Source organism: Salvelinus namaycush, chromosome 7, assembly GCF_016432855.1.
Source record: "Salvelinus namaycush isolate Seneca chromosome 7, SaNama_1.0, whole genome shotgun sequence".
Lineage (NCBI taxonomy): Eukaryota > Metazoa > Chordata > Actinopteri > Salmoniformes > Salmonidae > Salvelinus > Salvelinus namaycush.
The window spans coordinates 5983747-6055835 of record NC_052313.1 but is presented as its reverse complement, the minus strand read 5'-3'; positions in this window follow the sequence as shown (position 1 = coordinate 6055835).

The following is a 72089-nucleotide window of genomic DNA, read 5'->3' as shown; positions in this document are numbered from 1 at the left end:
TATAGTGTTGTTCCATGCTGCAGTGTCCTACGGGGACAGTATAGTGCTGTTCCATGCTGCAGTGTCCTACGGGGACAGTATAGTGTTGGTCCATGCTGCAGTGTCCTACAGGGACAGTATAGTGCTGTTCCATGCTGCAGTGTCCTACGGGGACAGTATAGTGTTGTTCCATTCTGCAGTGTCCTACAGGGACAGTATAGTGCTGTTCCATGCTGCAGTGTCCTACGGGGACAGTATAGTGCTGTTACATGCTGCAGTGTCCTACAGGGACAGTATAGTGCTGTTCCATGCTGCAGTGTCCTATGGGGTCATTATAGTGTTGTTCAATGCAGCATTGTCCTACAGGGACAGTATAGTGCTGTTACATGTTGCAGTGTCCTACGGGGACAGTATAGTGTTGTTCCATGCAGCAGTGTCCTACGGGGACAGTATAGTGTTGTTCCATGCTGCAGTGTCCTACAGGGACAGTATAGTGCTGTTCCATGCTGCAGTGTCCTACGGGGACAGTATAGTGTTGTTCCATGCTGCAGTGTCCTACAGGGACAGTATAGTGCTGTTACATGTTGCAGTGTCCTACAGGGACAGTATAGTGCTGTTCCATGCTGCAGTGTCCTACGGGGACAGTATAGTGCTGTTCCATGCTGCAGTGTCCTACAGGGACAGTATAGTGCTGTTCCATGCTGCAGTGTCCTACGGGGACAGTATAGTGCTGTTCCATGCTGCAGTGTCCTACGGGGACAGTATAGTGTTGTTCCATGCTGCAGTGTCCTATGGGGACAGTATAGCTGTTCCATGCTGCAGTGTCCTATGGGGACAGTATAGTGCTGTTCCATGCTGCAGTGTCCTACAGGGACAGTATAGTGTTGTTCCATGCTGCAGTGTCCTACGGGGACAGTGTAGTGTTGTTCCATGCTGCAGTGTCCTACGGGGACAGTATAGTGTTGTTCCATGCTGCAGTGTCCTATGTATAGTGTTGTTCCATGCTGCAGTGTCCTATGGGGACAGTATAGCTGTTCCATGCTGCAGTGTCCTACGGGGACAGTGTAGTGCTGTTCCATGCTGCAGTGTCCTACGGGGACAGTATAGTGCTGTTACATGCTGCAGTGTCCTACAGTGACAGTATAGTGCTGTTCCATGCTGCAGTGTCCTATGGGGTCATTATAGTGTTGTTCAATGCAGCATTGTCCTACAGGGACAGTATAGTGCTGTTCCATGCTGCAGTGTCCTGCAGGGACAGTATAGTGTTGTTACATGCTGCAGTGTCCTACGGGGACAGTATAGTGCTGTTCCATGCTGCAGTGTCCTATGGGGACAGTATAGTGCTGTTACATGCTGCAGTGTCCTACGGGGACAGTATAGTGTTGGTCCATGCTGCAGTGTCCTATAAGGTCATTATAGTGCTGTTACATGCTGCAGTGTCCTACGGGGACAGTATAGTGCTGTTCCATGCTGCAGTGTCCTACAGGGACAGTATAGTGTTGTTACATGCTGCAGTGTCCTACGGGGACAGTATAGTGTTGTTCCATGCTGCAGTGTCCTACGGGGACAGTATAGTGCTGTTACATGCTGCAGTGTCCTACAGGGACAGTATAGTGCTGTTCCATGCTGCAGTGTCCTACGGGGACAGTATAGTGCTGTTCCATGCTGCAGTGTCCTACAGGGACAGTATAGTGCTGTTCCATGCTGCAGTGTCCTACGGGGACAGTATAGTGCTGTTCCATGCTGCAGTGTCCTACGGGGACAGTATAGTGTTGTTCCATGCTGCAGTGTCCTATGGGGACAGTATAGCTGTTCCATGCTGCAGTGTCCTACGGGGACAGTATAGTGCTGTTCCATGCTGCAGTGTCCTATGGGGACAGTATAGCTGTTCCATGCTGCAGTGTCCTACGGGGACAGTGTAGTGTTGTTCCATGCTGCAGTGTCCTACGGGGACAGTATAGTGTTGTTCCATGCTGCAGTGTCCTATGGGGACAGTATAGCTGTTCCATGCTGCAGTGTCCTACGGGGACAGTGTAGTGTTGTTCCATGCTGCAGTGTCCTACGGGGACAGTATAGTGCTGTTCCATGCTGCAGTGTCCTACGGGGACAGTATAGTGCTGTTCCATGCTGCAGTGTCCTACGGGGACAGTATAGTGCTGTTCCATGCTGCAGTGTCCTATGGGGACAGTATAGTGTTCCATGCTGCAGTGTCCTATAAGGTCATTATAGTGCTGTTACATGCTGCAGTGTCCTACGGGGACAGTATAGTGCTGTTCCATGCTGCAGTGTCCTACAGGGACAGTATAGTGTTGTTACATGCTGCAGTGTCCTACGGGGACAGTATAGTGTTGTTCCATGCTGCAGTGTCCTACGGGGACAGTATAGTGCTGTTACATGCTGCAGTGTCCTACAGGGACAGTATAGTGCTGTTCCATGCTGCAGTGTCCTACGGGGACAGTATAGTGCTGTTCCATGCTGCAGTGTCCTACAGGGACAGTATAGTGCTGTTCCATGCTGCAGTGTCCTACGGGGACAGTATAGTGCTGTTCCATGCTGCAGTGTCCTACAGGGACAGTATAGTGTTGTTCCATGCTGCAGTGTCCTATGGGGACAGTATAGCTGTTCCATGCTGCAGTGTCCTACGGGGACAGTATAGTGCTGTTCCATGCTGCAGTGTCCTACAGGGACAGTATAGTGTTGTTCCATGCTGCAGTGTCCTACGGGGACAGTGTAGTGTTGTTCCATGCTGCAGTGTCCTACGGGGACAGTATAGTGTTGTTCCATGCTGCAGTGTCCTATGGGGACAGTATAGCTGTTCCATGCTGCCTTGTCCTACGGGGACAGTGTAGTGTTGTTCCATGCTGCAGTGTCCTACGGGGACAGTATAGTGCTGTTCCATGCTGCAGTGTCCTACGGGGACAGTATAGTGCTGTTCCATGCTGCAGTGTCCTACGGGGACAGTATAGTGCTGTTCCATGCTGCAGTGTCCTATGGGGACAGTATAGTGTTCCATGCTGCAGTGTCCTATAAGGTCATTATAGTGCTGTTACATGCTGCAGTGTCCTACGGGGACAGTATAGTGCTGTTACATGCTGCAGTGTCCTACAGGGACAGTATAGTGTTGTTCCATGGGGACAGTATAGTGTTCCATGCTGCAGTGTCCTATAAGGTCATTATAGTGCTGTTACATGCTGCAGTGTCCTACGGGGACAGTATAGTGCTGTTCCATGCTGCAGTGTCCTACAGGGACAGTATAGTGCTGTTACATGCTGCAGTGTCCTACAGGGACAGTATAGTGCTGTTACATGCTGCAGTGTCCTACAGGGACAGTATAGTGTTGGTCCATGCTGCAGTGTCCTACAGGGACAGTATAGTGCTGTTCCATGCTGCAGTGTCCTACAGGGACAGTATAGTGTTGTTACATGCTGCAGTGTCCTACGGGGACAATATAGTGCTGTTCCATGCTGCAGTGTCCTACAGGGACAGTATAGTGTTGTTCCCGGCTGCAGTGTCCTACGGGGACAGTATAGTGTTGTTCCATGCTGCAGTGTCCTACAGGGAAAGTATAGTGCTGTTCCATGCTGCAGTGTCCTACGGGGACAGTATAGTGTTGGTCCATGCTGCAGTGTCCTACAGGGACAGTATAGTGCTGTTCCATGCTGCAGTGTCCTACGGGGACAGTATAGTGTTGTTCCATTCTGCAGTGTCCTACAGGGACAGTATAGTGCTGTTCCATGCTGCAGTGTCCTACGGGGACAGTATAGTGCTGTTCCATGCTGCAGTGTCCTACGGGGACAGTATAGTGCTGTTCCATGCTGCAGTGTCCTACAGGGACAGTATAGTGCTGTTCCATGCTGCAGTGTCCTATAAGGTCATTATAGTGTTGTTCCATGCTGCATTGTCCTACAGGGACAGTATAGTGCTGTTACATGCTGCAGTGTCCTACGGGGACAGTATAGTGTTGTTCCATGCAGCAGTGTCCTACGGGGACAGTATAGTGTTGTTCCATGCTGCAGTGTCCTACAGGGACAGTATAGTGCTGTTCCATGCTGCAGTGTCCTACGGGGACAGTATAGTGTTGTTCCATGCTGCAGTGTCCTACAGGGACAGTATAGTGCTGTTCCATGCTGCAGTGTCCTACGGGGACAGTATAGTGTTGTTCCATGCTGCAGTGTCCTACAGGGACAGTATAGTGTTGGTCCATGCTGCAGTGTCCTACAGGGAAAGTATAGTGCTGTTCCATGCTGCAGTGTCCTACGGGGACAGTATAGTGTTGGTCCATGCTGCAGTGTCCTACGGGGACAGTATAGTGTTGTTCCATGCTGCAGTGTCCTATGGGGACAGTATAGCTGTTCCATGCTGCAGTGTCCTACGGGGACAGTATAGTGCTGTTCCATGCTGCAGTGTCCTACAGGGACAGTATAGTGTTGTTCCATGCTGCAGTGTCATACGGGGACAGTGTAGTGTTGTTCCATGCTGCAGTGTCCTACGGGGACAGTATAGTGTTGTTCCATGCTGCAGTGTCCTATGGGGACAGTATAGCTGTTCCATGCTGCAGTGTCCTACAGGGACAGTATAGTGCTGTTCCATGCTGCAGTGTCCTACGGGGACAGTATAGTGTTGTTCCATGCTGCAGTGTCCTACGGGGACAGTATAGTGTTGTTCCATGCTGCAGTGTCCTACAGGGACAGTATAGTGTTGTTCCATGCTGCAGTGTCCTACAGGGACAGTATAGTGTTGTTACATGCTGCAGTGTCCTACGGGACAGTATAGTGCTGTTCCATGCTGCAGTGTCCTACAGGGACAGTATAGTGCTGTTCCATGCTGCAGTGTCCTACGGGACAGTATAGTGCTGTTCCATGCTGCAGTGTCCTACAGGGACAGTATAGTGTTGTTCCATGCTGCAGTGTCCTATGGGGACAGTATAGTGTTCCATGCTGCAGTGTCCTACAGGGACAGTATAGTTTTGTTCAATGCTGCAGTGTCCTACGGGGACAGTATAGTGTTGTTACATGCTGCAGTGTCCTACGGGGACAGTATAGTGTTGTTCCATGCTGCAGTGTCCTACAGGGACAGTATAGTGCTGTTCCATGCTGCAGTGTCCTACGGGGACAGTATAGTGTTGTTCCATGCTGCAGTGTCCTACAGGGACAGTATAGTGCTGTTCCATGCTGCAGTATCCTACGGGGACAGTATAGTGCTGTTCCATGCTGCATTGTCCTACGGGGACAGTATAGTGCTGTTCCATGCTGCAGTGTCCTATGGGGACAGTATAGTGTTGTTCCATGCTGCAGTGTCCTACAGGGACAGTAGTGTTGTTCCATGCTGCAGTGTCCTACAGGGACAGTATAGTGCTGTTACATGCTGCAGTGTCCTACAGGGACAGTAGGGTGCTGTTCCATGCTGCAGTGTCCTACGGGGACAGTATAGTGCTGTTCCATGCTGCAGTGTCCTACGGGGACAGTATAGTGCTGTTACATGCTGCAGTGTCCTACAGGGACAGTATAGTGCTGTTCCATGCTGCAGTGTCCTACGGGGACAGTATAGTGTTGTTCCATGCTGCAGTGTCCTACGGGGACAGTATAGTGCTGTTCCATGCTGCAGTGTCCTCCGGGACAGTATAGTGCTGTTCCATGCTGCAGTGTCCTACGGGGACAGTATAGTGCTGTTCCATGCTGCAGTGTCCTACGGGGACAGTATAGTGCTGTTCCATGCTGCAGTGTCCTACAGGGACAGTATAGTGTTGTTCCATGCTGCAGTGTCCTACAGGGACAGTATAGTGCTGTTACATGCTGCAGTGTCCTACGGGGACAGTATAGTGCTGTTCCATGCTGCAGTGTCCTACGGGGACAGTATAGTGCTGTTCCATGCTGCAGTGTCCTACAGGGACAGTATAGTGCTGTTCCATGCTGCAGTGTCCTACAGGGACAGTATAGTGCTGTTACATGCTGCAGTGTCCTACGGGGACAGTAGTGTTGTTCCATGCTGCAGTGTCCTACAGGGACAGTATAGTGCTGTTCCATGCTGCAGTGTCCTACAGGGACAGTATAGTGCTGTTCCATGCTGCAGTGTCCTACAGGGACATTATAGTGTTGTTCCATGCTGCAGTGTCCTACGGGGAAATGATAGTGTTGTTCCATGCTGCAGTGTCCTACAGGGACAGTATAGTGCTGTTCCATGCTGCAGTGTCCTACAGGGACAGTATAGTGCTGTTCCATGCTGCAGTGTCCTACAGGGACAGTATAGTGCTGTTCCATGCTGCAGTGTCCTATGGGGACAGTATAGTGTTGTTCCATGCTGCAGTGTCCTACGGGGACAGTATAGTGCTGTTACATGCTGCAGTGTCCTACGGGGACAGTATAGTGCTGTTACATGCTGCAGTGTCCTACAGGGACAGTATAGTGCTGTTACATGCTGCAGTGTCCTACAGGGACAGTATAGTGTTGTTCCATGCTGCAGTGTCTTATGGAGACATTATAGTGTTGTTCCATGCTGCAGTGTCCTACGGGGACAGTATAGTGCTGTTCCATGCTGCAGTGTCTTATGGAGACATTATAGTGTTGTTCCATGCTGCAGTGTCCTACGGGGACATTATAGTGCTGTTCTATGCTGCAGTGTCCTACGGGGACAGTATAGTGCTGTTCCATGCTGCAGTGTCCTACGGGACAGTATAGTGCTGTTCCATGCTGCAGTGTCTTATGGAGACATTATAGTGTTGTTCCATGCTGCAGTGTCCTACGGGGACAGTATAGTGTTGTTCCATGCTGCAGTGTCCTACAGGGACAGTATAGTGTTGTTCCATGCTGCAGTGTCCTACAGGGACAGTATAGTGCTGTTCCATGCTGCAGTGTCCTACAGGGACAGTATAGTGCTGTTCCATGCTGCAGTGTCCTATGGGGACAGTATAGTGCTGTTCCATGCTGCAGTGTCCTACAGGGACAGTATAGTGCTGTTCCATGCTGCAGTGTCCTACGGGGACAGTATAGTGCTGTTCCATGCTGCAGTGTCCTACGGGGACAGTATAGTGCTGTTCCATGCTGCAGTGTCCTACGGGGACAGTATAGTGCTGTTCCATGTTGCAGTGTCCTACAGGGACAGTATAGTGTTGTTCCATGCTGCAGTGTCCTACGGGGACAGTATAGTGCTGTTCCATGCTGCAGTGTCCTACAGGGACAGTATAGTGTTGTTCCATGCTGCAGTGTCCTACGGGGACAGTATAGTGCTGTTCCATGCTGCAGTGTCCTACAGGGACAGTATAGTGCTGTTCCATGCTGCAGTGTCCTACAGGGACAGTATAGTGCTGTTCCATGCTGCAGTGTCCTACAGGGACAGTATAGTGCTGTTCCATGCTGCAGTGTCCTACGGGGACAGTATAGTGTTGTTACATGCTGCAGTGTCCTACGGGGACAGTATAGTGCTGTTCCATGCTGCAGTGTCCTACGGGGACAGTATAGTGTTGTTACATGCTGCAGTGTCCTACGGGGACAGTATAGTGTTGTTACATGCTGCAGTGTCCTACGGGGACAGTATAGTGCTGTTCCATGCTGCAGTGTCCTACGGGGACAGTATAGTGTTGTTACATGCTGCAGTGTCCTACGGGGACATTATAGTGCTGTTCCATGATGCAGTGTCCTACAGGGACAGTATAGTGCTGTTCCATGCTGCAGTGTCCTACGGGGACAGTATAGTGCTGTTACATGCTGCAGTGTCCTACAGGGACAGTATAGTGCTGTTCCATGCTGCAGTGTCCTACGGGGACAGTATAGTGTTGTTCCATGCTGCAGTGTCCTAAGGGGACAGTATAGTGCTGTTCCATGCTGCAGTGTCCTACGGGGACAGTATAGTGCTGTTCCATGCTGCAGTGTCCTATGGGGACAGTATAGTGTTGTTCCATGCTGCAGTGTCCTACGGGGACAGTATAGTGCTGTTCCATGCTGCAGTGTCCTACAGGGACAGTATAGTGTTGTTCCATGCAGCAGTGTCCTACGGGGACAGTATAGTGCTGTTCCATGCTGCAGTGTCCTATGGGGACAGTATAGTGTTGTTCCATGCTGCAGTGTCCTACGGGGACAGTATAGTGCTGTTCCATGCTGCAGTGTCCTATGGGGACAGTATAGTCCTGTTCCATGCTGCAGTGTCCTACGGGGACAGTATAGTGCTGTTCCATGCTGCAGTGTCCTACAGAGACAGTATAGTGCTGTTCCATGCTGCAGTGTCCTACGGGGACAGTATAGTGTTGTTCCATGCTGCAGTGTCTTATGGGGTCATTATAGTGTTGTTCAATGCAGCAGTGTCCTACGGGGACAGTATAGTGCTGTTCCATGCTGCAGTGTCCTATGGGGTCATTATAGTGTTGTTCAATGCAGCAGTGTCCTATAGGGTCATTACAGTGTTGTTCAATGCAGCAGTGTCCTATGGGGTCATTATAGTGTTGTTCAATGCAGCAGTGTCCTATGGGGTCATTATAGTGTTGTTCAATGCAGCAGTGTCCTATGGGGTCATTATAGTGTTGTTCAATGCAGCAGTGTCCTACAGGGTCATTATAGTGTTGTTCAATGCAGCAGTGTCCTACGGGACAGTATAGTGTTGTTCAATGCAGCAGTGTCCTATGGGGTGATTATAGTGTTGTTCAATGCAGCAGTGTCCTATGGGGTCATTATAGTGTTGTTCAATGCAGCAGTGTCCTATGGGGTCATTATAGTGTTGTTCAATGCAGCAGTGTCCTATGGGGTCATTATAGTGTTGTTCAATGCAGCAGTGTCCTATGGGGTCATTATAGTGTTGTTCAATGCAGCAGTGTCCTATAGGGTCATTATAGTGTTGTTCAATGAGGCAGTGTCCTACGGGGACAGTATAGTGCTGTTCAATGCAGCAGTGTCCTACGGGGACAGTACAGTGCTGTTCAATGCAGCAGTGTCCTATGGGGTCATTATAGTGTTGTTCAATGCAGCAGTGTCCTATGGGGTCATTATAGTGTTGTTCAATGCAGCAGTGTCCTATAGGGTCATTATAGTGTTGTTCAATGCAGCAGTGTCCTACGGGGACAGTATAGTGCTGTTCAATGCAGCAGTGTCCTACGGGGACAGTATAGTGCTGTTCAATGCAGCAGTGTCCTACGGGGACAGTATAGTGTTGTTACATGCTGCAGTGTCCTATGGGGACAATATAGTGCTGTTCCTTGCTGCAGTGTCCTATGGGACCTTATAGACATTTTTTTTTTTTTATCTGAGGGTGTGCGGAACTTCCGGTATGTTTGTAAACCACATCTGTTCGGTCACAGCTGTAAACAGCTAGCTGTCTAAGTTAGCTAACTTAGTCTAGGTATTTCTCAAGGTCATGTTGAACATAGTTGTCTCGTGTGTGACGATCCTTACATTTGGGGAAAATAGTGGATAGTAATGTTAGTAACAGGAGGTGGCATTGCCTGCATGGATAGTAATGTTAGTAACAGGAGGTGGCATTGCTTGCATGGATAGTAATGTTAGTAGCAGGAGGTGGCATTGCCTGCATGGATAGTAATGTTAGTAACAGGAGGTGGCATTGCCTGCATGGATAGTAATATTAGTAGCAGGAGGTGGCATTGCTTGCATGGATAGTAATATTAGTAGCAGGAGGTGGCATTGCCTGCATGGATAGTAATGTTAGTAGCAGGAGGTGGCATCGCCTGCATGGATAGTAATGTTAGTAGCAGGAGGTGGCATCGCCTGCATGGATAGCAATGTTAGTAGCAGGAGGTGGCATTGCTTCCAGGGATAGTAATATTAGTAGCAGGAGGTGGCATTGCCTGCATGGATAGTAATGTTAGTAACAGGAGATGGCATCGCCTGCATGGATAGTAATGTTAGTAGCAGGAGGTGGCATCGCCTGCATGGATAGTAATGTTAGTAGCAGGAGGTGGCATTGCTTCCAGGGATAGTAATATTAGTAGCAGGAGGTGGCATTGCCTGCATGGATAGTAATGTTAGTAACAGGAGGTGGCATCGCCTGCATGGATAGTAATGTTAGTAGCAGGAGGTGGCATTGCTTGCAGGGATAGTAATATTAGTAGCAGGAGGTGGCATTGCCTGCATGGGTAGTAATGTTAGTAACAGGAGGTGGCATTGCCTGCATGGATAGTAATATTAGTAGCAGGAGGTGGCATTGCCTGCATGGGTAGTAATGTTAGTAACAGGAGGTGGCATCGCCTGCATGGATAGTAATGTTAATAGCAGGAGGTGGCATTGCCTGCATGGATAGTAATATTAGTAGCAGGAGGTGGCATTGCCTGCATGGATAGTAATGTTAATAGCAGGAGGTGGCATTGCCTGCATGGATAGTAATATTAGTAGCAGGAGGTGGCATTGCCTGCATGGATAGTAATGTTAATAGCAGGAGGTGGCATTGCCTGCATGGATAGTAATGTTAGTTGCCTGCATGGATAGTAATGCTAGCAGAAGGAGGTGGCATCGCCTGCATGGATAGTAATGTTAGTAACAGGAGGTGGCATTGCCTGCATGGATAGTAATGTTAATAGCAGGAGGTGGCATTGCCTGCATGGATAGTAATGCTAGCAGAAGGAGGTGGCATCGCCTGCATGGATAGTAATGTTAGTAGCAGGAGGTGGCATTGCCTGCATGGATAGTAATGTTAGTAACAGGAGGTGGCATTGCCTGCATGGCTAGTAATGTTAGTAGCAGGAGGTGGCATTGCTTGCATGGATAGTAATGTTAGTAGCAGGAGGTGGCATTGCTTGCATGGATAGTAATGTTAGTAGCAGGAGGTGGCATTGCCTGCATGGCTAGTAATGTTAGTAACAGGAGGTGGCATTGCCTGCATGGATAGTAATGTTAATAGCAGGAGGTGGCATTGCCTGCATGGATAGTAATATTAGTAGCAGGAGGTGGCATTGCCTGCATGGATAGTAATGTTAATAGCAGGAGGTGGCATTGCCTGCATGGATAGTAATGTTAATAGCAGGAGGTGGCATTGCCTGCATGGATAGTAATGTTAGTTGCCTGCATGGATAGTAATGCTAGCAGAAGGAGGTGGCATCGCCTGCATGGATAGTAATGTTAGTAACAGGAGGTGGCATTGCCTGCATGGATAGTAATGTTAATAGCAGGAGGTGGCATTGCCTGCATGGATAGTAATGCTAGCAGAAGGAGGTGGCATCGCCTGCATGGATAGTAATGTTAGTAGCAGGAGGTGGCATTGCCTGCATGGATAGTAATGTTAGTAACAGGAGGTGGCATTGCCTGCATGGCTAGTAATGTTAGTAGCAGGAGGTGGCATTGCTTGCATGGATAGTAATGTTAGTAGCAGGAGGTGGCATTGCTTGCATGGATAGTAATGTTAGTAGCAGGAGGTGGCATTGCCTGCATGGCTAGTAATGTTAGTAACAGGAGGTGGCATTGCCTGCATGGATAGTAATGCTAGTAACAGGAGGTGGCATCACCAGGATAATGTGTAGCACATGAGTAAGTTGTTAATCAAGGTAACCATTTATGAGTGTTTGTTTTTTACATATATTTAACCCTTTATTTTTGTTGGCACAAAATTACCTCCATTCTTCTGTTTATTTGAATGGGTTCCCTTCAAAATCAAGTAAAATTAACTTTTATTGGTTGTTTACACATATTTAGCAGATGTTATTGCAGATATAGTCAAATGCTTTTGTTCCTAGCTCCAACAGTGCATTAGAATATAACAATTCACAACAATACACACAAATCTCAAAGTAAAAGAATGGAATTCATAAATAAATAAATATTAGGACGAGCAATGTCGGAGTGGCATTGACTAGACTACAGTAGAATACTGTATATACATATGAAATGAGTTGAACAGTATGTAAAATGTATTAAGTGACCAGTGATTCCATGTCTATGCATATAGGGCAGCAGTCTCTAAGCTGCAGGGTTGAGTGTCCGGGTGGTAGCCGGCTATTGACAGTGACTAAGTTCAGGGCAGGGTTCTGGGTTGAGGACGGCTAACGATGGCTATTTAGCAGTCTAATGGACTTGAGACAGAAGCTGTTTTTCAGTCTCTTGGTCCCCGCTTTGATGCACCTGTACTGACCTCGCCTTCTGGATGATAGCGGGGTGAACAGGCAGTGGCTCGGGTGGTTGTTGTCCTTGATGATCTTTTTGGCCTTCCTGTGACATCGGGTGGTGTAGGTGTCCTGGAGGGCAGGTAGTTTGCCCCCGGTGATGCGTTGTGCAGACCTCACTACCCTCTGGAGAGCGTTCCGGCTGTGGGCGGAGCAGTTGCCGTACCAGGCGGTGATACAGCCCGAGAGAATGCTCTTGATTGTGCATCTGTAGAAGTTTGTGAGTGTTTTTGGTGACAAGCCAAATTTCTTCAGCCTCCTGAGTTTGAAGAGGAACACAGAGGAACTTAAAACTTTCCACCTTCTCCTCTACTGTCCCGTCGATGTGGATAGGGGCCTGCTCCCTCTGCTGTTTCCTGAGTCTCCTTTCCATCTCCTTTCTTTTTGTTGACATTGAGTGTGAAGCTATTTTCCTGAAACCACACTCTGAGGGCCCTCACCTCCCCCCTGTAGGCCTTCTCGTCGTTGTTGGTAATCAAGCCTACCACTGTAGTGTCGTCTGCAAACTTGATGATTGAGTTGGAGGTGTGCATGGCCAAGCAGTCATGGGTGAACAGGGAGTGCAGGAGAGGGCTGAGAACGCACCCTTGTGGTGCCCCAGTGTTGAGGATCAGCGGGATGGAGATGTTGTTTCCTACCCTCACCACCTGGGGGGCGGCCCGTCAGGAAGTCCAGGACCCAGTTGCACAGGGCGGGGTCGAGACCCAGGGACTCGAGCTTAATGACGAGTTTGGAGGGTACTATGGTGTTAAATGCTGAGCTGTAGTCGATGAACAGCATTCTTACATAGGTATTCCTCTTGTCCAGATGGGTTAGGGCAGTGTGCAGTGTGATTGCGATTGCGTCGTCTGTGAACCTATTGGGGCGGAAAGCAAATTGGAGTGGTTCTAGGGTGTCAGGTAGGGTGGAGTTGATATGGTCCTTGACTAGTCTCTCAAAGCACTTCATGAAGACGGAAGTGAGTGCTATGGGGCGATAGTCATTTAGCTCAGTTATCTTAGCTTTCTTGGGTACAGGAACAATGATGGCCCTCTTGAAGCATGTGGGAACAGCAGACTGGGATAAGGATTGATTGAATGTGTCTGTAAACACACCAGCCAGCTGGTCTGCGCATGCTCTGAGGACACAGCTGGGGATGCCGTCTGGGCCGGCAGCCTTGCGAGGGTTAACATGTTTAAATGTTTTACTCACGTTAGCTGCAGTGAAGGAGAGCCCACAGGTTTTGGTAGCGGGCCGTGTCAGTATTGTCCTTAAAGTTAGCAAAGAAGTTGTTTAGTTTGTCTGGGAGCAAGACATCGTGGTCTGCGACAGGGCTGGTTTTCCTTTTGTAGTCCGTGATTGACTGTAGACCCTGCCACATACATCTCGTGTCTGAGCCGTTGAATTGCGACTCTACTTTGTCTCTATACTGACGCTTAGCTTGTTTGATTGCCTTGCGGAGGGAATAGCTACACTGTTTGTATTCATTCATGTTTCCGGTCACCTTGCCCTGATTATAAGCAGTGGTTCGCGCTTTCACTTTTGCGCGAAATGCTGCCATCAATCCACGGTTTCTGGTTGGGGAAGGTTTTAATAGACGCTGTGGGTACAACATCACCGATGCACGTGCTAATAAACTCGCTCACCGAATCAGCGTATTCATCAATGTTATTGTCCGACGCTATGAGGAACATATCCCAGTCCACGTGATCGAAGCAATCTTGAAGCGTGGAATCCGATTGGTCGGACTAGCGTTGAACAGACCTGAGCACGGGCGCATCCTGTTTTAGTTCCTGTCTATAGGCTGGGAGCAACAAAATGGAGTCGTGGTCAGATTTTCTGAAATGAGGGCAGGGGAGGGCTTTATATGCATCGCGGAAGTTAGAATAACAATGATCCAGGGTTTTGCCAGCCCGGGTCGCACATTCGATATGCTGATAAAATTTAGGGAGCCTTGTTTTCAGATTAGCCTTGATAAAATCCCCAGCTACAATAAATGCTGCTTCAGGATATGTGGTTTCCAGTTTACATAGAGTCCAATGAAGTTCGTTCAAGGCCATTGATGGCTGCTTGGGGGGGGGAGGGGGGGAGGGTATACACGACTGTGATTATGATCGAAGAGAATTCTCTTGGTAGATAATGCGGTCGGCATTTGATTGTAAGTAATTCGTGGTCAGGTGAACAAAAGGACTTGAGTTCTTGTATGTTGTTATGATCACACCACGACTCGTTAAACATAAGGCATACACACCCGCCCTCCTTCTTACCAGAGAGATGTTTGTTTCTGTCGATGCGATGCGTGAAGAAACCAGGTGGCTGTACCGACTCGGATGACGTATCCCGAGTGAGCCATGTTTCCGTGAAACGAAGAATGTTAAAATCTCTGATGTCTCTCTGGAAGGCAGCCCTTGCTCGGATTTCATCTACTTTGTTGTCAAGAGACTGGACATTGGCTAGTAGTATGCTCGGGAGCGGTGGGCGATGTGCCCGTCTACGGAGCCTGACCAGAAGACCACTCCGTCTGCCCCTTCTGTGGCGCCGTTGTTTTGGGTCGCCGGCTGGGATCCGATCCATTGTCCTGGGTGGTGGACCAAAAAGAGGATGCGCATATTTGTGGTCTCCCTAACTACCATGTTCTGAATGTATATTAACACACACAACGCAACACGACACACATACAAACACACACACACACAGACTTCTTTGTTACTTACAATTAATTTGATGATGAGATGGTAGGTGGTGGGCTGGAGGTGTGTGTTTGTGTGCGTGTGTGCGCGTGTTTGTGTGCGCGTGTGAGTGTGTATGCATCATCTGTGTTTATAGCAACAGCCACCTACATAGTAGGGATGAAGCCTGAGCTGGAATGTGAAGCTAACTGAAGCTGGCTAGCTTAAGAAAACCCTGAGTAGATCTTCTTCTTCTTCTTCGGTATAATGTCGTTCACAACAATTATATGTGCATTCCGCCACCTACTGTACAGGTGGGGATAATAAGGATCCAAAAAGCAATTAAATGCGAGGTAAAAAATACATGGAAAAGAATTCCATACAAACTATCAGTAACGCAATGTTAATTAAACTAAATCAGACTGATTTTCTGTTTTAATTAGGTCCCTACACAAGCTCAGAAGGATCATGTGATGGCGGGATATTTCCTGGAGGTCCTTCAAACTTCTGGGCTGCAGATATAATGATGAAAAGCTTATTGGACTTCTTGGACACAATTAATAACTGAGGCTATAAATGCTACAAATTCCACCTTCTTCACAATAAGTGTATCCAGATCACTTGATTGAAGTATAACATTTGCAACTGGTGGTGGTGCATCCGCACACCATGTCTTCTTCAGAACTGTGGCTTCCTGCCCCTTCAACGCTCTTCACCGACTCCACATAGGATGTTTGCTGTACAGCCCTGATCCACAACACCTCAACCTCTTACAACCTAACAGGGCACTCAGGGATTATGGAAATATCATCCCCACCACAGTTGCAACATATTCCTTCCATCTGCAAACACTTGACAAATGGTCAAACTTTTTACACTTCTTAGATTGCATCGTATCTTATATATCCCAACTTGACATAGGGTGGTAGATACTCATCAAACATCAATAATTCAGATAAACTTTGCTGCGTTTTCCCCATTCTCCGGGTCAAGCGATGTGCATTAACTACTTTAGCCTGAGATATTGATTATCAATGTCCAACGGGATGCCTGAAATATTGATAATCAATGTCCAACGGGATGCCTGAGGTATTGATGATCAATGTCCAATGGGATGCCTGAGATATTGATTATCAATGTCCAACGGGCTGCCTGAGGTATTGATGATCAATGTCCAATGGGATGCCTGAGATATTGATTATCAATGTCCAACGGGATGCCTGAGGTATTGATGATCAATGTCCAACGGGATGCCTGAGGTATTGATTATCGATATCCAAAGGGATGCCAGAAATAACACTTTTTCCCTGGTCTGAACATCAAACTGTTCACTTCATGCTTCGATAATTCTGCGAGCCACAATGTACGCTCCTTTCGCTCTTTAGATACACACGATATCAACACCAAACCACTCCTGGTTACTATGACTACACGATATCAACACCAAACCACTCCTGGTTACTTTGACTGCATTCACTTTTCCCAGCGCATTCTTCACCATCCTTGTGTCTTCGAAACGGTTTCCCAAATAAACATCTTTATCCAAAAAACGTACTCCAACAATGAACGATTCATCAGACTAATTTTCCACTAAAATGTTAGCCCTTTTTGTTCCATTCTTGGACTTCACTGTTGTCACTCATCTTTCTCGCTAACTGTACTCGATGCTCTTTAAGCTTCAAACTACACTTCTGCTTCCGCCATTTCACAAATAAAACCCTGATTAGATCTAGCTTGCTGTTTGGTGGTGAATACCTGTCATCTAATTGGTGTTATTATCTAGTGTTTTAATAGGCCCATCTATCTCCATGTGTGCTGTTAAGGGTCACTGACCTGGGTCACAGCTAATATCACGCTAAATACATCCCCCATGGTCACCATAGAAACTACATATGGTAAACAAACAGGTTGTTAAATAACAGTATATCAACAGCGTGAACAACAACATGTCACATTACTAATTGCTTTACTGGGAACACAAAGCAAATGTTAAAGGGGAATTTCACCCTGGGGGAATCTGAGCTTGTTTTCAACTTGTCTGAGGCATTTCTAGGACAGTGAGATGTGTTTCATACATAATTGCCCCTGGGGAGGAAGGCAGGTCTGGGCTTTGCACGCTGAAAGATAGATAGACCCTATGATGGCTTCCGGTGTATTGATGGGGGAGGGGGGGTGTGTGAAAATAAATGTAGTCCTGCTTTGTGGCATTTTGCAAAGTCTCTATGTTATACTGATCTCATTATACGTGTTTGTGTGTGTAGATATGATTGTCCTTGTTCGATAGAGCCATTGGACGTCTTTTCAGCGATGTTCCTATTGGTCGATTCATTGCTAACTATAGTACCTGACACATTTTTTTCCAGTCTCTGAAAGACTACAACTTGCGTGGGGTGGCGATTCGTGCTCTGGACCCCGTCCCTCCCCCAAAGCCGGCTTTTTTTAAATGGAGGCGAACACTAACAACACAATCCTTTGGGCAAAACTGAAAGAACTGACCAGACGCAATGGCTTCAAGTGATTCCTCTTATCAACACGAATTGGACAATGGAGCATTTTTTGATGTTATATGGCGACATCCAACATTACACGTTTCAACCTGACTATAGCGAAGTTGATTTGAAACAAAGAGTTGGATTTAGCTAGAAGCTCAGCTACAGCCGATGCCAGCACCAAGAGGGCAGATGACAAATACGGTGGATAACTTAATAAGTCATTTTTCCTGCAAGCCACCTAGCTAACTTTAGTTTATCTAATGAAACCCATATTGTGTATTGCTGGCTAACATACAGTAGGGGGAAATCAAATAGTTTTTCTGTTTGCTAGCTAGTTAGGTAGGTAGGTATCTAGCTAAGTTAGCTAAACAACCACAGGGAGCAATATTTATGACAAAAAATAGAAGCGGTTTTACAATCGTAGATATGTCTACTAAACAGCTAGCTTCAACATTACAACCAGCCACCTAAAGCTAGGTTTACCAGGAAACATTAGCACATGGTTGCAGTTGCCAACTAGTTAGATAGCTAGCCTGGCACCTGGAAACTTGTTATGCTCCACACTTCATGTTTGTAACTGGTTAGCAAAAATGTGTAACATCAGCAACTGTCAATCATTTCACTAGCTAGCTATGTCACATAATTGATGAGGGTTGACATTGGTTACGATTATGAGCGTGGATGCATTTCAGTCTCACAAAATTATACATATGTTGGAAGATAAGATTCCAAACAGATGTAAATAACAAGTATTGTATATCCAGCAGGCTAGCCAGCTAAGTTTACTAGTAAACAGAGAGGAGAAACAAAAATACAACAATTTACTGTTTAAAATCTCAAATTGATTAGCTGGTTTTACTATAAAATAATATTTCCTAAGCATGCCTGATAGATATGGTTGTATGTAGATACTGTCTTCCTATCTACCCAGGTACATTTGTATGGTCTGGTCACTATGCAAAGTTTGAGAGTTATGCCATATTCTTTATATTAGGCTAGATATTGTTCTAAATGTAATCTCTGTGCCTGTGCACATGTATGCATGTTCAACTGTTCTACCCTAATGTTAATGTTATGCTGGCACAGTTCAACTGTCGTTCAAACTATACAATATAGTATCAAGTATTATATCCAGTATTCAGACCCTTGACTTTTTCCACATTTTGATACGTTGCAGCCTTATTCTAAAATGTATTAAATCAATTTTTCCCCCCTCATCAATCTAGAAACAATACCCCATAATGACAAAGCAAAAACAGATTTTTGGAAATAATGCACATATATTAAAAATACAAAAATAAAATTACATTTACATAAGTATTCAGACCCTTTACTCAGTACTTTGTTGAAGCACCTTTGGCAGCGATTACAGCCTTTAGTCTTCTTGGGTATGATGCTACAATGATGCTACATGCTTGGCACACCTGTATTTGGGGAGTTTTTCCCATTCCTCTCTGCAGATCCACTCAAGCTCTGTCAGGTTGGATGGGGAGCATTGCTGCACAGCTATTTTCAAGTCTCTCCAGAGATGTTCGATCGGGTTCAAGTCCGGGATCTGGCTGGGCCACTCGAGGATATTCAGAGATTTGTCCCGAAGCCACTACAGCGTTGTCTTGGCTGTGTGCTTAGGGTCGTTATTCAGTCCAAGGTCCTGAGCGCTCTGGAGCAAGTTTTCATCAAGGATCTCTCTGTACTTTGTTCCATTCATCTTTGCCTCTATCCTGACTAGTCTCCCAGTCCCTGCTGCTGAAAAACATCCCCACAGCATGATGCTGCCACCACCATGCTTCACTGTAGAGATGGTACCAGGTTTCTTCCAGATGTGACGCATGGCATTCAGGCCAAAGAGTTCAATCTTGGCTTCATCACACCAGAGAATCATGTTTTTCATTGTCTGAGAGTCTTTAAGTGCCTTTTGGCAAACTCCAAACTGTGCCATTTACTGAAGAGTGGCTTCCGTATGGCCACTCTACCATAAAAGCCTGATTTTTGGAGTGCTGCAGAGATGGTTGTACTGGAAGGTTCTCCTATCACCAGAGAGGAACTCTGTCAGAGTTACCATTGGGTTCTTGGTCACCTCCCTGACCAAGGCCCTTCTCCCCCGATTGCTCAGTTTAGCCGGGCGGCCATCTCTAGGAAGAGTTTTGGTGGTTCCAAACTTCTTCCATTTAAGAAAGATGGAGGCCACTGTGTTCTTGGGAACTTCAATGGTGCAGAAATGTTTTGTTATCCTTCCCCAGATCTGTGCCTTGACAAAATCCTGTCTCGGAGCTCTACGTACAATTCCTTCAATCTCATGGCTTGGTTTTTTCTCTGACATGCACTGTCAACTGTGGTACCTTATATAGACAGGTGTGTGCATTTCCAAATCATGTCCAATCAATTGAATTTACCACAGGTGGACTCCATTCAAGTTGTGGAAACATCGTCAAGTTGTGGAAACATCTCAAGGATTATCAATGAGAACAAGATGCACCTGAGCTCAATTTCGAGTCTCAAAGCAAAGGGTCTGAATACTTATGTAAATAAGGTATTTCTGTTTTTACATTTAATACATGTGCAAAAATGTCTAAAAAACGTTTTTTTGCTTCATCATTATGGTGTATTGTGTGTAGATTGCTGAGGATTTATATATATATATATATATATATTTGTAAAGGCTGTAACTTAATAAAATGTGCAAAAAGTCAAGGGGTCTGAATACTTTCCGAAGTCACTGTATTTTTGTCTTACAGACAGTACCGTGTGGTGCCTAGGCTTCTTCCTAGAGTGGATTCTAGATGGAGAGAAACAGAATTCCTTTGCCTGCTTGTGTCATTGTAGCAGAAGTCTTCTATTTTGTGAAGTGCACCAGTCCCTCCTGCAGCAAAGCACCTCCACAACATGATGTTGCCGCCACCGTGCTTCACAGTTGGGATGTTGTTCTTCGGCTTGCAAGCCTCCCCCTTTTCCTCCTAACATAACAACGGTCATTATGGCCAAACAGTTCTATTTTTGTTTCATCAGACCAGAGGACATTTCTCCAAAAAGTTCGATCTTTGTCCCCATGTGCAGTTGCAAACCGTAATCTGGCTTTTTTATGGCAGTTTTGGAGAAGAGGATTCTTCCTTGCTGAGCGGCCTTTCAGGTTATGTCGATATATGACTCGTTTTACTGTGGATATAGAAACTCTAGGAGACCGAACGTGTCTCCTTCCTGAGTGGTATGGCGGCTGTGTGGTCCTATGGTGTTCATACTTGCGTACATTGTTTGTACAGATGAACGTGGTACCTTCAGGCGTTTGGCAATTGCTCTCAAGGATGAACCAGACTTGTGGAGGTATACAATTTTTTTCCTGAGGTCTTGGCTGATTTCTTTTGATTTTCACATGATGTCAAGCAAAGAGGCACTGAGTTTGAAGGTATGCTTTGAAATACATCCACAGGTACACCTCCAATTTACTAAAATTATGTCAATGAGCCTATCAGAAGCTTCTAAATCTATGACATAATTTTCTGGAATTTTGCAAGTTGTTTAAAGGCACATTCAACTTAGTGTATGTAAACTTCTGACTAACTGGAATTGTGATAGAGTGAATTATAAGTGAAATAATCTGTCTGTAAACAATTGTTGGAAAAATTACTTGCTATAGTTTTGGCAAGTCGGTTTGGACATCTACTGTGCACACAGTAGATGTCCTAACTGACTTGCCAAAATTATAGTATGTTAATAAGAAATTTGTGGTGTGGTTGAAAATGAGTATTAATGACTCCAACCTAAATGTATGTAAACTTCCAACTTTAACTGTACATATCTTCTGTGAATCCATAAAGGCAGACAACTTTCGAAGATTGATAGAAAATATCCATATTTATTTTATGGTTGTTCTACATGGTCTTATGCTGAGTCAATTCTGATATTTTTACCACTAATTGGTCTTTTGACCAATCACATCAGATTTTTTTCAGAACTGATGTGATTGGTCACAAGACCAATTAGCTCAACACTGGCTTGGGATAGCAGCTTAGTCAACTCATGAGTAAAAAACATGGGGGGTATGTGCGCAATGTTGGCAGACAGCACAATAGATGTCTGTGTAAGGGCTCAGTGAAGGCATCCTAGCTCAATGCTGCCTCTACATATGTTAGTCAGGAACCCAGAACTGCCTGGGGCCTGGAAACTGCCCTACCACAGACTGCCGCAGGACATAACAGTGGTTTTGACTGGTGGGAGGAGCTAAAAGTCTCTTGAAGGGTTTCTCTCTCTGTCAGCTGGAGGATTTACAGGACATTTCTGGCTTTCGCAGTTTTTGTGTCAGTTCGAGGTGTAATACAGGATGATCAGTTAGCTTACATTCATTACTCTATCTTTCCCCAAGCAGACAACTTCTAGTACCGTCAAAGTGAATAGTGGAGTGACTAAATTAAATTATGTTTCTGTTGCCAAATATAATGTGAAGTGTTGATGAATAAATGTGTTTTAACAAGCAGCATATCAAGGCTAATAACCTGTAAATCAAATCACATCTAATAATGCCCTGATACAGTTCATATTCCCCTTGAATTATTCCACATGTTGTTGTGTTACAACCTGAATTTGAAACGGATTAAATGGATGTTTTTTCTCACCCATCTATTCACAATAGCCCACAATTACCAAGTGCATTTTTGTTGTTGTTGAAATTGTTGCTAATTTATTGAAAATAAAATAAAGAAGTACTGTATCTAATTTACATAAGTATTCACACCCCTGAGTCAATACATTTTAGAATCACCTTTGGCAGCCGTTACAGCTGTTAGTCTTTATGGGTAAGTCTCTAAGAGATTTGCACACCTGGATTGAACAATATTTGCCCATTTTTAATTTTCAAAATTCTTCAAGCTCTGTCAAATTAGTTGTTGATCATTGCTTGACAACCATTTTTAAGTCTTGCCATAGATTTACAAGTAGATTTTGGTGAGAACCTGTAACTCGGCCACTCAGGAACATTCACTGCCTTCTTGGTAAGCAACTCCAGTGTAGATTTGGCTTAGTGTTTTTGGTTATTGTCCTGCTGAAAGGTGAATTAATCTCTCAGTGTCTGGTGGAAAGCAGACTGAACCAGGTTTTCCTCCAGGATGTTACATGTGCTTTGCTCCATTACACATGTTTTTATCCTGAAGTACTCCCCAGTCCTTAAGGGATAGGGGGCAGTATTTTAACATCCGGATGAAAAGTATGCCCAAAGTAAACTGCTTGTTACTCAAGCCCAGAAGCTAGGACATGCATATCATTGATATATTTGGATAGAAAACATTCTAAAGTTTCTAAAACTGTTAAAATAATGTCTGTGAGTATAACAGAACTGATATGGCAGGTGAAACCCCAAGGACTAACTATCCCCCCCCCCCCAAAACAAATCACCTTACCACTATTTTCGATGGCTATGTACTTTAATTATAAGACAAAGTCCTCCCAGATTGCAGTTCCTAGGGCTTCCACTAGATGTCAACAGTCTTTAGAAAGAGTTTCAGGCTGGTTTTTGGAAAAATGACCCAGAAATTGTAGTTTTTCTAGGTGGCTCCCATTTTGGCTGTAGTGTTTTCAACCCCGTTGGATGAAAGCGCGTTTTTTCTTATTTATCTCCGGTAATGAACATACTATTTTCCGTCTTAAATTGTATCATTTAGTTGCGTATTAGGATACCTAAGGTTTGATTATAAACGTTGTTTGACTTGTTTGCAAAAAGTTTATTAGTAAGGTTTGGGATTCATTATGTATGCATTTTGATGGAGGGAAATTGGATGGATTATTGACTGAAGCGCGCCAGCTAAACTAAGTTTTTATGGATATAAAGAAGGACATTATCGAACAAGAGGACCATTTGTGATGTAACTGAGACCTTTTGGAGGGACAACAGAAGAAGATCATCAAAGGTAAGGCATTTTTTATATCACAATTTCTGACTTTCGTATCGCACCTGCCTGGTTGAGATATGTTTTTCATGTGTTTGTATGCGGGGCGCTGTCCTCAGATAATTGCATGGTTTGCTTTCGCCGTAAAGACTTTTTGAAATCTGACATGGCGGCTGGATTAACAAGAAGTTAAGCTTTATTTTGATGTATTACACTTGTGATTTTATGAAAGTTAAATATTTATAGTAATTTAATTTGAATTTGGCGCTCTGCAATTTCACCGGGTGTTGTCGAGGTGTCCCGCTAGCGGCACGCCTTTCCCAAACAGGTTTTAACAACAACAAGCATACCCATAACATGATGCAGCCACCACTATGCTTGAAAAACATAACAGTTTTTATTCAGGACAAAAAGTGAATTGCTTTGCCACATTTTTTGCAGAATTACTTTACTGCAGGTGTGTCAAACTCATTCCACTGAGTGCTGCAGATTTGTGATTTTTCATTTTCCTTTAAATAAGCCCTAGACAACCAGGTGAGGGGAGTTCCTTACCAATTACTGACGTTCATTCATTAATCAAGTACAAGGGCGGAGCGAAAATCCGCAGACACTCGGCACAATGAGTTTGACATATGCTTTAGTGCCTTGTTGCAAACAGGTCACATATTTTGGAATATTTTTTGTCTGTGCAAGCTTCCTTCTTTTCACTCTAATTATGTTACTATTGTGGAGTAACTACAATATTGTTTATCCATCCTCATTTTTGTCCTATCACAGCAATTGAACTCTGTAACTGTTTCAAAGTCACCATTAGCCTCATGGTGAAAGGATGCCTGTATCGTTGTAGTGACTGGGTACATTGATACACCATCCAAAGTGTAATTAATAACTTCACCATGCTCAAAGAGATATTCAATATCTGTTTTTATATTATTTTTACCCATCTACCAATAGGTCCCCTTCTTTGCGTGGCATTGGGAAATCTTTTTGGTCTTTGTAGTTTAATCTGCATTTGAAATTCACTGGTCGACTGAGGGACCTTAAAGATAATTGTATGTGTGGGGTACAGAGACTAAGTAGTCACAAAAAAATCATGGTAAACACTATTACTGCACACTTTGTGAGTCCATGCAACTTATTATGTGACTTATTAAACACATTTCTATGTTCAACAGTATTTAGGCTTGCCATAACAAATCAAGTCAAATTAAATGTTATTGGTCACATACACATGGTTAGCAGATGTTAATGCGAGTGTAGAGAAATGCTTGTGCTTCTAGTTCCGACAGTGCAGTAATATCTAACAAGTCATCTAACAAATTCACAACGACTACCTTAAACACACAAATGTAAAGGGATGAATAAGAATATGTAAATATAAATATGTTGATGAGTTATGGCCGTGCGGCATTGGCAAGATGCAGTAGATGGCATAAAATACTGTATATACATATGAGATGAGTAATGTAGGATATGTAGACATTATTAAAATTTAAAGTGGCGTAATTTAAGTGACTAGTGATACCTTTATTAAATCCATTTATTACATTTATTAAAGTGGCAAGAGAGTTGAGTCAGTATGTTGGCAGCAGCCACTCAATGTTAGTGATGGCTGTTTAACAGTCTGATGGCCTTGAGAAAGAAACTGTTTTTCAGTCTCTCGGTCCCAGCTTTGATGCACCTGTACTGACCTCGTCTTCTGGATGATAGCGGGGTGAACAGGTAGTGGCTCGGGTGGTTGTTGTCCTTGATGATCTTTTTGGCCTTCCTGTGACATCTGGTGGTGTAGGTGTCCTGGAGGGCAGGTAGTTTGTCCCCGGTGATGCGTTGTGCAGACCTCACTACCCTCTGGAGATCCTTGCGGTTGTGGGCGGAGCAGTTGCCGTACCAGGCGGTGATGCAGTACGACAAGATGCTCTTGATTGTGCATCTGTAAAAGTTTGTGAGTGTTTCAGGTAACAAGCCACATTTCTTCATTCTCCTGAGGATGAAGAGGCGCTGTTGCATATTCACCAAGCTGTCTGTGTGGGTGGACCGTTTGTCCGTGATGTATACACCAAACTATCCACCTTCTCCACTACTGTCCCATCGATGTGGATGGGGGGATGCTCCCTCTGCTGTTTCCTGAAGTCAATGTTTACAAAGTGGTTGAATATTTATTGACTCAAGACATTCAAGCTTTTCGTTGTTTTATTAATTTATAAAAGTTTCAAAAAACATAATTCCACTTTGACATTATGGGGTATTGTGTGTAGTCCAGTGACCAAAAAAAAGCACATTTAATCCATTTCAAATTCAGTCTGTAATACAACAAAACGTGTGAAAAGTAAAGGGGTGTGAATACTTTGTGAAGGCACCGTATGTGTTGGGAAGGGACTGTCAGTGCTGGGAGGGAAATCAAGAGGATTAAGGGCTGTCTGTGAGAGGTTATGTGGTTATGGATGGTTGTGAGATGCCACAGGATGTTTGTGTGTGGCGGTTAGGGGAAATGGAATTGTGATGTTAGCGAATAGCTCGGGGCAATAATGAAATCAGGCACCGCTCCAAAGCAGTTGGGGAAATACTTTAATTAAGATCTTAAATCATTTGGAAAAATAAATATATATATGTGTCAACTATAATCAAATAAATAAAGCATGCAATACATATTTAATACTATGCATAATTAATTGTTTTAGCTTGCAGGGGAGTCCTCTGCAGTAGACCACATGCAGAATAGGAGAAGTATGAAATAACACATTAAGTGAGAGTCCGTTACAGTAGTTTGAAATATGTTTGAAAGTTATCAAAGTGAATTTGAATAATAAAAGCAGATTATTTTTTATAAGAGCAGATTCTAATGTGCCGCTATGTTGGGCGTCTCATGACCAGAGTTGCAAAGCTACCGGTAATTTACCAAAGTTATCGGAAACTCCGGTAATTTTGGTGATTAACAGAAAATCTATGGCAATATATCGTAACTTCGGTAATTATTACTTGAATAAAATAAAATGTATTCATATATGGTAAATATGTTTTATATCTCTGTCCATATTGCCCATGAGTTTCTAGTAGAGAAACCATATGGTTCAATAAAAAATAGCCTAATTAATGAAAAAAGCATCTACTTAACAATGGCATTATTTTCAATCACCTCGGCTACTCGTTCAGCTATTGACTTTTTCTCAACTGCCACCAGTTTGACGCCAAAACATTGACAAAAAATACATATTGACATTGTAAAATAAATAAAAGTGTGTAAAAAATATACAAAGGGTATTTCATGATGAAACTCTCATATTAAACACCAATGGTATTCACTTAAGTTGATGGTTTGTATTTAGGATAATGTTTTACAGCTAAGTCATTCTATTTTTTATTTTAAAATCAACTTATTAAATTATTTAATATATTTGACATGTGATAAGCCCCTATCTACATGTACCCAATTACCTCGACTAGCCTGTACCCACGCACACTGGCTCGGTACCGGTACCCCCTGCATATCGCCTCGTTATTGACATTTTATTGTGTTACATTTATATATATTTTTTTACTTTAGTTTATTTGGTAAAAATGTTCTTAACTCTATCTTGAACTGCATTGTTGGTTAAGGGCATGTCAGTAAGCTTAACAAATAAAGTTTGATTTGATTTCAGAGAGATAATTACAGTCCTGCGAAAAACTGAAGTACCCAAATGGGTCACTAGATGTCATGTGATGGATTACATAAAAAATCCTTGAAAGTGTTTACTGGTAAACTTGGACCGTTTCCAGTAATATACAATAACCTCCCTTTGCAACTCTAGCCATCACTCTACTAATTGTTATAATATTTTTGAACCATTGTCTGTCTTGTCTATTCCACACAGGAACCAATGGCTAATTAGCAAATAATGAATAATGTACACAGAGCACAACACCACCAATTAGAGTGAATGACGGCCACTCTGCTCACTTAGCCCTTCTGTGTGTACCTGGATGGCTGTGTGTTTACCTGCGTGCCTGTGTGTATTGTACCTGTGTGCCTGTGTGTATTGTACCTGCGTGCCTGTGTGTTTACCTGCGTGCCTGTGTGTTTACCTGCGTGCCTGTGTGTATTGTACCTGCGTGCCTGTGTGTATTGTACCTGCGTGCCTGTGTGTATTGTACCTGAGTGTCTGTGTGTATTGTATCTGCGTGCCTGTGTGTGTACCTGGATGGCTGTGTGTTTACCTGCGTGCCTGTGTGTATTGTACCTGCGTGCCTGTGTGTATTGTACCTGCATGCCTGTGTGTTTACCTGCGTGCCTGTGTGTTTACCTGCGTGCCTGTGTGTATTGTACCTGCGTGCCTGTGTGTATTGTACCTGCGTGCCTGTGTGTATTGTACCTGCGTGCCTGTGTGTATTGTACCTGAGTGTCTGTGTGTATTGTATCTGCGTGCCTGTGTGTTTACCTGCGTGCCTGTGTGTTTACCTGCGTGCCTGTGTATTGTACCTGCGTGCCTGTGTGTTTACCTGCGTGCCTGTGTGTTTACCTGCGTGCCTGTGTGTTTACCTGCGTGCCTGTGTGTGTACCTGCGTGCCTGTCGGTTTACCTGTGTGCCTGTGTGTTTACCTGTGTGCCTGTGTGTTTACCTGCATGCCTGTGTGTATTGTATCTGCGTGCCTGTGTGTATTGTACCTGCGTGCCTGTGTGTTTACCTGCGTGCCTGTGTGTATTATACCTGCGTGCCTGTGTGTATTGTACCTGCGTGCCTGTGTGTATTGTATCTGCGTGCCTGTGTGTATTGTATCTGCGTGCCTGTGTGTATTGTACCTGCGTGCCTGTGTGTATTATACCTGCGTGCCTGTGTGTATTGTACCTGCGTGCCTGTGTGTATTGTACCTGCGTGCCTGTGTGTATTGTATCTGCGTGCCTGTGTGTATTGTACCTGCGTGCCTGTGTGTATTGTACCTGCGTGCCTGTGTGTTTACCTGCGTGCCTGTGTGTATTATACCTGCGTGCCTGTGTGTATTGTACCTGCGTGCCTGTGTGTATTGTACCTGCGTGCCTGTGTGTATTGTATCTGCGTGCCTGTGTGTTTACCTGCGTGCCTGTGTATTATACCTGCGTGCCTGTGTGTATTATACCTGCGTGCCTGTGTGTATTATACCTGCGTGCCTGTGTGTATTGTACCTGCGTGCCTGTGTGTATTGTATCTGCGTGCCTGTGTGTTTACCTGCATGCCTGTGTGTTTACCTGCGTGCCTGTGTGTATTGTACCTGCGTGCCTGTGTGTATTATACCTGCGTGCCTGTGTGTATTGTATCTGCGTGCCTGTGTGTATTGTACCTGCGTGCCTGTGTGTATTGTACCTGCGTGCCTGTGTGTTTACCTGCGTGCCTCTGTGTGTTTACCTGCGTGCCTGTGTATTGTACCTGCGTGCCTGTGTGTATTGTACCTGCGTGCCTGTGTGTATTGTACCTGCGTGCCTGTGTGTTTACCTGCGTGCCTGTGTGTATTATACCTGCGTGCCTGTGTGTATTGTACCTGCGTGCCTGTGTGTATTGTACCTGCGTGCCTGTGTGTATTGTATCTGCGTGCCTGTGTGTATTGTACCTGCGTGCCTGTGTGTATTGTATCTGCGTGCCTGTGTGTTTACCTGCGTGCCTGTGTGTATTATACCTGCGTGCCTGTGTGTTTACCTGCATGCCTGTGTGTATTGTACCTGCGTGCCTGTCTGTTTACCTGCGTGCCTGTGTGTTTACCTGCGTGCCTGTGTGTTTACCTGCGTGCCTGTGTGTTTACCTGCATGCCTGTGTGTATTGTACCTGCGTGCCTGTCGGTTTACCTGCGTGCCTGTCTGTTTACCTGCGTGCCTGTGTGTTTACCTGCGTGCCTGTGTGTTTACCTGCGTGCCTGTGTGTTTACCTGCGTGCCTGTGTGTATTATACCTGCGTGCCTGTCGGTTTACCTGCGTGCCTGTGTGTATTGTACCTGCGTGCCTGTGTATTGTACCTGCGTGCCTGTGTGTATTGTACCTGCGTGCCTGTCGGTTTACCTGCGTGCCTGTGTGTATTGTACCTGCGTGCCTGTCGGTTTACCTGCGTGCCTGTGTGTATTATACCTGCGTGCCTGTGTGTTTACCTGCATGCCTGTGTGTATTGTATCTGCGTGCCTGTGTATTGTACCTGCGTGCCTGTGTGTATTGTACCTGCGTGCCTGTGTGTTTACCTGCATGCCTGTGTGTATTGTATCTGCGTGCCTGTGTGTATTGTACCTGCGTGCCTGTCTGTTTACCTGCGTGCCTGTGTGTTTACCTGCGTGCCTGTGTGTATTGTATCTGCGTGCCTGTGTATTGTACCTGCGTGCCTGTGTGTGTTTACCTGCGTGCCTGTGTGTTTACCTGCATGCCTGTGTGTATTGTACCTGCGTGCCTGTCGGCTTACCTGCGTGCCTGTGTGTATTGTACCTGCGTGCCTGTGTGTATTGTACCTGCGTGCCTGTGTGTTTACCTGCGTGCCTGTGTGTTTACTTGCGTTCCGGTGTATTGTATCTGCGTGCCTGTGTGTTTACCTGCGTGCCTGTGTGTTTACCTGCGTGCCTGTGTATTGTACCTGTGTGCCTGTGTGTATTGTACCTGCATGCCTGTGTGTGTACCTGTGTGTGTACCAGTGGCAGTCAGTGCCATTTATGATGAGGGAGGAAATTTTTATTATTTTTTCGAAGAGCATGACCTTATTTCTATTACAGCATGTTGGATGACTGTCATTCATATTCCATTCACCCAGTTCAATGTAACATCGATAGGTTTAGGCTACTACATGATAATTGAATTTTCCCTTAACCCATCATGAGGTTGCTACAACCTAGTCTATGAATTACAATTTACATCATGGGTGCACACAGGTTGAGAGATATTTTTTAGATGACACATGGACAGACTATGACACGTTCAATAGCGTCTTGCACACTCTCGCCTGTATCTAGCTTATTTAGGGTGTAATTATTAGTCCAACAGTTGCAAACGAGAGTTTCTGTTGGACAAATTCAGGTATTTTCATTCCTTTTTCGTTTGCGTCCGTTTAAGAAACGTTATTCAACAGAATTGGCTGAATGAATACACCCCTGATCACGCATAAACACAGTTGTTTCATAGCAGCCACGTTGTATTCCATCTCGCTTCAATGCACTCTCCTCCTCTCACCTCTTCCCTTCGCTTGTGGACTACAATGCACTCTCCTCCTCTCACCTCTTCCCTTCGCTTGTGGACTACAATGCACTCTCCTCCTCTCACCTCTTCCCTTCGCTTGTGGACTACAATGCACTCTCCTCCTCTCACCTCTTCCCTTCGCTTGTGGACTACAATGCACTCTCCTCCTCTCACCTCTTCCCTTCGCTTGTGGACTACAATGCACAACACATCAGCTGTATGTGACCAGGCAAAAAAAAACCTTCCAAGCCAAACCATATCATAACTGTTACACACAGCCTACATCGTTGTCACCATATTAGCTAAAGTAACGTCATGGTCAACATAGCTAATAGAACTAACGTAAACCAGCTTCAATCATGCAGTAACATTACAGTGCATAGTCAGTAAGCAGTTACACTGGCAGGACCCGGTGGCAATAAATTAATAAAACCAAAATCTTGACTTGGAAGAGTTCCAGTGTTGTTTTGGATAGTCATAGCCAGCTAGCTGTCACGCCCTGGCCTTAGTATTCTTTGTTTTCTTTATGTTTTTTAGTTAGGTCAGGGTGTGACATGGGGAATGTATGTGTTTTTGTAGTGTCTAGGGGTGTTGTATGTGTATGGGGCAGTGTCTAGTGTAGTTGTCTAGTTATGTCTATGGCTGCCTAGATTGGTTCTCAATTAGAGGCAGCTGTGGTTCATTGTCTCTGATTGAGAGCCATATTTAAGGCAGTCATAGGCATTGGGGTTTTGTGGGTAATTGTCTATGTTGAACGTTTGTTGCTTGTCTATGCACTTACGTCATTTAGCTTCACGGTCGTTTGTTGTTTTGTTTAGTTTGTATTCAGTGTTCGTTTCGTGTTTTCCCTTCTCTAAATAAAGGAGATGTATTTTGCACACGCTGCGCCTTGGTCCTCTCTCTCACCCATAGACGATCGTGACAGAATTACCCACCAGAATCGGACCAAGCGGCGTGTGAAACAGCAACAGGACCCACCTACACAGGATTTCTGGACATGGGAGGACGAATTGGATGGTAAGGGACCTTGGGCTCAACCAGGAGAATATCGCCGCCCCAAAGCTGAGCTGGAGGCAGCGAAAGCAGAGAGGCGGCGATATGAGGAGGCAGCACGGAAGCAAGGCTGGAAGCCCACGAGTACAACCCAAACATTTCTTGGGGGGGGTCTAAAAGGGAGTGTGGCGAAGTCAGGTAGGAGACCTGCGCATACTCCCTGTACTTACCGTGGAGAGCGAGAGTACGGGCAGACACTGTGTTACGCAGTAGAGCGCATGGTGTCTCCTGTACGCGTGCATAGCCCGGTTCGGTACATTCCAGCTCCACGTATCGGCCGGGCTAGATTGAGCGTTGAGCCTGATGTCATGAAGCCGGCCCAACGCATCTGGCCACCAGTGCGTCTCCTCGGGCCGGCTTACATGGCACCAGCCTTACGCATGGTGTCCCCGGTTCGCCTACATAGCCCGGTGCGGGTTATTCCACCTCCCCGCACTGGTCGGGCGACGGGGAGCATACAACCAGGTAAGGTTGGGCAGGCTCAGTGCTCAAGGGAGCCAGTACGCCTGCACGGTCCGGTATTTCCGGCGCCACCTCCCCGCTCCAGCCCAGTACCACCAGTGCCTACACCACGCACCAGGCTTCCAGTGCGTCTCCAGAGCCCTGTTCCTCCTCCACGCACTCTCCCTGTGGTGCGTGTCTCCAGCCCAGTGCCTCCAGTTCCGGCACCACGCATCAAGCCTCCTGTGCGTCTCCAGAGCCCTGTACGCACTGTTCCTTCTCCCCGTACTCGCCCTGATGTGCGTGCCCTCAGCCGGGTACAACCAGTGCCGGTACCACGCATCAGGCCTATAGTACGCCTTGAGAGTCCAGTGTGCCCTGTTGCTGTTCCCCGCACTAGCCTGAAGGTGCGTGTCTTTAGCCCGGTACCTCCAGTTCCGGCACCACGCACCAGGCCTACAGTGCGTCTCAGCCGGCCAGAGTCTGCCGTCTGCCCAGCGGCGCCTGAACTGCCCGTCTGCCCAGCGGCGCCTGAACTGCCCGTCTGCCCAACGGCGCCTGAACTGCCCGTCTGCCCAACGGCGCCTGAACTGCCCGTCTGCCCAACGGCGCCTGAACTGCCCGTCTGCCCAACGCCGTCTGAACTGTCCATCTGTACTGAGCCTTCAAAGCCGCCCGTCTGTACTGAGCCTGCAAAGCCGCCCGTCTGCCAGGAGCCTTCAGAGCCGTCCGCCAGACAGGAGCCGCTAGAGCCGTCCGCCAGACAGGAGCCGCTAGAGCCGTCCGCCAGCCAGGATCAGCCAGAGCCGTCCGTCAGCCAGGATCAGCCAGAGCCGTCCGTCAGCCAGGATCAGCCAGAGCCGTCCGTCAGCCAGGATCAGCCAGAGCCGTCCGCCAGCCAGGATAAGCCAGAGCCGTCCGCCAGCCAGGATCAGCCAGAGCCGTCCGCCAGCCAGGACCAGCCAGAGCCGTCCGCCAGCCAGGACCAGCCAGAGCCGTCCGCCAGCCAGGACCAGCCAGAGCCGTCCGCCAGCCAGGACCAGCCAGAGCCGTCCGCCAGCCAGGACCAGCCAGAGCCGTCCGCCAGCCAGGATCCGCCGGAGCCAGCCAGCCAGGATCCGCCGGAGCCAGCCAGCCAGGATCCGCCGGAGCCAGCCAGCCAGGATCCGCCAGAGCCAGCCAGCCAGGATCCGCCAGAGCCAGCCAGCCAGGATCCGCCATCCAGTCCGGAGCTGCCCCTCAGTCCGGAGCTGCCCCTCAGTCCGGAGCTGCCCCTCAGTCCGGAGCTGCCCCTCAATCCGGAGCTGCCCCTCAATCCGGAGCTGCCCCTCAGTTCGGAGCTGCCCCTCAGTCCGGAGCTGCCGCTCAGTCCGGAGCTGCCCCTCAGTCCGGTGCTGCCCCTTAGTCCGGTGCTGCCCCTTAATCCAGTGGGGTTAATTTGGAGGGTGGCCATTTGGAGGAGAATACCAAAGCGGGTATTGACAATGGTGGAGTGGGGGCCACGTCCCGCACCCGAGCCGCCGCCATGATGGGGCCCACCCCGGACCCTCCCCTTTCTATGTCAGTTTGTGCGGTCGGAGTCCGCACCTTTGGGGGGGGGGGGGTACTGTCACGCCCTGGCCTTAGTATTCTTTGTTTTCTTTATGTTTTTTAGTTAGGTCAGGGTGTGACATGGGGAATGTATGTGTTTTTGTAGTGTCTAGGGGTGTTGTATGTGTATGGGGCAGTGTCTAGTGTAGTTGTCTAGTTATGTCTATGGCTGCCTAGATTGGTTCTCAATTAGAGGCAGCTGTGGTTCATTGTCTCTGATTGAGATCCATATTTAAGGCAGTCATAGGCATTGGGGTTTTGTGGGTAATTGTCTATGTTGAACGTTTGTTGCTTGTCTATGCACTTACGTCATTTAGCTTCACGGTCGTTTGTTGTTTTGTTTAGTTTGTATTCAGTGTTCGTTTCGTGTTTTCCCTTCTCTAAATAAAGGAGTTGTATTTTGCACACGCTGCGCCTTGGTCCTCTCTCTCACCCATAGACGATCGTGACACTAGCTAACATAGCATCCCTCTGTTTGAGCCAGGTGTTTGAGTAACTAAATTAGCCAGCTGCATTTGATAGCTAAGTAAGTGAAACTGAAACTGAAAAAAAATCTCTCTCTCTCTCCTTCTCTTGCTTCTCCTTCATTTTTCAAAAAAATGTATTTGTTGAAAACGGTTTAATTATTGTCTTTCTCTACTCACCACATTTTATGCACTGCAGTGTTAGCTAGCTTCAACTTATGCTTTTAGTACTAAATTAATTATCTGATCCTTTGATTGGGTGGACAACATGTCAGTTCATGCTGCAAGAGCTCTGATAGGTTGGAGGACGTCCTCCGGAAGTTGTCATAATTACTATGTAAGTCTATGAAAGGGGGTCAAGAGCCTCCTAGGTTTTGTATTGAAGTCAATGTACCCAGAGGGGAACGGAAGCTACAGTTGAAGTCGGAAGTTTGCATACACCTTAGAAAAATACATTTGAACTCAGTTTTTCACAATTCCTGAAATGTAATCCTAGGTAAAAATCCCTGTTTTAGGTCAATTAGGATCATCACTTTATTTGAAGAATGTGAAATGTCAGAATAATATTAGAGATAATTATTTATTTCAGCTTTTATTTCTTTCATCACATTCCCAGTGGGTCAGAAGTTTACATACACTCAATTAGTATTTGGTAGCATTGCCTTTAAATTGTTTATCTTGGTCCAAACGTTTCGGGTAGCCTTCCACAAGCTTCCCACAGTAAGTCGGGTAAATTTTGTCCCATTCATCCTGACAGAGCTGGTGTAACTGAGTCAGGTTTGTAGGCCTCCTTGCTCGCACATGCTTTTTCAGTTCTGCCCACAAATTCTCAATGGGATTAAGGTCAGGGCTTTGTGATGGCCACTCCAATACCTTGACTTTTGTTGTCCTTAAAACCTCTAACGCCTCACAAACCCGGATCCGGGATCCCCCCCATCAAAAAAGCTGACTAGCATAGCCTAGCCTAAAGCCACAGGGATATCATATAATAAAATGTTCATGAAATCACAAGTCCAAGACACCAAATGAAAGATACACATCTTGTGAATCCAGCCATCATTTCTGATTTTTAAAATGTTTTACAGGGAAGACACAATATGTAAATCTATTAGCTAACCACGTTAGCAAAAGACACCACTTTTTTACTCCACCATTTTTTTACTCCATCAGTAGCTATCACAAATTCGACCAAATAAAGATATAAATAGCCACTAACCAAGAAACAACTTCATCAGATGACAGTCTGATAACATATTTATTGTATAGCATATGTTTTGTTAGAAAAATGTGCATATTTCAGGTATAAATCATAGTTTACCATTGCAGCCACCATCACAACTCTCACCAAAGCGACTAGAATAACTACAGAGACCATCGTGTATTACCTAATTACTCATCATAAAACATTTCTTAAAAATACACAGCGTACAGCAGATGAAAGACACAGATCTTGTGAATCCAGCCAATATTTCAGATTTTCTAAGTGTTTTACAGCGAAAACACAATATAGCGTTATATTAGCTTACCACAATAGCAAACATCACAACAGCATTGATTCAAGGCAAAAATAGCGATAACGTATAAACCACCAAAATATATTAATTTTTTCACTAACCTTCTCAGAATTCTTCAGATGACAGTCCTATAACATCATATTACACAATGCATATAGAGTTTGTTCGAAAATGTGCATATTTAGCGGCACAAATCGTGCTTATACAATGAGAATAGTGTCCAAAACCTCAAGCAATCTGTCCGGCGCCATCTTGGAGAGGCACCTATTCTAATCGAAAACTATTCATAAACTTGACTAAAAAAATACAGGTTGGACAGCAATTGAAAGACAAATTAGTTCTTAATGCAATCGCTGGGTTACATTTTTAAAATTAACGTTACTTCAAGCATACAGCGTGCGTTAAAGCGAGACGCACCGAAATTCATGGCGGAATTATTATTTGACATTTTTCAACAGAACAACGAATTATCAGCATAAATAGTTCTTACTTTTTGATGAACTCTCATCAGAATCTTGGGAAAGGTGTCCTTTGTCCAAAAGAATCGTTGCTAGGTTGGAGAACGTCCTCTTCCACGTTGCAATTAGCAGTAAACAGTAGCATGAGAGAGAGAGATACCCAACCCCCTAGAACGCCAGGAAATGAAATACCCGAAAATCGCAATATACTGACATAAACTGATATAACTCGGTTTAAAATAACAACATTATGATGTCTTTAACACCTATATCGAATAAAAACAGAGCCGGATATATCTAAGAGCTAAAACAGGAGCTTCTAGCACGACATGCCAAGATCCTCCCTGCGTCAGAGCGAAGAGTCAAAAGAGGGGACACCTCGTTTCCAAGCAATTTATAAACTTTCAGATCTGCCTAGAGACTCCATTTCAAGTCCCTCTATTCGCTGACACCCAGGGGAAGGCGTATGCAGTGCATCTCAACCAATAGAGGACAGGCAAATTAATAAACTGTTCTGGGAACAGCGAGCAGATTTCAGCATTTTCAAATCCTCATAGGAAAATTCCAGTTCAGTTCAAAGTCCAGTTCTGTTTCACTCACAGACATAATTCAAACGGTTTTAGAAACTAGAGAGTGTTTTCTATCCAATAGTAATAATAATATGCATATTGTACGAGCAAGAATTGAGTACGAGGCAGTTTAATTTGGGCACTATTTTTTCCAATGGGGAAACAGCGCCCCCATATTGACAAGAAGTTAAGCCATTTTTAGAAGTATGCTTGGGGTCATTGTCCATTTGGAAGACCCATTTGAGACCAAGCTTTAACTTCTAAAGTTAACTTCCAAATGTTCCTCCTTCATGATGCCATCTATTTTGTGAAGTGCATCAGTCTCTCCTGCAGCAAAGCACCCCCACAACATATTGTCCCCTTGTGCAGTTGCAAACCGTAGTCTGGCTTTTTTAAGGCGGTTTTGGAGTAGTGGCTTCTTCCTTGCTGAGTGGCCTTTCAGGTTATGTCGATATAGGACTTGGTTTACTGTGGATATAGATACTTTTGTACCTGTTTCCTGCAGCATCTTCACAAGGTCCTTTGCTGTTGTTCTGGGATTGATTTGCACTTGTCGCACCTAAGCACGTCTCTATTACACAGAACGTGTCTCCTTCCTGAGCAGTATAATGGCTGCGTAGTCCCATGGTGTTTATACTTGCGTACTATTGTTTGTACAGATGAACGTGGTACCTTCAGGCGTTTGGAAATTGCTCCCAAGGATGATCCAAACTTGTGGTCTACAATTTTTTGTTCTTGGCTGATTTCTTTCGATTTTCCCATGATGTCAAGCTAAGAGGCACTGAGTTTGAAGGTAGGCCTTGAAATACATCCACAGGTACACCTCCAATTGACTCAAATAATGTCAAATGATGATCAGAAGCTTCTAAAGCCATGACATCATTTTCCAAACTGTTTAAAGGCACAGTCAACTTAGTGTATGTAAACTTCTGACCCACTGTAATTGTGATACAGTGAAATAATCTGTCTGTAAACAATTGCTGGAAACGTCTGACAATTGTAAACGTCCGACTTCAACTGTATCTGTCCTCCTGCTGCACCACAGTGCTACCCTACAGTGCTACCCTACAGTGCTACCCCACAGTGCTACCCCACAGTGCTACCCCACAGTGCTACCCTACAGTGCTACCCTACAGTGCTACCCTACAGTGCTACCCTACAGTGCTACCCTACAGTGCTACCCCACAGTGCTACCCTACAGTGCTACCCTACAGTGCTACCCTACAGTGCTACCCTACAGTGCTACCCTACAGTGCTACCCTACAGTGCTACCCCACAGTGCTACCCCACAGTGCTACCCACAGTGCTACCCTACAGTGCTACCCCACATTGCTACCCCACAGTGCTACCCCACAGTGCTATCCTACAGTGCTACCCTACAGTGCTACCCTACAGTGCTACCCTACAGTGCTACCCCACAGTGCTACCCTACAGTGCTACCCTACAGTGCTACCCCACAGTGCTACCCTACAGTGCTACCCTACAGTGCTACCCTACAGTGCTACCCCACAGTGCTACCCTACAGTGCTACCCTACAGTGCTACCCCACAGTGCTACCCTACAGTGCTACCCTACAGTGCTACCCCACAGTGCTACCCTACAGTGCTACCCTACAGTGCTACCCTACAGTGCTACCCTACAGTGCTACCCCACAGTGCTACCCCACAGTGCTACCCTACAGTGCTACCCTACAGAGTGCTGTTGAGGCTACTGTAGACCTTCATTGCAAAACAATGTGTTTTAATAAATTAGTTAGCGACGTGAATATATTTAATATAGTTTTATCTAAAAAGGACAACTTTTTCAATGTTTTACCATTTTTTATTTTTATGAAATTCACTGAGGAGGATGGTCCTCTCTTTCCTCCTATGACGAGCCTCCACTGGTGTGTACCTGTGTGCCTGCGTGTGTGCCTGTGTGTGTGCCTGCGTGTGTGCCTGTGTGTGTGCCTGTGTGTGTGCCTGTGTGTGTGCTTGCGTGTGTTTCTGCCTGTGTGTTTCTGCGTGTGTGCTTGCGTGTGTTTCTGCCTGTGTGTTTCTGCGTGTGTGCTTGCGTGTGTTTCTGTGTGTGTGCCTGCATGCGTGCCTGCGTGTTTCCCTGCGTGTGTGCTTGCGTGTGTTTCTGCGTGTGTGTTTCCCTGCGTGTGTACCTGAGTGTGTGCCTGTGTGTGTGTGTGTGCGTGCGTACCTGTGAGCCAGCGTGTGTACCTGTGAGCCAACGTCGGTACCTGTGTGTCTGTGTGTTTGCCTGCGTGTGTATGCGTTCCTACCTAACCTGCTTGTCCAACTACCTGTTCAACATTGAATACTACCTATTGGTCAATCACTTTATATCTATCAATATGATATTATATTAGCATAATGGATATTAGCATGAGGACCACATAGCATAAGCACAGTTTGGTTTGAAGAGAGAGAGAGAGAAAGAGAGAGACAAAGGGAGACAGAGAGAGAGAGACAGAGAGAGACAGAGAGAGAGGGAGACAGAGAGAGAGGGAGACAGAGAGAGAGAGAGAGACAGAGAGAGAGAGAGAGAGAGAGAGAGAGAGAGAGAGAGAGAGAGAGAGAGGGAGAGACAGAGAAGCGGTCCACTGGTCATAACATCCTAGCACCCAGCAGATGCAGGTAGTCTTCAAACAATGTAGCACACTGGACATGGTGGAAAGTTAAATATTTACAGCTCAGCGTCCGTAGTTCAGAGTACCTGGCCAATCCCAGGGCCTGTCACTTACGCCTTAATTACTTAATAGTGCCAGAACTCTTGCCCAGGCATTGGCTCTAAGAATTAAGGACAACATTATGAAGGTCATTAAGAGAAAAGATGGTGTGGGGTGTGTGTGTGTGATGTGGGGTGTGTGTCCGTGTGTGTGTTGGTGGCAGCAGAGATGAACTGCGCGCGAGATGACAGGAGGAAGGACTGTGTCTTTTTATAAGTGTGTGTGTGTGTGTGTGTGTGTGTGTGTGTGTGTGTGTGTGTGTGTGTGTGTGTGTGTGTGTGTGTGTGTGGATTTGGTGCCAAACGGCTTGTAGATGAAGGGAGAGCATGCGTGCAGCGTTGCCTCAGAGGCTGGGGGTAATTCATCAACTGCTCTTGTGGGGCCATGTGGGGAACAGACTGACAAATGCCTCTCTCCTTTGTCATAAGGACACACGTCTCGCTCGCAAAGCCTGCGATTAATGCCTCCTTTACAGCACATTTATTTGTCAGCAAGGTATTTATCCCAGCCCTCTCTATTGCTGTATTACCAGCCCCGACAAGTCAAGGAGATGTTTTCATCCTGTCTATCGATGACCCCACTGACAGAGGAGGAGAACACAAGATGCCTGTGAAGGACTGAGTCTCAATCCTGATGGGCTCCATCCCTCCTTCCCTCCATTGCTTTTTCCTCCTTCAACCTTTCCTCCTTTCCTTCTTCCCTCCTCCCCTCCTTCCTTCTTCCTTCCTCTTCCATCCCCCCTCCTTCCTCCTTCCTCCTTCTTCCTTCCTTCCTCCCTCCTCCCTCCTTCTCTCCTTCTCTCCTTCCTCCTTCCTCCTTCCCTCCTTCCTCCACCCCTCCTCCCTCCTTCCCTCCTTATCTCAGAAAGAGGGGGAATGTCAAAGATTGAGATTAAAATATTGTGAGATACTTCATTCTCATTCATACATTCATGCATTTCTACAGAAACCACAGAAATCAGGATCAGTAGACAGGGGGATGGGATGGGAGGGAGCACAACCAGACTGTAAATATAAATGTTAGGCTGTGTTACAGTAGGGATAAGGTGCAGGCTGTGTTACAGTCTGGATAAGGTGCAGGCTGTGTTACAGTAGGGATAAGGTGCAGACTGTGTTACAGTAGGGATAAGGTGCAGGCTGTGTTACAGTAGGGATAAGGTGCAGGCTGTGTTACAGTATGGATAAGGTGCAGGCTGTGTTACAGTATGGATAAGGTGCAGGCTGTGTTACAGTAGGGATAAGGTGCAGGCTGTGTTACAGTCGGGATAAGGTGCAGGCTGTGTTACAGTAGGGATAAGGTGCAGGCTGTGTTACAGTCGGGATAAGGTGCAGGCTGTGTTACAGTCGGGATAAGGTGCAGGCTGTGTTACAGTAGGGATAAGGTGCAGGCTGTGTTACAGTAGGGATAAGGTGCAGGCTGTGTTACAGTAGGGATAAGGTGCAGGCTGTGTTACAGTCGGGATAAGGTGCAGGCTGTGTTACAGTAGGGATAAGGTGCAGGCTGTGTTACAGTATGGATAAGGTGCAGTCTGTGTTACAATAGCGATAAGGTGCAGGCTGTGATACAGTCCGGAATGGGTGCAGGCTGTGTCACAGTCGGGATAAGGTGTCGTAGGAACACTCCCTTGAGGCCTGACGACTTTGTTTTTGCCAATCTATTTCATGTCCTCTATCCCCGAGCGTCCATGCCACTCAAAACAACATCAGGTAAATATGACGGAGTAGCATTAGACAAGGTCAGGGCCACTAAACTCATTATCTCAGAACGGCTGTTTGAGTGTGTGTGTGTGTGTGTGTGTGTGTGTGTGTGTGTGCGCGCCTGAGTGTTTGTTTTGTGGTGTTTTCTCTGTGAATCGCCCAAGTCCCTGGCCCATTAAAATGAAAAACAAAGATAACCATTTATCTCTATATCTCTATATCTCTATATCTCTATATCTCTATATCTCTCTCTCTCTCTCTCTCTCTCTCTCTCTCTCTCTCTCTCTATATCTCTCTCTCTCTCTCTCTCTCTCTCTCTCTCTCTCTCTCTCTCTCTCTCTCTCTCTCTCTCTCTCTCTCTCTCTCTCTCTCTCTCTCTCTCTCTCTCTCTCTCTCTCTCTCTCTCTCTCTCTCTCTCCCTCTCTCCCTCTCTCTCTCTCTCTCTCTCTCCCTCTCTCCCTCTCCCTCTCTCTCTATCGCCCTCTCTCTTCTGCTTAAGAGGATTCGTTCTACCTTGATTATTGCACACTCAGGAGAAAAAAAACATGACACACTATGTATGGGCCCGTCGCCTTATTATCTCTGTTCTTTATGTGCGGTGTTACCACCATGGACTTGAGAAAGATTTCACCCCTGGAAATGTCACCAAGGCACTTTGGATATCATTACCGTTTTGCCTCCATCTGCAGAATATACTGTGGTTGTAGTAATATACTGACTGGTAGTAATATACTGACTGGTGGTAATATACTGGTAGTAATATACTGACTGGTGGTAATATACTGTGGTGGTAGTAATATACTATATTGGAAGTAATATACTGAAGTGGTAGTAATATACTATAGCGGTAGTAATGTACTGTGGTGGTAGTAATATATTGTACTGGTAGTAATATACTATATTGGAAGTAATATACTGAAGTGGTAGTAATATACTATAGCGGTAGTAATATATTGTACTGGTAGTAATATATTGTACTGGTAGTAATATATTGTACTGGTAATAATATACTATAGTGGTAGTAATATACTGTAGTGGTAGTAATATACTGTAATGGTAGTAATATATTGTAGTGGTAGTAATATACTGTAATGGTAGTAATATACTATAGTGGTGGTAATATACTGTAGTGGTAGTAATATACTGTAATGGTAGTAATATACTGTAGTGGTAGTAATGTACTGTAGTGGTAGTAATATATTGTACTGGTAGTAATATATTGTAGTGGTAGTAATGTACTATAGTGGTAGTAATATACTGTAGTGGTAGTAATATACTATAGTGGTAGTAATATACTGTAGTGGTAATAATATACTATACTGGTAGTAATATACTGACTGGTGGTAATATACTATACTGGTAGTAATATACTGACTGGTAGTAATATACTGACTGGTAGTAATATACTGACTGGTAGTAATATACTGACTGGTAGTAATATACTGACTGGTAGTAATATACTGACTGGTAGTAATATACTGACTGGTGGTAATATACTGACTGGTAGTAATATACTGGTAGTAATATACTGACTGGTAGTAATATACTGACTGGTAGTAATATACTGACTGGTAGTAATATACTGGTAGTAATATACTGACTGGTGGTAATATACTGACTGGTAGTAATGTACTATACTGGTAGAATATACTGTCGTGGGAGAATATACTCTAGTGGTTGAATATACTTTAGTGGTAGTAATATACTGTAGTGGTAGTAATATACTATACTGGTAGTAGTATACTGTAGTGGTAGGGTTATACTGTAGTGGTAGTAATGTAATGTACTGGTAGTAATGTACTATAGTGGTAGTAATATACTGTAGTGGTATTAGTATACTGTAGTGGTAGTAATATACTGTACTGGTAGTAATATACGGTAGTGGTAGTAATATAACGTATTGGTAGAATATACTGTAGTGGTAGTAATATACTTTACTGGTAGAAATATAATGTACTGGTAGTAATATACTGTAGTTGTAGTAATATACTGTACTGTTAGCGCTGCTTGTTTTGTCCCAGATGCACAACAGATAGAAGTTTTGGATACTATTTGGATATATTGTGTTTTAATATGTTTAGAGAAGAACACTCCCCTGTTGCTACTAACAATATCCTTCTAGGTTTCAATGTTAAAGTCACCGGGCGAAACAGGTCAAAATAAGGCAATATCTTTATTCAAATATTTCTCAATATCTAAGTAGTAGACATGCTCCAGATATCCTTCATTTTTATACTGAGTTAGGATATTCTCCACAATGGGACAGTTTCTACACGCATCCAATCCGCACCTTAGAATTCTCTCTTTACGAAATCAGACATCTGCTGTATGAGTCCAGGGAGAAATCGGGGGTGAGATAAGTTCTCTAATGAGTCCCATAGACCCCAACCTCACGACGGCTCATGAAAATATATATTTTAAATACTTAATCTCATCAGTTTTACAGGAGATTTAAACTGATCATATTACCTAACTGGTAAAACCCCAGACTTCTACCTGGAGTTTCCTCCAGTCAGATCTGGCATTCCATCCAGCAGTTTAAATACAGTACATTTGTATTTATTTAGTTCAATAACTGTCCTGTGCCATATTTTACTCAGCTGAAACGTCTTACTGTGTGTTATTTTAAGAATCCTACAGGTGGAAATGTGCTTTGGTTCTGAGTTAGATGAGAGCGTACTTCTTCTGACCAGCGATGTGTGTGTGTGTGTGTGTGTGTGTGTGTGTGTGTGTGTGTGTGTGTGTGTGTGTGCGTGCGTGCGTGCGTGCGTGCGTGCGTGCGTGCGTGCGTGCGTGCATTTGTGTCGGTGTGTATGTGTGTCTTGCAATCTGACATGTGTGTGTCTTGCATGCCAGTCCAGTGGTTTTCTCCTTTCCTCTGATCAGCACCTCCTTCTCTCCTCTCCCCTGCCCAGCACCTCCTTCTCTCCTCTCCCCTGGCCTACACCACCTTCTCTCCTCTCCCCTGCCCAGCACCTCCTTCTCTCCTCTCCCTTGGCTTGTACCACCTTCTCTCCTCTCCCCTGCCCAGCACCTCCTTCTCTCCTCTTCCCTGGCCTACACCTCCTCTCCTCTCCCCTGCCCAGCACCTCCTTCTCTCCTCTCCCTTGGCCTGTACCACCTTCTCTCCTCTCCCCTGCCCAGCACCTCCTTCTCTCCTCTCCCTTGGCCTGTACCACCTTCTCTCCTCTCCCCTGCCCAGCACCTCCTTCTCTCCTCTCCTTTGGCCTGTACCACCTTCTCTCCTCTCCCCTGCCCAGCACCTCCTTCTCTCCTTTCATTTGGCCTGTACCACCTTCTCTCCTCTCCCCTGCCCAGCACCTCCTTCTCTCCTCTCCCTTGGCCTGTACCACCTTCTCTCCTCTCCCCTGCCCAGCACCTCCTTCTCTCCTCTTCCCTGGCCTACACCTCCTCTCCTCTCCCCTGCCCAGCACCTCCTTCTCTCCTCTCCCTTGGCCTGTACCACCTTCTCTCCTCTCCCCTGCCCAGCACCTCCTTCTCTCCTCTCCCTTGGCCTGTACCACCTTCTCTCCTCTCCCCTGCCCAGCACCTCCTTCTCTCCTCTCCTTTGGCCTGTACCACCTTCTCTCCTCTCCCCTGCCCAGCACCTCCTTCTCTCCTCTCCCTTGGCCTGTACCACCTTCTCCCCTCTCCCCTGCCCAGCACCTCCTTCTCTCCTCTCCCTTGGCCTGTACCACCTTCTCTCCTCTCCTCTCCCCTGCCCAGCACCCCCTTCTCTCCTCTCCCTTGGCCTGTACCACCTTCTCTCCTCTCCCCTGCCCAGCACCTCCTTCTCTCCTCTCCTTTGGCCTGTACCACCTTCTCTCCTCTCCCCTGCCCAGCACCTCCTTCTCTCCTCTCCTTTGGCCTGTACCACCTTCTCTCCTCTCCCCTGCCCAGCACGTCCTTCTCTCCTCTCCTTTGGCCTGTACCACCTTCTCCCCTCTCCCCTGCCCAGCACCTCCTTCTCTCCTCTCCCTTGGCCTGTACCACCTTCTCTCCTCTCCTCTCCCCTGCCCAGCACCTCCTTCTCTCCTCTTCCCTGGCCTACACCTCCTTCTCTCCTCTCCCCTGCCCAGCACCTTCTTCTCTCCTCTCCCCTGGCCTACACCACCTTCTCTCCTCTCCCTTGGCCTGTACCACCTTCTCTCCTCTCCCCTGCCCAGCACCTCCTTCTCTCCTCTCCCCTGCCCAGCACCTCCTTCTCTCCTCTCCCTTGGCCTGTACCACCTTCTCTCCTCTCCCCTGCCAGCACATCCTTCTCTCCTCTCCCCTGCCCAGCACCTCCTTCTCTCCTCTCCCCTGCCCAGCACCTCCTTCTCTCCTCTCCCCTGCCCAGCGCCACCTTCTCTCCTCTCCCCTGCCCAGCACCTCCTTCTCTCCTCTTCCCTGGCCTACACCTCATTTGCTCCTTGCTGATGATTGATTCTTGTTTGAGGCCATGCCTATGGTCCTTATTAAATCTAAATGTAAATTCACTCTCTTATAACAAATTGCAGGGAAAATGCCAGTAGCCAGTTCCCATTTATGAGTTGGACCAGGATTCTCTGATTTCTCTCTCTCCCTTCATGCTTTTCTGTTGATATCTCCCCGAATGCTACAAAGGTTATACGGCTCTCTGTCCATTTGTCTCGTCTTCATAGTGTACTCTGTATTGAGGGCTTTATAGAACTTCAGCACCTAGACAACAAACATATCACTTTTAGACCATTTTTTTATGGTCAACGATTCTCCCTAAGGGGTGTTAGGCCATTCTGAATAGTATGGAGGGGTGGTCAACAACATTTTATATCTATGCGCTGTGTACAGCAGGGGTCGGCAACAAAGGGCCCATGAGTAAGATTTTACTACATAGAAGGATTTTTGTAAAAAAGACTGTAAAATTACCAGGAATTCAGTAAACATTTATTTCTTTTAAGAAATCTGTTTCCAAGTATTCCCACAAAAAAAAGGAAACGTGACCGTTCCTCAATTTAATCAAGGCATGAAATGATTGTTATTATCAAATACAATTAATTTTTGAGCTGAGATTATAATTATAATTATGTCCCGCGACCATTCGTTCTGACAGAAATCGTTCGGCGGTTGAATCTAGTTTCCTACACCTGACGTACACCTGGTGTACAGTCAAAATCAAATCAAATCCAATTGTATTTGTCACGTGTCGAATACAACAGGCATAGACCTTACATTGAAATGCTTACTTACAAGCCTTTCAAAAACATCTTAGGGATCAAATCCCGTTAACGGGATCGATTTGACAACATCCGGTGAAATGGCAGAGCACCAAATTCAAATTAAATTACTATAAATATTAAACTTTCATGAAATCACACATGCAATACACCAAATTAAAGCTACACTTGTTGTTAATCCAGCCAACATGTCAGATTTTTAAAAGGCTTTACGGCGAAAGCAAACCATGCTATTATCTGAGGACAGCACCCCATCAAACAAACACAGACAATCATAATTCAACCCGTCAGGCGCGACACGAAACTCAGAAATAAAGATATAATTCATGCCTTACCTTTGACGAGCTTCTTCTGTTGGCACTCCAATATGTCCCATAAACATCACAAATGGTCCTTTGTTCAAATTTACCGTCGTTATATATCCAAAATGTGCATTTATTTGGCGCGTTTGATCCAGAAAAACTCTGGTTCCAACTCGCGCAACATGACTACAAATTATATAATAAGTTACCTGTAATCTTTGTCCAAATATTTCAAACAACTTTCCTAATACAAATTTAGGTATTTTTTTACGTAAATAATCGATAAAATTTAAGATGGGATAAACTGCGTTCAAAAGCGGATAAAAACAAAGTGGAGCGAGCTTTCAGGTCATGCGCCTCTATCAAACAGTACACTAGACTCGACCCTCATTCTGAACTGCCTTACTTCTTCATTTCTCAAAGGAAATACATCAACCAATTTCTAAAGACTGTTGACATCTATTGGAAGCCATACGAACTGCAACCAAATGCCTCAGAAATCCAGATCCCCATAGAAACCCATTGAAAAGAGAGTGACCTCAAAAAAAAAAATCCTGGATGGTTTGTCCTCGGGGTTTCGCCTGCCAAATAAGTTATGTTATACTCACAGACATGATTCAAACAGTTTTAGAAACTTCAGAGTGTTTTCTATCCAATATGCATATCCTAGCTTCTGGGCCTGAGTAGCAGGCAGTTTACTTTGGGCACGCTTTCCATCTGGACGTGAAAATACCGCCCCCTAGCCTAGAGAGGTTAAACCAACAATGCAGATTTAAGAAAAATACCTAAAAATGTAACAGATAAGAATAACAAATATTTAAAGAGCAGCCGCAAATAACAATAGCGGGGCTATATACAGGGGGTTACGGTACAGAGTCAATGTGCGGGGGCACCGGTGTCGAGGTAATTGAGGTAATATGTACATGTAGGTAGAGTTATTAAAGTGAATATGCGTAGATAAAAACAGAGAGTAGCAGCAGCGTGGGGGGGGAATAAAAATAGTTTGGGTAGCCATTTGATTAGCTGTTCAGGAGTCTTTTGGCTTGGGGGTAGAAGCTGTTAAGAAGCCTCATGGACCTAGACTTGGTGCTCCGGTACTGCTTGCAGTGAGGTAGCAGAGAGAGCAGTCTATGACTAGGGTAGCTGGAGTCTTTGGCAAATTTTAGGGCCTTCCTCTTACACCGCCTAGTGTAGAGGTCCTGGATGGCAGGAAGCTTGGCCCCTGTGTACTGGGCCGTACGCACTACCCTCTGTAGTTCCTTGCGGTCGGTGGCTGAACAGTTGCCATACCAGGCAGTTATGCAACCCGACATGATGCTCACGATGGTGCAGCTGTAAAACCTTTTGAGGATCTGAGGACCCATGCAAAATCATTTCAGCCTCCTGAGGGGGAAATAGGTTCTGTCGTGCCCACTTCACAACTGTCTTGGTGTGCTTGGACCATGTTAGTTGGTTGGTGATGTGGACGCCAAAGAACTTGAAGCTCTCAACCTGCTCCACGACAGCCCCATCGATGAGAATGGGGGCGTGCTCGGTCCTCCTTTTCCTGTAGTCCACAATCATCTCCTTTGTCTTGATCACGTTGAGGGAGAGGTTGTTGTCCTTGCTCCACATGGTCAGGTCTCTGACCTCCTCCCTATAGGCTGTCTGATTGCTGTCCGTGATCAGGCCTTACCACTAAGGTGTCATCTGCAAACTTAATGACGGTTTTGGAGTTGTGCCTGGCTCTGCAGTCGTGAGTAAACAGCTAGTAAAGGAGGGGACTGAGCACCCACCCCTGAGGGGCCCCCTTGTTGAGGATCAGCGTGGCAGATGTGTTGTTACCTACCCTTACCTCCTGGGGGCAGCCCGTCAGGAAGTACAGGATCCAGTTGCAGAGGGAGGTGTTTAGTCCCAGGGTCCTTAGCTTAGTGATGAGCTTTGAGGGCAGTATGTGTTGAACGCTGAGCTGTAGTCAATGAATAGCATTCTCACATAAGTGTTCCTTTTGTCCAGGTGTGAAAAGGCAGTGTGGAGTGCAATAGAGATTGCATCATCTGTGCATCTGTTGGTGCGGTACGCAAATTGGATTAGGTCTAGAGTTTCTGGTATAATGGTGTTGATGTGAGCCATGACCAGCCTTTCAAAGCATTTTCATGGCTACAGACATGAGTGCTACAGATCGGTAGCCATTTAGGCAGGTTACTTTAGTGTTCTTGGGCACAGGGACTATGGTGGTCTGCATGAAACATGTTGGTATTACAGACTCAGACAGGGACAGGTTGAAAATATCAGTGAAGACACCTACCAGTTTGTCAGCGCCAGTGCACGTCCTGGTAATCCGTCTGGCCCTGCGGCCTTGTGAATGTTGACCTGTTTAAAGTTCTTACTCACATTGGCTGCGGAAAGCGTGATCACACAGTCGTCCGGAACAGCTGATGCTCTCGTGCATGTTTCAGTGTTACTTGCCTCGAAGCGAGCATAGAAGTTATTTAGCTTGTTTGGTAGGCTCGCGTCACTGGGCAGCTCTCGGCTGTGCTTCCCTTTCGTAGTCTGTAATGGTTTGCAAGTCCTGCCACATCCGTCGAGCGTCGGAGCCGGTGTAGTACGATTTGATCTTAGTCCTGTATTGATGCTTTGCCTGCTAGATGGTTAGTCGGAGGGCACAGCGGGATTTCTTATAAGCTTCCGGGTTAGAGTCCCACTCCTTGAAAGCTGCAGCTCTACCCTTTAGCTCAGTGCGAATGTTGCCTGTAATCCATGGCTTGTGGTTGGGCTATGTACATACAGTCACTGTGGGGACGACTTCATCAATGCACTTATTGATGAAGCCAGTGACTGATGTGGTGTACTCCTCAATGCCATCTGAAGAATCACGGAACATATTCCAGTCTGTGCTAGCAAAACAATCCTTTAGTTTAGGATCTACCTCATCTGACCACTTTTTTATAGACCGAGTCACTGATGCTTCCTGCTTTAATCTTTGCTTATAAGCAAGAATCAGCAGGATAGAATTATGGTCATATTTTCCAAATGGAGGGTGAGGGAGAGCATTGTACGCTTCTCTGTGTGTGGAATAAAGGTGGTCTCGAGATTTTTTCCCTCTGTTTGCACATTTAATAACATGCTGATAGAAATTGAAGTTTCCCTGCATTGAAGTCCCCGGCCACTAGGAGCGCCGCATCTGGAAGAGCATTTTCCTGTTTGCTTATGGCGGTAAACAGCTCATTGAGTGCGGTTTTAGTGCCAGCATCAGTCTTTGGTGGTTTGTAGACAGCTACGAGAAATACAGATGAAAACTCTCTAGGTAGATAGTGTTGGCTACAGCTTATCATGAGATACTCTACCTCAGGCGAGCAAAACCTCAATACTTCCTTAGATATCATGCACCAACTGCTGCTTACAAATATGCATAGGCCCCCGCCCCATGTCTTACCAGAGGCTGTTGTTCTATCCAGCCGATGGAGTGTATAACCCGCCAGCTGTATGTTATTAATGCCGTCGTTCAGCCACGACTCTATGAACATAAGATATTACAGTTTTTAATGTCCCGTTGGTAGGATATACTTTCAGTTCGTCCCATTTATTTTCCACCGATTGAACATTTGCTAGCAGTTCGGAGGGCAAAGGCAGATTAGGCACTTGTCGCCTGATCCTCACATGGCATTCTGATCTCTTTCCGCGAAACTCTGTTTCCTTCTCCAGCGAATGAAGGGGATGAGGGCCTGTTCGGGTGTTTGGAGTAATTCCTTCCCGTCCGACTCATTAAAGAAAAACTCTTTGTCCAGTTCGAGGTGAGTAATCGTTGTTCTGATGTCCAGAAGCTCTTTTCAGTCATCAGAGATGGTAGCAGCAACATTATGTACAAAACATGTTGCGAACTACGCGAAAAAACAAACAAAATACCACGGTTGGATAAAAGCCAATAAAATGGCAGCCATCCCCTCCGGCGCCATCATACATCTTCATGAATATAGTAAGGATACACGGTGGTGTAAAGTACTTAAGTAAAAAATACTTTTAAGTACTACTTAAGTAGTTTTTGGGGGTATCTGTACTTCACTTTACTATTTATATTTTTGTCAACTTTGACTTTTACTCCACTACATTCCTAAAGAAAATGATGTACTTTTTACTCCTTACATTTTCCCTTACACCTAAAAGTAGTCGTTACATTTTAAATGCTTAGCAGAGCAGGAAAATTGTCTAATTCACACATTTCTCAAGAGAACATCCCTGGTCATCCCTACTGCCTCTGATCTGGCAGACTCACTAAACACAAATGCATTATTTGTAAATTATGTCTGAGTGTTGAACTGTGCCACTGGCTATCCGTAAATTTAAAAAACAAGAAAATTGTCTCATCTGGTTTGCTTAATATATACATTTTAAATTATTTATACTTTTACTTTTGATACTTAAGTACATTTAAAACCAAATATTTTTGGACTTTTACTCAAGCAGTACTTTACTAGGTGACTTTTACATTTACTTGAGTCATTTTCTTTTAATAAGGTATCTTTACTTTTACTCAAGTATGAAAATGGGGTACTTTTTCCACCACTGAGGATACATCCAGAGGTCCTAAAGAAAACAAAACTCATAATCTCTTAGAGAAATTGGATTCAGCAGCACTGTGTTTACTGTTAACTCGTGATTTCCCTTCTATACTCACATTCTTAAAATACAACAGTTGTTTGGCTCTTTGCACCTCAATGAAATCAGATATTCCACTAATTGGGGCGGCATGTAGACTAGTGGGTAGAGTGTTGGGACTAGTAACCGAAAGGTTGCTAGATTAAATCCCCGAGCTGCCAAGGTAAAAATCTGTCGATCTGCCACCGAACAAGGCAGTTAACCCACTGTTCCTAGGCCGTCATTGTAAATAAGAATTTGTTCTAAACTGACTTGCCTAGTTAAATAAAAAAGAAATAATTCATGCTTCACTATTACTTTTAAAGTTTTTGAGTCATATCAAGATAAAATACTGGAACGCTATCACAAATGACTGTCTCTATTCCCCCTATAATTGACTTATTTGCCAGCATTTGTTTTTATCATACAGTACAGATACAGTTTACACAGTGCCAGTGTCACCTGGCTGAGAGGAGCAGGGCTCTCAAAGGGCAGGCCTGGCCATCTGGTTGGACTATCAGCAGAGGTTAATGCCACGACATCATCATTACTCGACACATTGGAGTTTAGCAAAGGTTACAAGGATTCACCGCAATTATCTGCTGCAACACATGTAGGAAATATGGCTCCATTGACGGAACACAGCTATGGGAATCTAGCCAATTACCAAAACCAATATGTCACATATAGTGGGGTAGTACTACTAATTACTGAGAGAAGGCTTTAGTTAACTCAGAACGACATGATGGATTTAGTTAGTTAGACATACTGTATGTTAGTGATGAAATTGGTAGCTAACACTTTTGATATCATACTATGCCCTACTAGACACATACGATAGACATCAGTGCACATTAGAATAAGAGGATCCTGGAAAACATCTGTCATTGGGTTTAGCAACACATTTAGAGATGAACCCTGTTGACTCGCATTAGCCATTATGTCCAAACATGAGAACAGTGGTCTGTTGGGTAGAGATTCTGATGGATCTGATTGATCCCACTGATTGTATCATACATACAGCACACCCAGTCTGGTCTCCTCTACACGTCTCCTCACCAGACCTGCTTTGTCTATTTCATTTTCCCATAAACCATTTCATTTGAACTGTGCACATGGAAGAGTGTATCACGTCATAATTGTGTCAATGTGGAGCTCAATTCTTTTAGTTTTTTTTTTTAGAGGTGTTTGATATTCATACTCATCGGCAGACAGGGGTAAACATGACGCCTTGTTAGAATATAACCTACATCACTTAGCAGCATGGTTGTTTTACAGGTACAGCTACATCACTTAGCAGCATGGTTGTTTTACAGGTACATCTAAATCACTTAGCAGCATGGTTGTTTTACAGGTACCGCTACATCACTTAGCAGCATGGTTGTTTTACAGGTACCGCTACATCACTTAGCAGCATGGTTGTTTTACAGGTACAGCTACATCACTTAGCAGCATGGTTGTTTTACAGGTACAGCTACATCACTTAGCAGCATGGTTGTTTTACAGGTACAGCTAAATCACTTAGCAGCATGGTTGTTTTACAGGTACAGCTACATCACTTAGCAGCATGGTTGTTTAACAGGTACAGCTACATCACTTAGCAGCATGGTTGTTTTACACGTACAGCTAAATCACTTAGCAGCATGGTTGTTTTACAGGTACATCTACATCACTTAGCAGCATGGTTGTTTTACAGGTACAGCTACATCACTTAGCAGCATGGTTGTTTTACAGGTACAGCTACATCACTTAGCAGCATGGTTGTTTTACAGGTACAGCTAAATCACTTAGCAGCATGGTTGTTTTACAGGTACAGCTAAATCACTTAGCAGCATGGTTGATTTACAGGTACAGCTACATCACTTAGCAGCATGGTTGTTTTACAGGTACAGCTACATCACTTAGCAGCATGGTTGTTTTACAGGTACAGCTACATCACTTAGCAGCATGGTTGTTTTACAGGTACAGCTACATCACTTAGCAGCATGGTTGTTTTACAGGTACAGCTACATTACTTAGCAGCATAGTTGTTTTACAGGTACAGCTAAATCACTTAGCAGCATGGTTGTTTTACAGGTACAGCTAAATCACTTAGCAGCATGGTTGTTTTACAGGTACAGCTACATCACTTAGCAGCATGGTTGTTTTACAGGTACAGCTACATCACTTAGCAGCATGGTTGTTTTACAGGTACAGCTAAATCACTTAGCAGCATGGTTGTTTTACAGGTACAGCTACATCACTTAGCAGCATGGTTGTTTTACAGGTACAGCTAAATCACTTAGCAGCATGGTTGTTTTACAGGTACAGCTAAATCACTTAGCAGCATGGTTGTTTTACAGGTACAGCTACATCACTTAGCAGCATGGTTGTTTTACAGGTACAGCTACATCACTTAGCAGCATGGTTGTTTTACAGGTACCGCTACATCACTTAGCAGCATGGTTGTTTTACAGGTACCGCTACATCACTTAGCAGCATGGTTGTTTTACAGGTACAGCTACATCACTTAGCAGCATGGTTGTTTTACAGGTACAGCTAAATCACTTAGCAGCATGGTTGTTTTACAGGTACAGCTAAATCACTTAGCAGCATGGTTGTTTTACAGGTACAGCTACATCACTTAGCAGCATGGTTGTTTTACAGGTACAGCTAAATCACTTAGCAGCATGGTTGTTTTACAGGTACAGCTAAATCACTTAGCAGCATGGTTGTTTTACACGTACAGCTAAATCACTTAGCAGCATGGTTGTTTTACAGGTACAGCTAAATCACTTAGCAGCATGGTTGTTTTACAGGTACAGCTAAATCACTTAGCAGCATGGTTGTTTTACAGGTACAGCTAAATCACTTAGCAGCATGGTTGTTTTACACGTACAGCTAAATCACTTAGCAGCATGGTTGTTTTACAGGTACAGCTAAATCACTTAGCAGCATGGTTGTTTTACAGGTACAGCTACATCACTTAGCAGCATGGTTGTTTTACAGGTACCGCTACATCACTTAGCAGCATGGTTGTTTTACAGGTACAGCTAAATCACTTAGCAGCATGGTTGTTTTACAGGTACAGCTACATCACTTAGCAGCATGGTTGTTTTACAGGTACAGCTAAATCACTTAGCAGCATGGTTGTTTTACAGGTACAGCTACATCACTTAGCAGCATGGTTGTTTTACAGGTACAGCTACATCACTTAGCAGCATGGTTGTTTTACAGGTACAGCTACATCACTTAGCAGCATGGTTGTTTTACAGGTACAGCTACATCACTTAGCAGCATGGTTGTTTTACAGGTACAGCTACATCACTTAGCAGCATGGTTGTTTTACAGGTACCGCTACATCACTTAGCAGCATGGTTGTTTTACAGGTACAGCTACATCACTTAGCAGCATGGTTGTTTTACAGGTACCGCTACATCACTTAGCAGCATGGTTGTTTTACAGGTACAGCTACATCACTTAGCAGCATGGTTGTTTTACAGGTACAGCTACATCACTTAGCAGCATGGTTGTTTTACAGGTACAGCTAAATCACTTAGCAGCATGGTTGTTTTACAGGTACAGCTAAATCACTTAGCAGCATGGTTGTTTTACAGGTACAGCTACATCACTTAGCAGCATGGTTGTTTTACAGGTACAGCTAAATCACTTAGCAGCATGGTTGTTTTACAGGTACAGCTACATCACTTAGCAGCATGGTTGTTTTACAGGTACCGCTACATCACTTAGCAGCATGGTTGTTTTACAGGTACAGCTAAATCACTTAGCAGCATGGTTGTTTTACAGGTACAGCTAAATCACTTAGCAGCATGGTTGTTTTACAGGTACAGCTACATCACTTAGCAGCATGGTTGTTTTACAGGTACAGCTACATCACTTAGCAGCATGGTTGTTTTACAGGTACAGCTAAATCACTTAGCAGCATGGTTGTTTTACAGGTACCGCTACATCACTTAGCAGCATGGTTGTTTTACAGGTACAGCTACATCACTTAGCAGCATGGTTGTTTTACAGGTACAGCTACATCACTTAGCAGCATGGTTGTTTTACAGGTACAGCTAAATCACTTAGCAGCATGGTTGTTTTACACGTACAGCTAAATCACTTAGCAGCATGGTTGTTTTACAGGTACAGCTACATCACTTAGCAGCATGGTTGTTTTACACGTACAGCTAAATCACTTAGCAGCATGGTTGTTTTACAGGTACAGCTAAATCACTTAGCAGCATGGTTGTTTTACACGTACAGCTAAATCACTTAGCAGCATGGTTGTTTTACAGGTACCGCTACATCACTTAGCAGCATGGTTGTTTTACAGGTACAGCTAAATCACTTAGCAGCATGGTTGTTTTACAGGTACAGCTACATCACTTAGCAGCATGGTTGTTTTACAGGTACAGCTACATCACTTAGCAGCATGGTTGTTTTACAGGTACCGCTACATCACTTAGCAGCATGGTTGTTTTACAGGTACAGCTAAATCACTTAGCAGCATGGTTGTTTTACAGGTACAGCTACATCACTTAGCAGCATGGTTGTTTTACACGTACAGCTAAATCACTTAGCAGCATGGTTGTTTTACAGGTACAGCTAAATCACTTAGCAGCATGGTTGTTTTACAGGTACAGCTACATCACTTAGCAGCATGGTTGTTTTACACGTACAGCTAAATCACTTAGCAGCATGGTTGTTTTACAGGTACAGCTACATCACTTAGCAGCATGGTTGTTTTACAGGTACAGCTACATCACTTAGCAGCATGGTTGTTTTACAGGTACAGCTAAATCACTTAGCAGCATGGTTGTTTTACAGGTACAGCTACATCACTTAGCAGCATGGTTGTTTTACAGGTACAGCTAAATCACTTAGCAGCATGGTTGTTTTACAGGTACAGCTACATCACTTAGCAGCATGGTTGTTTTACAGGTACAGCTACATCACTTAGCAGCATGGTTGTTTTACACGTACAGCTAAATCACTTAGCAGCATGGTTGTTTTACAGGTACAGCTAAATCACTTAGCAGCATGGTTGTTTTACAGGTACAGCTACATCACTTAGCAGCATGGTTGTTTTACAGGTACAGCTAAATCACTTAGCAGCATGGTTGTTTTACAGGTACAGCTACATCACTTAGCAGCATGGTTGTTTTACAGGTACAGCTACATCACTTAGCAGCATGGTTGTTTTACAGGTACAGCTACATCACTTAGCAGCATGGTTGTTTTACAGGTACAGCTACATCACTTAGCAGCATGGTTGTTTTACACGTACAGCTAAATCACTTAGCAGCATGGTTGTTTTACAGGTACAGCTAAATCACTTAGCAGCATGGTTGTTTTACAGGTACAGCTACATCACTTAGCAGCATGGTTGTTTTACAGGTACAGCTACATCACTTAGCAGCATGGTTGTTTTACAGGTACAGCTAAATCACTTAGCAGCATGGTTGTTTTACAGGTACAGCTAAATCACTTAGCAGCATGGTTGTTTTACAGGTACAGCTACATCACTTAGCAGCATGGTTGTTTTACAGGTACAGCTACATCACTTAGCAGCATGGTTGTTTTACAGGTACAGCTACATCACTTAGCAGCATGGTTGTTTTACAGGTACAGCTACATCACTTAGCAGCATGGTTGTTTTACAGGTACAGCTACATCACTTAGCAGCATGGTTGTTTTACAGGTACAGCTAAATCACTTAGCAGCATGGTTGTTTTACAGGTACAGCTACATCACTTAGCAGCATGGTTGTTTTACAGGTACAGCTACATCACTTAGCAGCATGGTTGTTTTACAGGTACAGCTAAATCACTTAGCAGCATGGTTGTTTTACAGGTACAGCTAAATCACTTAGCAGCATGGTTGTTTTACAGGTACAGCTACATCACTTAGCAGCATGGTTGTTTTACAGGTACAGCTACATCACTTAGCAGCATGGTTGTTTTACAGGTACAGCTACATCACTTAGCAGCATGGTTGTTTTACAGGTACAGCTACATCAGCTATTACCATGGTTAAATATGAAAAAACAAGACTGTCAAATCGGACCAAGTATGGATGTTCTCTTTGCCTTTATAAAAAATCTCGGTGTCAGGATACTTCGCAGTTTGTGCCAAGGTGTAAAATATGACATTGGGTACGTTTTTTGGGGTTTAATTGAAGATTGATTGTATTTTCCGTCAATGTAATTGTTTGCATCACTTCCAATCCCCGATACATGTTTTAGCAAATAATATATATATATATATATATATATATATATATATATATATATATATATATATATATATAAATACAGTTGAAGTCAGAAGTTTACATACACCTTAGCCAAATACATTTAAACTCAGTTATTCACAATTCCTGACATTTAATCCTAGTAAAAATTCACTGTCTTAGGTCAGTTAGGATCACCACTTTATTTGAAGAATGTGAAATGTCAGAAAAATAGTAGAGAGAATGATTAATTTCAGCTTTTATTTATTTCATCACATTCCCAGTGGGTCAGAAGTTTACATAAACTCAATTAGTATTTGGTAGCATTGCCTTTAAATTGTTTAACTTGGATCAAACGTTTCGGGTAGCCTTCCACAAGCTTCCCACATTAAGTTGGGTGAATTTTGGCCCATTTCTCCTGAGTCAGGTTTGTAGGCCTCCTTGCTCACACATGCTTTTTCAGTTCTGCCCACACATTTTCCATATGATTGAGGTCAGGGCTTTGTGATGGCCACTCCAATACCTTGACTTTGTTGTCCTTAAGCCATTTTGCCACAACTTTGGAAGAATGCTTGGGGTCATTGTCAATTTGGAAGACCCAATTGCGACAAAGCCTTAACTTCATGTCTGATATCTTGAGATGTTGCTTCAATATATCCACATCATTTTCCCTCCTACATGATGCCATCTATTTTGTGAAGTGCACCAGTCCCTCCTGCAGCAAAGCACCCCCACAACATGATGCTGCCACCACCGTGCTTCACAGTTGGGATGGTGTTCTTCGGCTTGCAAGCCTCCCCCTTTTTCCTCCAAACATAACAATGGTCATTATGGCCAAACAGTTCTATTTTTGTTTCATCATCAGAGGACATTTCATCAGAGGACATTTCTCCAAAAAGTACGATCTTTGTCCCCATGTGCAGAAAATCGTAGTCTGGCTAGTTTGTTTTAACAAGAAATTTGTGGAGTGGTTGAAAAATGAGTTTTAATGACTCCAACCTAAGTGTATGTAAACTTCCGACTTAAACTCTATGTGAGAATGATATTCATTGACTACAGCTTTTTTTAATAGTAGCCAACAAAGTTTTTACACACGATTGCATTAACAATTTTTATTTGGTGCACAATGACTGGGCTTACAAAAGCAGGTTTCAATCCAGTGGACTGTTTGCTTTTTAAGGAGCTACTCTGAATCCTGTCTGACAGGTGGAAGACTATTCCTATCCTCTAACTAGTCTCTGTATCCTGTCTGACAGGTGGTAGACTATTCCTCTCCTCTAACTAGGCTGTATCCTGTCTGACAGGTGGTAGACTATTCATCTCCTCTAACTAGTCTCTGTATCCTGTCTGACAGGTGGTAGGCTTTTCCTCTCCTCTAACTAGGCTCTGTATGCTGTCTGACAGGTGGTAGACTATTCCTCTCTAACTAGGCTCTGTATCCTGTCTGACTGGTGGTATAGACTATTTCGCTCTAACTTGTCTCTGTATCCTGTCTGACAGGTGGTAGACTATTCCTCTCCTCTAACTAGGCTGTATCCTGTCTGACAGGTGGTAGACTATTCATGTCCTCTAACTAGTCTCTGTATCCTGTCTGACAGGTGGTAGGCTTTTCCTCTCCTCTAACTAGGCTCTGTATGCTGTCTGACAGGTGGTAGACTATTCCTCTCTAACTAGGCTCTGTATCCTGTCTGACTGGTGGTATAGACTATTTCGCTCTAACTTGTCTCTGTATCCTGTCTGACAGGTGGTAGACTATTCCTCTCTAACTAGGCTCTGTATCCTGTCTGACAGGTGGTAGACTATTCCTCTCTAACTTGTCTCTGTATCCTGTCTGACAGGTGGTAGACTATTCCTCTCTAACTAGGCTCTGTATCCTGTCTGACAGGTGGTAGACTATTCCTATCCTCTAACTAGTCTCTGTATCCTGTCTGACAGGTGGTAGACTATTCCTCTCTAACTAGTCTCTGTATCCTGTCTGACAGGTGGTAGACTATTCCTCTCCTCTAACTAGTCTCTGTATCCTGTCTGACAGGTGGTAGGCTATTCCTCTCCTCTAACTAGTCTCTGTATCCTGTCTGACAGGTGGTAGACTTTTCCTATCCTCTAACTAGTCTATGTATCCTGTCTGACAGGTGGTAGACTATTCCTCTCCTCTAACTAGTCTCTGTATCCTGTCTGACAGGTGGTAGACTTTTCCTATCCTCTAACTAGTCTATGTATCCTGTCTGACAGGTGGTAGACTATTCCTCTCCTCTAACTAGGCTCTGTATGCTGTCTGACAGGTGGTAGACTATTCCTCTCAAACAAGACGATGTGTCCTGTCTGACAGGTGGTAGACTATTCCTCTCAAACAAGACGATGTGTGCTGTCTGACAGGTGGTAGGCTATTCCTCTCAAACAAGACGATGTGTGCTGTCTGACAGGTGGTAGACTATTCCTCTCAAACAAGACGATGTGTGCTGTCTGACAGGTGGTAGACTATTCCTCTCAAACAAGACGATGTATGATGTCTGACAGGTGGTAGACTATTCCTCTCAAACAAGACGATGTATGCTGTGCTCATGTATTAAATAAAATGTATGACGACTAACGAAAATACACGTGCACCAGTTTAATTCCACATGATTATGAAAATGTAACTATATACTGATAAGCATGACCAGTCAAATGTATTTTTGCCACCTAACCAATTAACGGTTAACATTCCTATTTCTAACACTTTGACGCTTTTGACAGGCCACCAAGTCCAGTGTACTGTAGGTCAAATGAATGAGTTGAATGAGTTCATGAATGAGTTGGAGTCTTTGTCCCTGTCAATTTGTTGAAAATCTATGACAACTAGCCAAGTCTCTCTGTCTGGTCTCTCTGTCTGGACTCTCTGTCTGGACTCTCTGTCTGGACTCTCTGTCTGGACTCTCTGTCTGGACTCTCTGTCTGGACTCTCTGTCTGGACTCTCTGTCTGCTCTCTCTGTCTGGACTCTGTGTCTGGACTCTGTGTCTGGACTCTGTGTCTGGACTCTGTGTCTGGACTCTCCGTCTGGTCTCTCCGTCTAGTCAATCCGTCTGGTCACTCCGTCTGGTCACTCCGTCTGGTCTCTCAGCCTGGTCAATCCGTCCGGTCAATCCGTCCGGTCAGTCCGTCTGGACTCTCCGTCTGGACTCTCCGTCTGCACTCTGCGTTTGCAATCTCCTTCTGGACTCTCCAGCTGGTCTCTCCGGCTGGTCTCTCCTCCTGGTCTCTCGGCCTGGTCTCTCGGCCTGGTCTCTCGGCCTGGTCTCTCGGCCTGGTCTCTCCGTCTGGTCACTCCGTCTGGTCACTCCGTCTGGTCACTCCGTCTGGACTCTCCTTCTGGACTCTCCTTCTGGACTCTCCTTCTGGACTCTCCTTCTGGACTCTGTGTCTGGACTCTCCGTCTGGACTCTCCGTCTGGACTCTCCTTCTGGACTCTCCTTCTGGACTCTCCTTCTGGACTCTCCTTCTGGTCTCTCCGGCTGGACTCTCCGGCTGGTCTCTCCGGCTGGACTCTCTGCCTGGTCTCTCCGCCTGGTCTCTCCGCCTGGTCTCTAGGCCTGGTCTCTCCGGCTGGTCTCTAGGCCTGGTCTCTCCGGCTGGTCTCTCCGGCTGGTCTCTCCGTCTGGACTCTCCGCCTGGTCTGTCCAGCTGGTCTCTCCGGCTGGTCTGTCCGGCTGGTCTCTCTGCCTGGTCTCTCCGCCTGGTCTGTCCGTCTGGACTCTCCGTCTGGACTCTCCGTCTGGACGCTCCGCCTGGTCTCTCCGCCTGGACACTCCGCCTGGTCTCTCCAGCTGGTCTCTCCGGCTGGTCTCTCCGGCTGGTCTGTCCGGCTGGTCTCTCTGTCTGGTCTGTCCGGCTGGTCTCTCTGCCTGGTCTGTCCGTCTGGACTCTCCTTCTGGACTCTCCTTCTGGACTCTCCTTCTGGACTCTCCTTCTGGTCTCTCCTTCTGGTCTCTCCGGCTGGACTCTCCGGCTGGACTCTCTGCCTGGTCTCTCTGCCTGGTCTCTCCGCCTGGTCTCTCCGCCTGGTCTCTAGGCCTGGTCTCTCCGGCTGGTCTCTAGGCCTGGTCTCTAGGCCTGGTCTCTAGGACTGGTCTCTCCGGCTGGTCTCTCCGGCTGGTCTCTCCGTCTGGACTCTCCGCCTGGTCTGTCCAGCTGGTCTCTCTGCCTGGTCTCTCTGCCTGGTCTCTCTGCCTGGTCTCTCTGCCTGGTCTCTCCGCCTGGTCTCTAGGACTGGTCTCTCCGGCTGGTCTCTCCGGCTGGTCTCTCCGCCTGGTCTCTCCGCCTGGTCTCTCTGCCTGGTCTCTCTGCCTGGTCTCTCTGGCTGGTCTCTCTGCCTGGTCTCTCCGCCTGGTCACTCCGTCTGGACTCTGTGTCTGGACTCTCTGTCTGGACGCTCCGTCTGGACACTCCGCCTGGTCTCTCTGCCTGGTCTCTCTGCCTGGTCTCTCTGTCTGGTCTCTCCGCCTGGTCTCTCTGTCTGGTCTCGCTGTCTGGTCTCTCTGCCTGGTCTCTCTGCCTGGACACTCTGCCTGGACACTCTGCCTGGTCTCTCTGTCTGGTCTCTCTGCCTGATCTCTCTGCCTGGTCTCTCTGCCTGGTCGCTCCGCTACCTGCTGCAGTACAGTAATAAGGAATGGGAGCAGTGATAAAATGTTGATTTAAACAAAACATCTTGTGTGTTTGTCTTTCATTAGGGGACAAAGAGACAGAACTATAAGCAGATGGAGGTGGCTTATGTCTCCTTGGTACCATGCTGGGAGGACCAGGAACCAAGCCAACGCCATACACACATGGGCACACACACACACACACACACACACACACACACACACACACACACACACACACACACACACACACACACACACACACACACACACACACACACACACACACACACACACACACGCACACACACACACACACACACCAGCACACACACATGGGCATGCACGCAACCAGACACTCTCTCAAACACACACATTCAATCCTCAAGACACACCAACCCTTAAAATTCAAACAAACCTCCCATCTGCCAAAGACAATTTCGAGGTGCTACAGAAAATCCCTCACAGGGCTAATGTTAGCATGGTTCCATATGCGATGAGTCAGTAACGCAGAACACAACACCCTAAAAGCCCCAGGTTAAATCCTTAAATATCTCCATCATGATTAAAATCTTTGAGTTTATCTTTTGAAAAAAAAAATCCAACAGAAATAGCAGACTCTAAATGGGAAAACCTACACGTTGTTTTGTTGTTAGTGTCATGGTTGGTATAATCTTCTCTTACAGCAGAAAATAATTGCTGTATATGTATGGTGCAATGAGAAATCTTCTCGGTATCTGGTTCTCAGCTAGAGAACAGTGTGGGATGGTGACATGGTCCTAAGGTTGCTTTCCTCTCTCTGTCTTGGTGCAAAGGCAATCTGTTGATCAGTGGGGAGACACTGAAATCAACCCAATGTTGATTTCTGGATGTTGGAAAAGTTGATTTGCACAGGATATTTCCTTGACCGTCAGTGCACCAACGTCACTTCCCTAATTTTAGTTTTTCACACGATAAAAAACACTCTGTCAGAAATACTTTCCAAAAGACGTTAGAACCTTACACTGTAATGTCTGTCCTTTGCCTAACCCATGTTGTAGATAGCATGAGCTACTCTAAACTGTAATGTCTGTCCTTTACCTAATCCATGTTGGAGATAGCATGAGCTACTCTAAACTGTAATGTCTGTCCTTTACCTAATCCATGTTGTAGACAGCATGAGCTACTCTAAACTGTAATGTCTGTCCTTTACCTAATCCATGTTGTAGACAGCATGAGCTACTCTAAACTGTAATGTCTGTCCTTTACCTAATCCATGTTGTAGACAGCATGAGCTACTCTAAACTGTAATGTCTGTCCTTTACCTAATCCATGTTGTAGATAGCATGAGCTACTCTAAACTGTAATGTCTGTCCTTTACCTAATCCATGTTGGAGATAGCATGAGCTACTCTAAACTGTAATGTCTGTCCATTACCTAATCCATGTAGTAGTTAGCATGAGCTACTCTAAACTGTAATGTCTGTCCTTTACCTAATCCGTGTTGTAGATAGCATGAGCTACTCTAAACTGTAATGTCTGTCCTTTACCTAATCCATGTTGGAGACAGCATGAGCTACTCTAAACTGTAATGTCTGTCCTTTACCTAATCCATGTTGAGCTACTCTCAAACATCTCCACTAGTCGTACTTTGACAGCTCTGTGGTGTTTCTGTGTGTTTCTGTGAAACCCTGTAACATCTTAATCCGGACAGCCAAACGCATCATATTATTACCTAAACTCATTACATTAGATATTCACATTTATAGAACTCTGTTATTGTTCTCTTTTGTTTCCCTGCATGTAAAATCATTCATTTCAATTTTTGCCTCTAATACAAAGTATTGGTTTATTAATGAATTTATGAAACTCATAGATAGGGGACTAAGAAGGCAACGCTGCTGGAATTATTAAACCATGTGATGAAGCTTATGTGATACCCAACTACTTTTCTAGGAGTCAGTGATGAGATACAGATTCCCAAATACTTTTCTAGGAGTCAGTGATGAGATACAGATTCCCAACTACTTTACTAGGAGTCAGGGATGAGATACAGATTCCCAACTACTTTTCTAGGAGTCAGTGATGAGATACAGATTCCCAACTACTTTACTAGGAGTCAGTGATGAGATACAGATCCCCAACTACTTTGCTAGGATTCAGTGATGAGATACAGATTCCCAACTACTTTGCTAGGAGTCAGTGAAGAGATACAGATTCCCAACAACTTTGCTAGGAGTCAGTGATGAGATACAGATTCCCAACTGCTTTACTAGGAGTCAGTGATGAGATACAGATTCCCAACTACTTTGCTAGGAGTCAGCGATGAGATACAGATTCCCAACTACTTTACTAGGAGTCAGTGATGAGATACAGATTCCCAACTGCTTTACTAGGAGTCAGTGATGAGATACAGATTCCCAACTACTTTACTAGGAGTCAGTGATGAGATACAGATACCCAACTACTTTACTGAGAGGGGAGCTGAAGAGACAGACAGAGAGAGAGAGAGAGTAGTCAGAGTGCTTTCATTAATTCCATGTGTTTCTGTAAGGAAGGATCATAGCGTGACCTTTTTCAGGATCCATCATTTTTCTCATTATGCAGGAGGCCAACTAGATCTAAGCTGACACCAGACTCCTGCATGGGGCAATTATGGCCTAAATGAATCCGCAACAACTTGGTAAACTTGCACTCTACATCTTGGTGAGAAAAGAGGAGAAAATAAAACACCAGACAAAAAAAAACGTAAACAGACTAATTTGACATCAGGGCATTTTCTAGAAATCATTAAAGCTTTACCATTAGCTTTAATAGTTTGAGCGAACAATTAAAGCAAAATGGGTCTGGTTTGTTTGAAAGAAGTAGGATCTATTTGGCTCTTTTAATTCTTTCTTATTGTGATCTTAAATAACTCAAGACAGATCAGAGAGAAGAGGCTTGAATATATTTTAGATGAGCATCACATTAGTTTTATTTTGGGATGAAGCACCGCCCTATTTGTTTTTCACACTATAAAAATACTCTGTAAGAAATACTTTACAAAAGAAGTTAGAACCTTACACTGTAATATCTGTCCTTTACCTAATCCATGTTGTAGATAGCATGAGCTACTGTAAACTGTAATGTCTGTCCTTTACCTAATCCATGTTGGAGATAGCACGAGCTACTCTAAACTGTAATGTCTGTCCTTTACCTAATTCATGTTGTAGATAGCATGAGCTACTCTAAACTGTAATGTCTGTCCTTTACCTAATCCATGTTGTAGATAGCATGAGCTACTCTGAACTGTAATGTCTGTCCTTTACCTAATCCATGTTGTAGATAGCATGAGCTACTCTGAACTGTAATGTCTGTCCTTTACCTAATCCATGTTGTAGATAGCATGAGCTACTCTAAACTGTAATGCCTGTCCTTTAACTAATCCATGTTGGAGATAGCATGAGCTACTCTAAACTGTAATGCCTGTCCTTTAACTAATCCATGTTGGAGATAGCATGAGCTACTCTAAACTGTAATGTCTGTCCTTTACCTAATCCATGTTGGAGATAGCATGAGCTACTCTAAACTGTACTGTCTGTCCTTTACCTAGTACATGTTGGAGATAGCATGAGCTACTCTAAACTGTAATGTCTGTCCTTTACCTAATCCATGTTGTAGACAGCATGAGCTACTCTAAACTGTAATGTCTGTCCTTTACCTAATCCATGTTGTAGATAGCACGAGCTACTCTAAACTGTAATGTCTGTCCTTTACCTAATCCATGTTGGAGATAGCATGAGCTACTGTAAACTGTAATGTCTGTCCTTTACCTAATCCATGTTGTAGATAGCATGAGCTACTCTAAACTGTAATGTCTGTCCATTACCTAATCCATGTTGTAGACAGCATGAGCTACTCTAAACTGTAATGTCTGTCCTTTACCTAATCCATGTTGTAGATAGCATGAGCTACTCTAAACTGTAATGTCTGTCCTTTACCTAATCCATGTTGTAGATAGCACGAGCTACTCTAAACTGTAATGTCTGTCCTTTACCTAATCCATGTTGGAGATAGCATGAGCTACTCTAAACTGTACTGTCTGTCCTTTACCTAGTACATGTTGGAGATAGCATGAGCTACTCTAAACTGTAATGTCTGTCCTTTACCTAATCCATGTTGTAGACAGCATGAGCTACTCTAAACTGTAATGTCTGTCCTTTACCTAATCCATGTTGTAGATAGCACGAGCTACTCTAAACTGTAATGTCTGTCCTTTACCTAATCCATGTTGGAGATAGCATGAGCTACTGTAAACTGTAATGTCTGTCCTTTACCTAATCCATGTTGTAGATAGCATGAGCTACTCTAAACTGTAATGTCTGTCCATTACCTAATCCATGTTGTAGACAGCATGAGCTACTCTAAACTGTAATGTCTGTCCTTTACCTAATCCATGTTGTAGATAGCATGAGCTACTCTAAACTGTAATGTCTGTCCTTTACCTAATCCATGTTGTAGATAGCACGAGCTACTCTAAACTGTAATGTCTGTCCTTTACCTAATCCATGTTGTAGACAGCATGAGCTACTGTAAACTGTAATGTCTGTCCTTTACCTAATCCATGTTGTAGATAGCATGAGCTACTCTAAACTGTAATGTCTGTCCTTTACCTAATCCATGTTGAGCTACTCTCAAACATCTCCACTAGTCGTACTTTGACAGCTCTGTGGTGTTTCTGTGTGTTTCTGTGAAACCCTGTAACATCTTAATCCGGACAGCCAAACGCATCATATTATTACCTAAACTCATTACATTAGATATTCACATTTATAGAACTCTGTTATTGTTCTCTTTTGTTTCCCTGCATGTAAAATCATTCATTTCAATTTTTGCCTCTAATACAAAGTATTGGTTTATTAATGAATTTATGAAACTCATAGATAGGGGACTAAGAAGGCAACGCTGCTGGAATTATTAAACCATGTGATGAAGCTTATGTGATACCCAACTACTTTTCTAGGAGTCAGTGATGAGATACAGATTCCCAAATACTTTTCTAGGAGTCAGTGATGAGATACAGATTCCCAACTACTTTACTAGGAGTCAGGGATGAGATACAGATTCCCAACTACTTTTCTAGGAGTCAGTGATGAGATACAGATTCCCAACTACTTTACTAGGAGTCAGTGATGAGATACAGATCCCCAACTACTTTGCTAGGATTCAGTGATGAGATACAGATTCCCAACTACTTTGCTAGGAGTCAGTGAAGAGATACAGATTCCCAACAACTTTGCTAGGAGTCAGTGATGAGATACAGATTCCCAACTGCTTTACTAGGAGTCAGTGATGAGATACAGATTCCCAACTACTTTGCTAGGAGTCAGCGATGAGATACAGATTCCCAACTACTTTACTAGGAGTCAGTGATGAGATACAGATTCCCAACTGCTTTACTAGGAGTCAGTGATGAGATACAGATTCCCAACTACTTTACTAGGAGTCAGTGATGAGATACAGATACCCAACTACTTTACTGAGAGGGGAGCTGAAGAGACAGACAGAGAGAGAGAGAGAGTAGTCAGAGTGCTTTCATTAATTCCATGTGTTTCTGTAAGGAAGGATCATAGCGTGACCTTTTTCAGGATCCATCATTTTTCTCATTATGCAGGAGGCCAACTAGATCTAAGCTGACACCAGACTCCTGCATGGGGCAATTATGGCCTAAATGAATCCGCAACAACTTGGTAAACTTGCACTCTACATCTTGGTGAGAAAAGAGGAGAAAATAAAACACCAGACAAAAAAAAACGTAAACAGACTAATTTGACATCAGGGCATTTTCTAGAAATCATTAAAGCTTTACCATTAGCTTTAATAGTTTGAGCGAACAATTAAAGCAAAATGGGTCTGGTTTGTTTGAAAGAAGTAGGATCTATTTGGCTCTTTTAATTCTTTCTTATTGTGATCTTAAATAACTCAAGACAGATCAGAGAGAAGAGGCTTGAATATATTTTAGATGAGCATCACATTAGTTTTATTTTGGGATGAAGCACCGCCCTATTTGTTTTTCACACTATAAAAATACTCTGTAAGAAATACTTTACAAAAGAAGTTAGAACCTTACACTGTAATATCTGTCCTTTACCTAATCCATGTTGTAGATAGCATGAGCTACTGTAAACTGTAATGTCTGTCCTTTACCTAATCCATGTTGGAGATAGCACGAGCTACTCTAAACTGTAATGTCTGTCCTTTACCTAATTCATGTTGTAGATAGCATGAGCTACTCTAAACTGTAATGTCTGTCCTTTACCTAATCCATGTTGTAGATAGCATGAGCTACTCTGAACTGTAATGTCTGTCCTTTACCTAATCCATGTTGTAGATAGCATGAGCTACTCTGAACTGTAATGTCTGTCCTTTACCTAATCCATGTTGTAGATAGCATGAGCTACTCTAAACTGTAATGCCTGTCCTTTAACTAATCCATGTTGGAGATAGCATGAGCTACTCTAAACTGTAATGCCTGTCCTTTAACTAATCCATGTTGGAGATAGCATGAGCTACTCTAAACTGTAATGTCTGTCCTTTACCTAATCCATGTTGGAGATAGCATGAGCTACTCTAAACTGTACTGTCTGTCCTTTACCTAGTACATGTTGGAGATAGCATGAGCTACTCTAAACTGTAATGTCTGTCCTTTACCTAATCCATGTTGTAGACAGCATGAGCTACTCTAAACTGTAATGTCTGTCCTTTACCTAATCCATGTTGTAGATAGCACGAGCTACTCTAAACTGTAATGTCTGTCCTTTACCTAATCCATGTTGGAGATAGCATGAGCTACTGTAAACTGTAATGTCTGTCCTTTACCTAATCCATGTTGTAGATAGCATGAGCTACTCTAAACTGTAATGTCTGTCCATTACCTAATCCATGTTGTAGACAGCATGAGCTACTCTAAACTGTAATGTCTGTCCTTTACCTAATCCATGTTGTAGATAGCATGAGCTACTCTAAACTGTAATGTCTGTCCTTTACCTAATCCATGTTGTAGATAGCACGAGCTACTCTAAACTGTAATGTCTGTCCTTTACCTAATCCATGTTGGAGATAGCATGAGCTACTCTAAACTGTACTGTCTGTCCTTTACCTAGTACATGTTGGAGATAGCATGAGCTACTCTAAACTGTAATGTCTGTCCTTTACCTAATCCATGTTGTAGACAGCATGAGCTACTCTAAACTGTAATGTCTGTCCTTTACCTAATCCATGTTGTAGATAGCACGAGCTACTCTAAACTGTAATGTCTGTCCTTTACCTAATCCATGTTGGAGATAGCATGAGCTACTGTAAACTGTAATGTCTGTCCTTTACCTAATCCATGTTGTAGATAGCATGAGCTACTCTAAACTGTAATGTCTGTCCATTACCTAATCCATGTTGTAGACAGCATGAGCTACTCTAAACTGTAATGTCTGTCCTTTACCTAATCCATGTTGTAGATAGCATGAGCTACTCTAAACTGTAATGTCTGTCCTTTACCTAATCCATGTTGTAGATAGCACGAGCTACTCTAAACTGTAATGTCTGTCCTTTACCTAATCCATGTTGGAGATAGCATGAGCTACTGTAAACTGTAATGTCTGTCCTTTACCTAATCCATGTTGTAGATAGCATGAGCTACTCTAAACTGTAATGTCTGTCCTTTACCTAATCCATGTTGAGCTACTCTCAAACATCTCCACTAGTCGTACTTTGACAACTCTGTGGTGTTTCTGTGTGTTTCTGTGAAACCCTGTAACATCTTAATCCGGACAGTCACTGATGCATCATATATTTACCTAAACTCATTACATTAGATATTCACATTTATAGAACTCTGTTATTGTTCTCTTTTGTTTCCCTGCATGTAAAATCATTCATTTCCATTTTTGCCTCTTAAATAAAGTATTGGTTTATTAATGAATTTATGAAACTCATAGATAGGGGACTAAGAAGGCAATGCTGCTGGAATTATTAAACCATGTGATGAAGCTTATGTGATACCCAACTACTTTACTAGGAGTCAGTGATTTTGGTATTGTCCATATGTAGCTCGTTTTTGGTCACAGGTCCAGGAATGGCTGAAGAATTGCAACATTTGCCTAGAACTAACGCTACAGATAGCAATACTGGGGGATTTGAAAAGCCATAGTCAATCAATCAATAATATAATAATTATTTTAGCAAAAATGTTTATTTTTAATTTACAATCTGTAGAAGCTATGAGAATAGGAAGGTTCAAATCTTTTGTGAAGCATCACAGCACAGTTGAAAAATATATGGCAAATAAAAATCCGAAATGGATGATGTTGGAAGATAGATGGGAAGGGTTGAGTAGAACTGAAGGGTGGGACTAATAACAAGATAAACAATGTAGGGCATACGGGATCTGTGAAATGTGTATAGGTGCGGAGCTTTTGTGAAATAGCACAGTTACAAGTGGAAATAAAATTGGATGGACAACAGAAATAGAGGAAGGACTAAGAACAAACAAGAGAGAACTATTATAAAGTAGTCTGTGTCTGTAAAATAGGTATAAGATGTATAAATTGAAGGTAAAAGCAGAAGTGTTTATTAGTTTACTCCAATTGGGGGAGCGGTGGTAGGGTTGCGGGGAATAATAATAAAGGTATATTCTTTAAAAAAGTATGTATGTCTATATAGGTATGTGTATGTATATATGTATATATGTATGCATGCGTGTATGGATATATATATTTACCCAAAAAAATATGGGGGATTGGAAATGATGCAGACAATTACATTGGAAGCAACATTCTTTCCGCAATATTAAGCTGATCCACCCCAAAAAAAAAAAAAAAAAAAAAAAAAAAAAAAAAGGAGTCAGTGATGAGATACAGACTGTTTCGGTTCTAGTTTGTTTTGCTCCCTGGGCGTACCCCGCCTTCAGCCCCCTCCCCAAAAAAAGAAAAACACCATTCTGCACTAACTGTATTTTTTTGTGGAACAACACAAATAAATAATCATAAAATTTAAAACTATATAAATATTAAAATATATACAAAAATAAGACTCATAAATATCAAAAAGAATAACAAAGACAAATAGAAACAAATTGTAGTATATAAATACAAATAAAAAAGAGAATCTAATTACTACACTATTACCCTATTGCTAACAAAAAACACAAACAAAACTAAATTGCAAAACACCTATATCACACAAATTCACAAATTCAATAACTTATGAAGATGAGAACCTGATTATTTCCCTATTGCTCTTCAAACAAGAAACACACAAACTAAATTGCACAACTGTCATCTAAACCCTGACGATTTCACACAAACCAGAAATAAATGCAACAATATCTCTGTGAAACTACATATTCACAATATTATGAATGAATTGTGGTTTACTTGGGTGCATTTCATAGTGTGACTGATTTTACTAATTGCATTAGTACTGTACAAAGTTAGATATGCACTACTTGATTGATTCCCCCGCTCCCCCTACCTCGGGCTTCCAGTGGGGAGACCTGAGGTCAACCTACCCCTCCGTCCCCCTCCCCGTCTCGTTCTTCTGAGTGGGAGACCTTCCCAGGCAGTAGCCTGCATAGACCACAAACTAGAATCAGGGCGCCCACTCTGACAAGGTTAATTGACCCACAGTCCCAAACGGTAACATGATATCATTGATGTGACGTACAAATGAGCGACAGAAAAAACGATTGTGCAAATGTCACCATTTCAAAAAAAAATGTGCGACTGCCCATGTTGCCAATACCTAAATCTGCCACTGGATAAATGATACCCAACTACTTTACTAGGAGTCAGTGATGAGATACAGATTCCCAACTACTTTACTAGGAGTCAGTGATGAGATACAGATTCCCAACTACTTTATTAGGAGTCAGTGATGAGATACAGATTCCCAACTACTTTACTAGGAGTCAGTGATGATATACAGATTCCCATCTACTTTACTAGGAGTCAGTGATGAGATACAGATTCCCAACTACTTTATTAGGAGTCAGTGATGAGATACAGATTCCCAACTACTTTACTAGGAGTCAGTGATGAGATACAGATTCCCAACTACTTTACTAGGAGTCAGTGATGAGATACAGATTCCCAACTACTTTATTAGGAGTCAGTGATGAGATACAGATTCCCAACTACTTTACTAGGAGTCAGTGATGAGATACAGATTCCCAACTACTTTACTAGGAGTCAGTGATGAGATACAGATTCCCAACTACTTTACTAGGAGTCAGTGATGAGATACAGATTCCCAACTACTTTACTAGGAGTCAGTGATGAGATACAGATTCCCAACTACTTTACTAGGAGTCAGTGATGAGATACATATTCCCAACTACTTTACTAAGAGTCAGTGATGAGATACAGATTCCCAACTACTTTACTAGGAGTCAGT